The sequence below is a fragment of the Carcharhinus amblyrhynchos genome, unplaced genomic scaffold (assembly GCF_965287045.1).
Source record: "Carcharhinus amblyrhynchos unplaced genomic scaffold, sCarAmb.v2.hapA scaffold_45, whole genome shotgun sequence".
Classification (NCBI taxonomy): domain Eukaryota; kingdom Metazoa; phylum Chordata; class Chondrichthyes; order Carcharhiniformes; family Carcharhinidae; genus Carcharhinus; species Carcharhinus amblyrhynchos.
Window position 1 is genome coordinate 2,400,606 of NW_027649786.1, and position 72,089 is coordinate 2,472,694.

At 46.3% G+C, this 72,089-nt stretch overlaps 1 protein-coding gene across 1 annotated transcript; it reads right to left on the reverse strand.

The window, feature by feature from the left end:
• Positions 1 to 16,720: 16,720 nt before the first annotated feature.
• Positions 16,721 to 41,239, reverse strand: LOC145337301 (zinc-binding protein A33-like). Its single transcript, XM_080182098.1, has 6 exons — positions 40,865 to 41,239; positions 38,346 to 38,441; positions 27,238 to 27,471; positions 20,256 to 20,278; positions 20,047 to 20,162; positions 16,721 to 17,298 (listed from the first exon to the last, which is right to left on the reverse strand). Exons 1-6 carry the CDS (start codon positions 41,237 to 41,239, stop codon positions 16,721 to 16,723), a joined length of 1,422 nt encoding a protein of 473 aa, XP_080038224.1.
• Between the last annotated feature and the right edge of the window lie 30,850 nt (positions 41,240 to 72,089).

Below are 72,089 nucleotides of genomic sequence, written 5' to 3' on the forward strand. Positions count from 1 at the left end.
AACATTTCTCCATAAGGCAACCTCCCCATTCCAGGAATTGGTCTCATAAAACCTCTCTGAACTACTTCCAATGCATTTACATACTTAAATAAGGTGACGAGTACTGTAGACAGTACTACAGATGTAGTCTCATTATTGTTCTATACAACTGAAGCCTAACCTCTCTACTTTTGGATTCAATTCCCCTCACAGAAAACAATAACATTCTATTTGCTTTCCTAATTACTTGCTGTCCCTGTGTATTAGCCTATTGTGATTCATGCACAAATATACCAAGATCCCTCTGCACCTAGGAACGCATCTGTTTCTTACCATTTAAATGATTTTATTTTATTCTTCCTGCTAAGATGAACAAATTCACATTTTCCAACATTATACACCATTTGCTGGATCTTTGCCCACTCATTGAACCTATCAATATCTTTTTGTAGCCTCTTTATGTCCTCTTCACAACTTACTTTCCTACCTATCTTTGTGTCATCAGCAAATTTGGCAACTATCCCATCTACCTCTTCATACAATTTATACAAACTGTAAACAATGGAGGTCACAGCATTGATCCCTGTGACATTACTTGTTGCAAACCTAAAAAAGACCTATTTATGCCAACTCTATGATGTCTGTTAGACAAACAATCTTCTATCTGGCCAACGTTACCCCTATAACATGAGCTTCTATTTTTTGTAATAATTTTTGGTGTTGCACAATATTAAGTCCACATCCACAGCTCCTTCCTCAAAAAACTCTGGTAAGTCGGTTAAACAACATTTCACTTTCACACAGCCATGTTGACTCTGGCTGATTATGTTGAACTGATCCAAATGTCCTGCTATAACTTTTTTTAACAATACCTTCTATCATTTTCCCAATGACAGTTGCGAAGCTAGCTGGTCTGTAGTTTCCCCTTTCTGTCTTCCTCCCGTGTTTGATTAACAGAGTTATATTTGCAAAATTAAAACCAATACAACAACTATCTCAGTAGCCACTTCTTTTAAGATTCTAGGATGAAGTCTATTAAAACCCAAGCTCTGGTCAGCACATCGATCAAAGATTTACTCAGTACCACTTCTTTGATGACTGCAGTTTTCCTGACTTCCTTTCTCCATTCCATTTCCAGGTTTACAGGATTCTGGAATGTTACTTCTATCTTCTATAATGAAGACCAATGCAAAATATCTGTTCCATTCACTTGCCATCTCCTTGTTTTCAATTATTAATTCTCCATTTTATATAGGATTAACACTCACTTGTTAACTACTTCCATTTTTAAATATTGATAAAATTTCTTGCTGTATTTTTGGCTATTTCTGACTAGTTTTCTCTTGTACTCTAATTTTTCCTTCCTTATTAATCTTTTAATCTTCCTTTGCTGCCCCTTATATTCTGTCCAATCTTCTGATGTTTCCCCTGTCTTTGCACAATTATTTGTTTTTTCCTTAAGTCTCATTCCACCTTTAACCTTTCTAGTTAACCATGTACGTTGGGCCTGTCCTTTGTAGTTTTTTTACTAGTTGAAGTGTATCCATTATGTGTATTCTGAAATATCCCGATAAATGTTTGCTACTGCATCTCTATTGATCTGTCGCTTAAGCTAATTTGCCAGTTCACTTGAGCCAGCTCAGTTTTCATGTCGCATAATTTCCCTTATTTCAGTTTCAAAAACATAGTCTCAGGCCCACTGCTCTCTCCTTCAAACTGAATGTAAAATTGCGTCCACTGTTATCTAGAGATACCTTCACTGTGAGATTGTTAATTACTTCCATCTCCCTGCACAGTGCCGGATCGAGTATAGCCTGCTCTCTGGTTGTTTCCAGAATATATTCTAACTATCCTGAAAACATTCACTAGACTACCTTTGCCCATCTGACCTTTCCCATCTATATATAAATTAAAATCTCCCAGAATTGTTGCCATGCCTTTCTGACAAGTTCTAATTTTTTTTATGCTCGATCCTACGAAGTGGTTACTGTTACACAATCTGTACATGACTCCATAGTGACTTCTTGCCTTTACCATTTTTCAACTCTGCACAAATCACATTCTGGTTTCCTGAATGTTGGTCATCTTTCTCTATTGTGCTAATATCATTATTAACTCACACAGCCACCCCTTTATCTTTTCTTCTCTTCCTGCCCTTCATGAATATTCCATCCCCTTCAATATTTAGGTTTCAATTCATGTTCTTCTGCAACCATGTCTCCATAATGGCTATCAAATCATCTTTACTTCTCTAATAAAATAATCGCAAAATACTGTGGATGCTGGAATCTGGAACAAAAACAGAAAAATGCTGGAAATTCTCAGCAGCTCTGACAGCATCTGTGGAGACAGAGTAGAGCCAACATTTTGAGTCGAAATAACCCTTTGACAGAACATCTTTATTTCTATGTGCGCTCTCAGTTCTTTTGTCCTGTTTGGAATGCTACATGCATTCAGATACAGAACTTTTAGTTTTATGCTTTCATTCTTTTTTATAATCTTTATTCTCATCGGTTGATTTACTATTGGATTTGATCTATATATTGCTTCATGGTTTTTATTTCCAATAACAATACCTTTCTCTTCTGCCTTGTCTCTACTCTGCAGTTGCTCCCACTATTTAGTGGCCACACTGTCAAACCCTGATTCCTTTCCTGGATAATGGAGAAAAGACATTCGTTTAGGGAGAGTGGAATATTTTCTCAGGATAACTGAGGAAATAAACCTTGGTGACACTTTCAGGGAGTGGGTTACAAGCCAGTGCTTGTTCTCCATGCCCACAGTGAACACAGCTAACTCCATATCACCCTGTAACTTCTCTCCTCTCAGCATGGATAGACAAGGCTTCATTCCCAGGCTTTCTGCCCAATCTTATTCATGATCGTGAGTTGGATACACAAGGTGGAAGTACATCGGGAGAAAGCTATATTGTGGAAAAGGCAAGATTCTGTGAGGAAGGAAAGACCATGGTTGGGATGAGGGAGGTAAAATGGATGAACTGTCTCTTACTGAATTCAGGAAAGTATTGCAGGTTTTTGGAGGCAGTGCTTCAGCCCAGGATCCCTGAGTTACTTCTGTTGGAGAAGCTGAAATATTCAGGTGACTTGTTGAAGGCCTTTTAGAAGTTGAATCTGGTGAATGAATAACACTTTAATTCCATTGAAGGTTGTATTTAACGAGGATGTTAAACAACAGTTTGGTACTAAAACCTAGTCTGGTTGATATCTGATTCACAACATAAAGATATGAGTTATAAAGCAGACAAATGAACATATATGAGCTTTACCAGGGTCGAAGGTATCGAGCATTTCTCTCCACACTCTGTACTGCAAAGAGCTGAAGAATTTTTCAGTAGCTGGGGTGGCATATTATAATCCTCCCGAATCCTGTAAATGTCAAAGAGTTGGTTAGAAATGGACTTTTCTAGTTATTTTATCAAATTGCGCAGAGTTCCAGTAAAGACCATGCCCGACCTCCTTTTCCTGTCAGCTTCCTCCTGAAATAAATAAAACACATGGCTGAGTTGACAGAGGCTGATTGTCTCTATCCAAACAGCAATACTAAAATACATATTCTTAAAAACTGCTGAGAATTTCTCATTTCCATTGCAGCAGACACCAGACAGAAAGATGATTTAAATGTAGGACAGAGGACAACCTGTGAAATGCAAACACATTACAAGAATGTTATCAGAGCTGATAGATTGTAACTATTGGAAGGTTTGAACAGACTGCCTTCTCTCCTCGAGAAATGGGATTACTGGGAGGTGATGCAGTCAAGTTTTGCATCAAGGGACAGATTGGTTGACACTGACCAAGGCAGTAGAATTTGTTACGGGAGTGAGGTGGGGTGGGGGGGTTGGTGGGGTGGTGGTGGTGGGGGCACCAGTTCTGGACCACTCATGAAACACACATGGAATAACACCCGGCTGACTTTTAGGACCGAGCTGATAGTTTATAGGCCGATGTTCTCAGCACCTTGCTGTGTGACGGAATCAGGGACAACTTACAGCCAGCAGGAAAAGAAGCTCAACGATTTCCATCTTCACTGTCTGCGGTGTAACCTGACTGGACAAAATGGTAAATGTGGTCTTCCTCTCAAAGGCAGAGCTTCGAAGTTTGTTACTGCTCGTGAAGCAGAGGTGGTTTAATTGGCTAGAACACACCCACATGATGGAAGTCAGTCATATACACAAGGACTTCCTGTACGCTGAGCTCGCTGGAGGGAGACAACCAGTCAGATGTCTAATAACGATAATGAACAAATATTCTTCTTCTCACTAGGATGCATCTTTTTCATGTCAGAAAGTCCATTTGTTGTTGTTTATCATCAGATGACTCTTTAGAGAGACAGTAGCATATTATCATTGGTAATCTACAGGCCCAGGTTCTTGTTTTGGACAAAGGTTTAAATCAAACCACAGCAGATGGTGCAGTTTAAATTCAGTCAATAAAATCGAGAATTGAAAAGCTAATTTCAACGATAATGACCATGAAATATGATCAATTGCTATAAAAACCCATTTGGTTTATTAATGTCCTTTAGGGAAGAATATCTGTCACACTTATCAGTGTTGTAAAAATCAGTCTGTTTTAACCCTTATACGGTGGACAAATAACTTTGAGTAGACGTCTTATTGTACAAACAATATTTATTTAAACCCACACAATCAATAATCACCCACCCGACCAACAATAAGTTCACTTACAGAAAATACCAGAATTCAAGTACAATACAAGACCTTGACTTAACTTTGCGTGACTGACAAGTCCCCAAACAGATAGTGGCCTTTATCTCTGCACTGGTCTTGGTAGTTGTCTGCGTAGTCTGGTCCTTTAGTCTGGTGTGGCACTCTGGCTCTGATCTTCTTTCTTTCCTTCCTTCTCAGGTGTGGTGGCTCTCCGTCGTTGTAGCTTGTTCGTGGGGTCAGAGAGAGAGATTCCTGGTTGTGCAGCATCCTTTATACCCCGTTTGGTTTCAAGCCCTTTTTTTGGCCATTGCCAATCAATCGATCAGGACTTGATCACCCTGATCGATAAGAGTCCAATCAGGTGCTACCACACCGATCTCTGGGTGTGTCCCTGGCGGCCATGCCTGTAGATGTTGTAGGCACAGAGGTCACGTACCTTCCTCCTAAATAAGGATTCATGGTGCCTTTACGTCTGGCACACAACCCAGTGTGACCAGAAAGTCTCTTTCATCCTGGAGATGGCCCATATCCTGTGTATTCACTCATCAGGGTTGCAGCCTGTTTGTCTGTCTTTAAACTGCAGCCTGTCAGTTTAGTTTCTTGCCCAGTTGTCCCAGAGTGCTTTACAAAACACCATTTTAGATGGCCTGTTTGGCTACACCAGGTTTGGCCTACATGTGACTCCAGACCCACAGCGATGTCTTAACTGCCCTCTGAAAAGGTCCAGCAAGCCACTCAGTTCAGGGCAATTAAGGACGGACAATAAATGCTGGCCTTGCAAATGATGCTCATATCCCAGAAAAGAACAAATAAGGGAGAAGGAACCTGAAACAAAGCCTTACTCACCTCACAGTGGAATGGATTCCCTTCCAGTGTGTCTTTGTGGATCTTGTACACATTTCTGTGGGAAAATTCTTTTTCACAAAGTTTCTCCTAGCAATGGATAATTCTATGTGCATTCACAAGGTTGGTGAATGGTGTTAAGGAAAATGCTCATTTGGGAAGCTGTTGAAGACATGATGGGCTGAATGGTCTCCTGTGCTATAACAATTCTGTGATTCTACGATTTAGCTATTTGAAAGGTAATTTTCCTTTTGTGACAGTATATTCATGCAGTACCTCACTCAGGAAAAGGCTATTCCATGTGTCAAACCGATAAGAAGGCTATTCCATGTGTCAAACTGATTTACCTTCAGAGCCTTGCTCATATCATCGATGTTCAATGAGAAGATAATGGTGTCGTTCAGCTACCAGACCCCAGAGGAACACATCAAGCATCAAGTGGTGGGTGGATCCTCATGCATATGACACCAATGGGGAGCAGCTCTTGGAAGGTGGGAGGTCTCCATGTAACCGGTTCAGCTTCACTGAGGTGGGATTTGCTTCAGAAATTCAGGATCTTCTCCATGCACTGGTAAGGATGCAGCAAATGTGTGGGTTGGAAAGGAGGGCCTAAGAGTGGGTAAAGCTGGGATGGGGCTGATGAAGGTGTTGAGGATGGCGTTAAAACTGGGGGAGGGTGAAGGTATTGGGGGGAAAGCTGAGAGATCGGGGGGCAGGAGTGACGGGAGGAAGGAATATTGTGTTTCTCCAAATACGTAGTCATGTTTCCAGATTTTGGGGCACAGGAATTCACATTCCGGTTTTCTGGCTGGCATGGGCACTTAGTGTCAATTTGGGGAAATCATTCCTAAGTGTTTAGAGAACAGGCAGCTCAAAGTGTGAGCAGTGGAGCCGAATGTCCACCTCCAGGAAGTTCTGCTCCTTTCTTTGACGTGACTTCCCTTTGTCTCTGTTCCCTGCTCACCTTCCATTGCCATCTCTGACGCCTCTTGTGTTTGATCAGGTTTGTGTCCATCAATCTCAGATCCAGCAGATTCAATAGGAACTTTCAGAAGAAAATTGGATCAATACCCGAGAAGGGACAGGGGAGTGAAATTATTGGAGAGCTCTTTCAAAGAGCTAGAACAGACACAGTGGGCTGAATGGTCTCTTTTTCTATTGTATGATTCTCTAGTGCTATAAATAGAACGGGGAGGCCTGTGGAACATTAATTGATTGGACAGTAGAGCACTGAGTGAGAATTAAAATTTCTGATCAGATTTGGGTCAGTTTAGTGATGTCGATCAGAGCTCCAAACCACTGGTGACTTTATTCCCACTCTCCCTCCCAGTGGAGTATCACGGTCTTTGTAATGTGTGCGCAATGAGTTAAGGAGGTGACTCAAGGCACAGACTGGTTGTACGTACCTGGCATCTGAGTCATTGGGTTTCATCATTTGACTGATCAGCTTCTTCTCTGCTGCCATCAGATGTTTGAATGGATCTACCTTCTATTAATCTGATCTTTCTCTACACCTTCGCTATGACTGTAACATTATATTCTTTATTCTTTCTTTACTTCTCCCCTATATACTCTGAATGGGATGTTTTGTCTGTATTGCATGTAAGAAGCAATACTTTTCACTGTGTCCCAATACATGTGACAATAATAAATTTAAAAGGTGATATAAAATAGGAGGAGGCCATTCGGCCCTTCAAGCCTGCTCCGCCATTCATTACGATAGAAACATGGAGACTAGAAGCAGGAGTAGGCCATTCAGCCCTTCGAGCCTGCTCCACCATTCATTTCGATCATGGCTGATCATCGAATTCAATTTCGTGATTCCCCCCTCCCCCCAGATCTCTTGATCCCTTTTGCTCCAAGAGAGACATCTCTTGCTGAAGAATCCATCAAAGGTGCCAAAACAGAGTACCGGACCAAGCTGGAGTCCCAGGCTAGCCACACATACTCCCACCGATTATGGCAAGGGTTGCAAGGCATAACAGGCTACAAGATACAGGCATGTAAAATCGCCGGCTCCAATGCACCCCTTCCCGATGAGCTTGGCGCGTTGAATGCCCATTTCGAGTAAGAGGTCAGTGAGACCATGTCCTCCACCTCAGAAGCCTCAGATGAACCCACATCAGATGTCAGAGCAGCCTTCTCGAAGGTCAACGCATGGAAAGTGACTGCCCCAGATGGGGTATGATGAGGAGATGCTGGTGTTGGGCTGCAGTGGGCACAGTAAGAAGTCTCACAACACCAGGTTAAAGTCCAACAGGTTTATTTGGCAGCACAAGCTTTTGGAGCACTGCCCCTTCATCAGGTGAGTGGGAGTTGTGTTCACATACAGGGCATATATAGACACAAACTCAATTTACAAGATAATGGTTGGAATGTGAGTCTTTAAAGGTAATCAAGTCTTAAAGGTACAGACAGTGTGAATGGAGAGAGGACCAAGCACAAGTTCGAGAGGTGTGTATTCTCTCCAGCCAGGACAGTTAGTGAGATTTTGCAAGCTCAGGCAAGTCATGGGGGTTACAGATAGTGTGACATGAACCCAAGACGAGGTATCCAGATGAGCAGTCAGATCCTGCGCAGACCAGCTGGTGGAGTTTTTACAGACATTTTCAACCTATCTGCTTCAAGGAGACGGCCATCATTCCTGTACCAAAGAAAAGCCAGACAGCTTAATGACTATCGCCCTGTGGCTCTGACATCCATCACTGAGAAAGGTTATTCATGCCCAGATTCAATTCTGCCCTCCCAGAATGCCTGGATCCACTAGAGTTCACCTTCTGCTGCAACAGATCCACAGCGATGCCATCTCCCTGGCCCTGCACTCAACCCTGGAACACCTCGGTAACAAAGACATCTGTGTCAGACTCCTATTTATTGACTGCAGCTCATCTTTCAACACGTTATTCTTATGAAACACATCTCCAAACTCTGTGGCCTGGGGCTCAGTTCCTCTCTCTGCAACTGGATTCTGAACTTCCTAACCCACAGACTGCAATCAGTAAGTAGAGGCAACAACACCTCCTCCATGACCATCCTCAACACCGATGCCCCACAAGGCTGTGACCTCAGGATCAGGAGGGGTTCCTCATGTTAGTGTCGTCGGCCCAACCATCTCCAGCTGCTCCACCATCGCTGTGCTGATGATTACTGCAGTGTTCAGTTTCATTTGTAACCTCATAGATACTGAAACAGTCTGTTTCAGCCCAAGGCCTGGGCTGATAGGAGCAAATAACTTCCGTGCCACACAAGTTCCAGGCAATGATCATCTCCAACACTATAGAATCTAACCATCCCCTCTTTAATCACAGTACAATCACTGAAACTTCCACTGTCAATATCTTGGAGTTTACTACTTACCAGAAACTGAACTGGCCCAGCATATAAATACTGTGGTGACACGATAAGATCAGAGACTGGCAATTCACCAAGGCATGTTTGACAACATCAGGACAGCAAATATCTCAGTTCCTGGACATCACTGCAGGGGTTCTTCAGGATAGTGGCCTAGACAGCAATATGTTCTGTCTACAAGATGCACTGCAGGAACTCACCAATTCCAAACTCACAGTCATTACAGTTTTGAAGGTAAAAAGTACCAGATGAATCCCTCCCCCTCCCCAACCCCCACCCCCGCCTTTGAGGGGGAGAGCTCACTGGTGGTGATTTAACCTGACAATTACCACACCTTAGGTGAGGGGCTAGGATGAGAAGGCAGGCCTTCAAAATTAACCTCAACCAGTATGGAGATTGAACCCATGCTGTTGGCATTACTCTGCACAATGAACCAGCTGTCCAGCCAACTGAGCTAACTGACCTCCAATTATCTTGGCCTATCCCCATGAGAGCAGCAGATACCTGTTAAAACCATCACCTGGAGGTTCCTCAAGGTCTCCTGTAATTCAAAGAACAAAGAAAATTACAGCACAGGAACAGGCCCTTCGGCCCTCCAAGCCTGCACCGACCATGCTGCCTGACTTAACTAAAACCCAGGGACCATATCCCTCGATTCCCATCCTATTCATGTACTTTTCAAGACACCCCTTAAAAGTCACTACTGTATCCACTTTCACTACCTCCCCCAGCAATGAGTTCCAGGCACCCACCACTCTCTGTGTAAAAAAATCTGCCTCATACATCTCCTTTAAACCTTGCCTCTTGCACCTTAAACCTATGCCCTCTTGACTCTTCCACCCTGGGAAAAAGCTTCTGACAATCCATTCTGTCCGTGCCTCTCATAATCTTGTCGACTTCTGTCAGGTCTCCCCTCAACCTCCGTCGCTCCAGTGAGAACAAACCAAGTTTCTCCAACCTCTCCTCATAGCTCATGCCCTCCATACCAGGCAACATCCTGGTAAATCTTTTCTGTATCCTTTCTAAAGCCTCCACATTCTTCTGGTAATGTGGGTGACCAGAATTGAACACTATATTCCAAGTGCGGCCTAAGTAAGATCCTATGAAGCAGCAACATGACTTGCCAATTTTTAAACTCAATGCCCCGGCCGATGAAGGCAAGCATGCTGTATGCCTTCAAATACTGGATTTGTGGAGATATTTATTCAATGTCACAGAACCTGGCCAGTATTGTCAAGAACTACGTAAACAAGTAATAGATAAGACTTGATTGTAGAGATATTAGGTATTACCAGCTTAATACTTGTGGATATCAAAAACCTACCCAATGTCCAAACATGGTCGAGCCTCCCCCTGATGGGTTAGTTAGGACTGGGAAAGCTAAAACTTTATTACATGATGTGACAATGGTGTCTCTAGGGGTAACCAACAATACTGACAGAATTGCTCCTGAATCACAGATATGAGATATACTGGGCGATATTGGAGGATTGTTTGGGAGTGCAAACTCGGTATTTAATTCAGTACAACTGTCTGAACTGAATGGCTATTCCTCCTGGGTTGCCACGGAAAGGGATGACAGTGTGGAGGCTATGGAACCGAGAATGCACTCACTGCCACAGACCTACAGGGTGATGGACTCATAAAAACATTGAATCAGGTAACTGAAGGGTTAACTAAGACCACTGGGGCCTCAGTCAAAGGGTGGATGAAGAGTGAGAATCTTGCCAGAGATCTGATAGATGAGGTTAGATCTGAAACTAAACATCTGAGATTTGGAACCAGTCCTCAACCTTGATTTGAACTCTGCAATTTGGTCTGGTTACTTGAAGGGTACAAATTTAAAGGCTGAATGTCAAAGCCTTCAACAATTAATAATCTTTCCTCCCTTGTTGTGCTAACAAAGAGCTTGTGTTCAGTCAAAATCCAGACCAACATTCACAGAAGACAACAACATCTGGAAGAAGAAGACTGATAGTTACGTGGCAAAATCCTGGCCAGGTTTCGGATGCAAGTGGAAATCAGCCTCAATTTCAGTAACGGATAGAGAGTATTTATGCATTGCAGGTATTGACTAGTTTCTAAGTAGTAAAAAATAAAAAAACAAAAACAAAAATGCACGAAAATCTCAGTGGGTCTGACAGATCTGTGGAGAGAGTTAGAGCGAACATTTCGAGTCTGGATGACCCTTCGTCAGAGCCCAGAATAAAGAAAGTTGTGTTTAAACATTCAAAGTCGACTTAGTGTCTTCATTCACTATTTGAGGTTAAAACACACAAGTTTGAAGAACAAAGTAAATTAAACATCTTGTGTCTCTCTTCCTTCATTTACTCCCTGCTTCAGTCAGTCAAACCACCCAGTCCCATCCTCCATCTCTTCCCCTGTTTCCCAGTCTGTAGCTGGGATTTCTTCCCTGTTTCCATTTCTCACTCTGCTCCCACACTTGACTCCAACGCCTGTTTTGTGAGCGGTGATCATAGTGACCATTCAGCCCAGAGTGTTGAACTTTCCCTTGCAGTTCATTGTAGTGCCGATTTCAGCCAGAAGATGGTGATGTCGAGCTGTTCAAAGATCAGTCAAGTTTAACAGTGCAATGTCGCCTCCTGCTGCTGGATACCTGGTACTGGCAGCAATCCCAAAAACACAAAATGCTGAAAGACTCGGCTGATCAGACAGTTCAGCAGCACCTTTCTTCACAACTGAAAGAGAATTAGATCAGAAAGAAAGGAGGGAAAATAAACATGAGCCTGGACTTCCCAATTCCATGTTCCTGTCACACACCGAGTCCCTATCGGGAAATTCCACACTGCCAGTCTGGACAATGTTCAAAAAAGCCCAGGTTGGGAGAGTGAAATTCCCCAGTTTGGGATCTTGCTGTGTGTCAGGAGGTGAATTCAAAAATCTGGGCCTGGTTTCCGAGTACAGAAAAGATAAGAAAGTCCTCCTGGATTAATAACTGGGGGATTGGTGGATAGTTAGAATGTGAGAATGAAAGTGAAATCAGACAGAGCAACACCACCTCCCTCTGACTAAGAATGGTATAAAGTCTGACAAAACACCAGGTTTTTATCCAACCGATTTATTTGAGAATAGACTCACAAGGTTTCGGGGCTTTTTGGTTCGCCCCAAAAGCTTGTGAGTTGGACTGAAACCTAGTGTTGTCAGACTTTTTACTGTGTTTACGCCAGTCCAACGCCAGCATATCCACATTAAGAATGGTATTGCAGCAATCAAATTAGATTTTTAAAATCCATGCAGCAGCTCCACCTAATGGCTTCTGGTGATACTGCAACAACATGTTTCCTTGTTCAAGTGTTGCAACAACATTATTTATCAACAAAATAGTAAATCTAAAACCACAAACTGTCTATGGATTTATTTTTAACCCAGTAATTTCTCAGAATCCTTATGTGCCCCAGGGATCTGTTCTAGGACTCTTGCTGTTTGTTATTTTCATAAATGACCGAGATGAGGAAGTGGAGGGATGGGTAAGTAAGTTCGCTGATAACACGAAGGTCGGTGGTGTTGTGGATGGTCTGGAAGGATGTCAAAAGTTGCAGCAGGACATAAATAGGCTGCAGGACTGGGCAGAGAAGTGGCAGATGGACTTCAACGCGGATAAATGTGTAGTCGTCCATTTTGGCAGAACCAGTGGGATGAACGAGTACACTCTCAAGGGCAGGAGTCTTGGTAGCGTTGAAGAGCAGAAGGATCTTGGGGTCTGGGTCCACAGGACTCTTAAATCGGCCTCGCAGGTGGAGGATGTGGTCAAGAAGGCGTATGGTGTACTGGCCTTCATTAATCGAGGGATTGAGTTTAGGAATCGGGAGGTAATGCTGCAACTTTATAAGACCCTCGTCAGGCCTCATTTGGAGAACTGTGCGCAGTTCTGGTCGCCTCACTATAGGAAAGACGTAGAAGCTATTGAGAGGGTACAGAGGAGATTTACAAGGATGTTGCCTGGACTGGGAGGCATGCCTTATGAAGTTAGGTTGAGGGAGCTGGGACTCTTTTCCCTGGAGAGACGAAGGTTGAGAGGCGACCTGATAGAAGTTTATAAAATGTTGAGAGGAATAGATAGGGTGGATTCTCAGAGGCTATTTCCCCGGGTTGAAATGGTCGCTACGAGAGGACACAGATTTAAGGTGCGGCGAGGAAAGTACAGAAGTGATGTTAGGGGTAAGTTTTTCACTCAGAGGGTAGTGAGTGAATGGAATCGGCTGCCGTCAGTGGTGGTGGAGGCGAACTCGCTGGGGTCTTTTAAAAGACTTCTGGATGAGTATATGGGGTTTAATGAGATTGGGGGTTATAGATAGGTCTATAGATTGGTCAGTGTTGATGTGATCGGCGCAACTCGTGGGCCGAAGGGCCTGTTTGTGCTGTAGTGTTCTATGTTCTATGTTCTATCTCCCTTGGTCTTTTTCCATCTCCCCTGCTCTTTCTCCCTTTTCTCCATCTCCCCTAGTCTTTCTCCACCTTCTCCATCTCCCCTGGTCCTTCTCCATCTCCCCTGCTCTTTCTCCCTTTTCTCCATCTCCCCCGCTCTTTCTCCATCTCCCCTGCTCTTTCTCCCTTTTCTCCATCTCCCCTGGTCTTTCTCCATCTCCCCTGCTCTTTCTCCCTTTTCTCCATCTCCCCTGCTCTTTCTCCATCCCCCCTGCTCTTTCTCTCTTTTCTCCATCTCCCCTGCTCTTTCTCCATTTCCCCTGCTCTTTCTCCCTTTTCTCCATCTCCCCTGGTCTTTCTCCATCTCTCCTGCTCTTTCTCCAGCTTCTCCATTTTCACTGGTCTTTCTGTACCTTCTCCATCTCGCCTGCTCTTTCTCCCTTTTCTCCATCTCCCCTAGTCTTTCTCCATCTCCCCTGGTCTTTCTCCCTTTTCTCCATCTCCCCTAGTCTTTCTCCACCTTCTCCATCTCCCCTGGTCCTTTTCCATCTCCCCTGCTCTTTCTCCATCTCCCCTAGTCTTTCTCCATTTTCTCCATCTCTCCAGCTCTTTCTCCACCTTCTCCACCTCCCTTGGACTTTCTCCACCTTCTCCATCTCACCCAGTCTTTCGCATCTTCTCAGTCTTCCCTGGTTTTTCTCCACCTTCTCCATCTCCCCTGATATTCTACCATCTTCTCCATCTCTTCTGACCTTTTCCCATCTTCTCCATCTTACCTGGTATTCTGCAATCTTCTCCCTCTCACCTGGTATTCCTCCACCTTCACCATCTCTCCTGATCTTCTACCATCTTCTCCATCTCCCCTGGACTTTTTCCATCTTCACCATCTTTCCTGCTCTTCCTCTATGTTTAGTTTACCTTGTGTCAATCACTTGTTTGAACTTTCTAACCAATATATGCAGGGCAGGTACCCAAAATGTCAGGCTGGTCACACCATCAAACTCTTTCTCCTGATCCAGGTGGGATTGGTCAGGGTGGATCCTGTGGGCCAGCACAGTGCCAAGGTGAGCAGACATGGTCCTGCCAAAGATCCTGTAGTCCGTGCTGAGGAGGGAGACTGGGCACCACTTCATAAACAGGAGGAGATCGCCCCTCTTGGGCAGGAGGACAATAATGGAGAGGAACATTTCTCCGGTCACAAGATTTTCCCTCAGGACCCGTGTGTAATCTCCCCGCCCACCCCCCAGGACATCCCAGAACCTGCTCTATGGTCAGCTTGTCCAGCCCCGGGGACTTGCCCCTCGAGAGCTGGTCAGGGACACTGGTCGGCTCAGTCAGGCTAAGGGGTACCCTCTGCACTGACCCTCAACAGATCCTCCCACAAACCTCTGTCAGCATCATCACTGGACAGATCCAGAGAGAAGAGAGCTCGGGAGTAGGCTGGGGCCTCAATGCTGATACTCTCCGATTCAAGACCAGGGATCCGTCATCATGAAGCAGCCCCAGGAGCTGCTTACGGAGTCGCTGCCTTTTTTCCAGTGAGTCGAAGATGGGGAGACAAGGTCCAGGTTCTGAAGGAACCGGATCTGTGATCTCACAAACACACCACAGAACTCGATAATCTGCTGCTCTCTCAGAGTGCCGTTCTTCTCTCCATACACCTTCCACGGGGCCGGATCCTTGTTGTGGGGCTTCTAGGATGCTTTGCTCGTTAATGTACTTATAATCACCATTCCCCTTAAATAGCCAGACAAAGTCACAGAATGGTTCAAAATGATTTATTGACGACTATAGCAATTGGACCCTCTTGAGACGATAAAGGCGACACAGAGTTCAGAATTTAGAAATACACAAGCAGTTAGAGTTTCAAATTTGATTACAAGTAATTAACATATACCAATCAATGTACAGGAGTTATCTCTATCCACTCACAGTTATAGATTAAGGTTACATCATTCATAAGATACAGATATTGAAACAAATCACAATCACATTCCGCTTGCTTAATTGTAATATCCAATCAGAGTTGAGTTTTGATTGTAGGTTATTGTTCCAACTATCTTTGGACACTCCAGCTGTGTCTGAATGTGAGAACACAAATCAATCCTCCCATTCCAAATATCTGCTTCAATGGCCTCTCCCAGACAAAGGCATCTTCCTCCCCTTCTGTTTATATGAAAGGTCTGTAACTCAGACACTCGGCCTTTGCCTGGCAATAGCAGCTTACTATCCTGATATGCATGTCTCTGCTGTTAAACTGTGTGCAGGCTTTTTTGTGGTTTAACCTTTCACTTGACACAGTTATTAATATGGCTGCTATTCACTTCTATAATTATTAGTATGGGTACTATTCCCCCTCAGTCCTCAACTCAGAGTGAACTCCAGGTCGAGCACCTCCTGCTCCCACCCCTCGATCCTGGTCTCCTGTCCCCGCATTGAACCCCTGACAGACTCCCGACAGAAGATGTGAACCTTCTGCGAGACGTCAGCTCCAACCATCGGTTGAGGGTCAGCTGGACTTTGCCACGAGCTGTCAGCTAGGAATTCCCAGAATTCCCTGAGGGAGATGAGGGGGAGTCCCCCACTGACGATGGACTCTAAATCCTCCTCGGTGCCCTCCACTAAGTCCCAGTCCTCCTCAGTCTTCTCACTATCAGTGACCACCAGCCCTCACCCCAGTCATACCAGCCTCTGTCACCATCCCACCCCCAGGATCGAGGGCAGAGAGCCCCTCCCTGGGCTGCTCTGGAGGTTCTGGGTCAGAGAGTGACAGTGGTTCTGGGCTCCGCTCCACATCAGGCACCGGGTCACACAGTGACCGAGGGAAAAGCTCTAACCCCAGAACAAGCAACCCCAGGTTTAAAATCAGAGATGGAGAATGGGGGCTTTCCCCCTACCCCACCCCCCAACCGAGTGACCCAGTGTGTGGGGCCTTCCCCTCCCCCACCCAGTGACCCAGTGTGTGGCACCTTCCCCTCTCCCACCCAGTGATCCAGTGTGTGGGGCCTTCCACTCCCCCACCCAGTGACCCAGTGTGTGGGGCCTTCCCCTCCCCCACCCAGTGACCCAGTGTGTGGGGCCTTCCCCTCCCCCACCCAGTGACCCAGTGTGTGGGGTCTTTTTAATCGATTCCTCGATCAGGCCGAGCAGGTCCTGGGGGATATCAGCCCGTGTCCGGGTGGGCTCAGCCTCATCGACCTCGCCCGTCCCAGCCTCCAGTGTGTCCGACTTGGTGACGAGTGACTGGATTATATCGAGTGGATCCTCCAGCCCTCCCTCAGGCAGGGGTCCTCACACATCCCCGGGAGGTACAGGCCGGACCAGAGGGATCCGTCTCACCCTCCCGAGGAATGGACGGCCCCCACTGACAGTGTGTGATAATGGGAGGGGGGCAGGATCTGTGAAGGACCCCAACTCCTCTTCCACAGAGGAACAAACCCCACCCCCACCCCCACCTACAAGAAACTGTCTTTATTTGGATGAAGGGTTAAAACCCTCATCCTCCTGGATTGTTACTGTCCGGGGACAGATTTTCAGGGGTTCTGTGTTTTTACCCCCATCAGTGATACATGGACTGAAGAAAGGATAGAGTTTCTCAGTGAATGTACCAGTGAAAGTGTAGATATGGGACTTGTTATCTGAGTTATAAAAGGACACCTTCCCTCCCTCATAATCCAGACAGACTCGAATCTTTCTCGGATTCACACTCAGATCTAAACATTTCAATGATTCTTCACAAGCACAGTATTCATTCCCCTCTCTCAGTATCATTGCCCAGTATCCGTTATCTGGATCCAGGGTGATTTTCTCCTTCCTATCGATGGATTCCTTGACCACACCCACATCCCACTTTGTCTTGTTTCCCACCTCCACCTCCCAGGAATGTTTTCCTGATGTGAATCCCTCTGATCCCAGGACATTGACACAGGAATCAAATCTCTCCGGATTGTTAGGGAGTTGCTGCCGTTTCCCGGTGATTCTCACGGTGCTCAGGTCCTCAGACAGGAGAAGGGAAGGATGGGCTGTATTAGGGTCGAAGGTGACTGGAGCTGGGAACAGATGGACACGGATAAAATGTTAGTCAGACTCACTGTAACTTTCACAGCCGGTTAGTGATTGGGAAAATCAGCAATGATCCAGAATTAGAAATTCATCCCCCGGGGAAGAGTTTAAACAGCGCACAGGGGAAAGGGGAAGACACTGCCCGGGGGGAAGGTTTTACCCGGACACCACACCCTGCAGTGAGGCTGAGGAAACCCCGTTCCAGAGAGAGAAATGGAGACGGCTGGGGGGCGGGGTCAGTCTGGGGGCGGGGCCAGGGTGAGGGGCGAGGCTACTCGGGGGCGGAAGCAGGCAGGGCCTGAGTGGGGGGCGTGGCATGGGTGAGGGCGGGTCAATGCTGGGGGTGGGGCCGGAGGGAGCCTGGGGGCGGGTCAGGCTGGGGGCGGGGTCAGATTGGGGGCGGGGCCAGACCCGAGAAGAACTGAATGAGGGATCTGTCAAAACGATGGAAGAGAAACAGAGAGAGAGACAGAGCGACAGGCAGAGAGAGGGGGGCTCGTCTGCTGGTGACACGAATGCGACCCCTGAAGGTGCCTCCCCTCCTGTGTCCTGATGCGACCCGGAGGGACCTGCCATCCTGTCCAATGGCTGCAAGAGAGAGAAAGCTGGACTGGGAGAACAGGGACATGAACCACAGAGAGAGACAGAGAGAGACAGAGAGACAGAGACGGAGTGAAGGCAACATCAGGTTGTTACAGAAACAAGCAGCCACACTTGGACCGTGCTGAATACAAGAGACGGATTAAAGAGCGAGAGAGTCAAGTCAATGGTGGTTTAGTCTGTGCCGTGTCCCCGGGGCTGGTTGGAGAAGTGAGTGTTCCTCAGTTTGAGGGATAGTGAGTTAGAAACCGGACAGTCCGGCAGCCCCTGTTAGAAGCCCCTGATCCACCAAAACCTGTGGCTCCCCTTGTACAGCGGAGGGAAACTCCAGTCACTGATGACGGGGCCCCACCGAGGGGGCAGCGAGAGGGGAAGCGCTTTAAACCCGGGGAAAAGCAGATCATCCCGACCTGTTTCAATTGTGGGGGAAGTGGACAGTTTGTCCGAGAGTGGAGGAAACCAATGAAGGGCCAGAGTCAGGGGACTCGGAGTCGAGAGACACCCGAGACAAACACCCCGAGTTTCCAGAAATCCCACAGATGAATGAAATGGTGTCAGCACGAAAACACTCCCCAGGGTCAGGTCCATGTGGCCCAGTGAGAGGGTGTCCCGGGAAATTCAGCAGGAAGGGACTGTACCCAGCCTGAGTATCCTTGTCCACTCAGGTATGATGAGTGTGATAGACAATGTGTAGATATTATGGTGGAGGGAGAGAAAGGTAGTAGAGACAGGAGTGTCCAACACGGGAGTAGATTCACCCTCTCCTCTGATCTACAGGAGGATCCATTATATTGGGAAGATTTACAGCTGATACAGGGGCTGGAGCGATATCCAAACCCTTAGGTTTTAGGGTGGGACCCCCTCCAGACAAAGTGGACATGGGTTTTAGTGAGATGGCGGCCATTGTGGGGCTGGATCGGCGATCAGAGGCCGGGTCCGGTCATCGGGAGGCCAACAGATACCGGGTCTGACCATCAGGTGACCGGGGGAGGTGAGGGGGGGATGCGCTTGTCAACCAATCTCCCGGCAGACTGAGAAATCAGTGCATGTGCACTCGCCCCACCAACGGAAATCCCTTGACTCTGTGATACACTCAGTGCCGAAAATTCATTCAACTAAACTCGCCCAAAAAACAGATGGGAAAATCCCCCGTATTCCCACCTGTTGGGAGCTTAGTATTTGGGGAAAATCATCCCGCCCCCGTGTCCCAGCCGCAAAACCAACTGACCTTAAGGTCGTGGAGAAAGAGCTGGAAAAGGCAGTAGCCTCTCTAGTGGAACAGGGAGTATTGGGACTGAGATGACAAATGTGAAAAGGCTTTCATTAAACTGAAAATGGACTTGCAGACTGGCCCAGCTCTGGGAGCTGTGGACCCCGACAAGGACTTTTATCTGGAAGCTGCAGCCACTGACATCAGTTTCAGTGAAGTCCTTCTGCAGGAAACAAACAGTCACTTGTGACCGGGAACCGATGTGAGCAGAGTCCCAGCAGACCTGGAAAAGGGATTTTCCACCTGTGAGGGACATCTGTTAGTGAGCTGTTGGACAGTGAAACATTTTACTGTTTTCACCCACACCCAGTCTCTTACATTACTGACCCACCACAATCCAATCCAACTATTGCTGGACACGAAAATCACAGAAGAAACAGGATCTAGTGTCAGAATAACCAGCTGGACTTTATTACTAAGTGGGAAACACATTAAGGTGAACAGAATGGATGGCCCTAAACTCACAGCTCATCTCAACTATCCGGGAGAAGCCCATACTTGTACCGTACAGGGTGTTTGGGAAACTGGGGGAGGATTCAGGGCAGGAATCCACCCTGAGGGATGAGATATTTATGTTGACGGCTCCAGTTTTGTGGAAGAAGGAAAAAGAAAAACAGAATGCTGGATTAATGATCCACAAAGGGAGGTTGAATGGACAATATCCCTTCCCAATACTGTGTGTTCAGCAGGTGGAGCTGGTCACTGTGACTCTCTGATCTGTCAATTCTGTATTTTAACTGAAAATTGACTGAAGTAAAATCTAATCCGTTACAAATACAATTGTATATTTATTTTAAAAAGACCAGTCCTTTCTACTAATGATAGAGAGCTGTTTAATAGCTGGTGTCAGGAAGCTCACACCCACCTGTATTAATCACTGTCAGCATCTTTTTCCACACTCTGTACTGCAGTGAGCAAATGTACTTCCCCACATTTATTAAAGGGTAAACCTTCTGTGGTTTTGGGAGAGTTCGCTTCACTCTGAAACAGGAGATAAAGGTCAGTGTTGGATCATTCCAGACTGGGGGAGAAATATGTTAGAAATAAAAATCACATCAAGGGTGTAAATTTTACCTTTTCTGTATATCCGGAAATTTCTGTGGAACAAGAACAATTATTACTGTTTATGTTTGGAGAACATTTTATCACAAAAAGTAAAGTAAGAGACTGGATTCCACAGAAAAGTACATTTTACATTTAGAAAGTTATGGGACTGCCTCTTCCTGTCCTCACTGGACCGTGAGTTACTCCACAATATTACAAATGGGTCGATCTTCCTGCTCAACATGACTCACAGAGTGGGATTTTCCAGCTGCACTCACCCCTCATCCAGAAAATCCCACCCGAGGTCAACGGACTTGTGCATGATTCGCTCCCTACCCACTACAATTCCCATGGTGCGCAGGATGTGAACCTTTCCCCTGCAGAGTTACAATCCAATTGTAAAATCCTAATCACTATCCAATAACTGGAATTAATTGATTGTTTAAAGAGATTCACTTTAATGTTTTCATTTTATAGTTTGTATGTGTCCTGGTCACAAATGTTTTTGTGAATCTTTCCCAGTGTTATCCAATAGAAATCACTGACTATCCGAGAAAGACGGGTAAAGCTCCAAAGTTAGTTTTACGTTCAGCCTTGGGGCTCATCAAACTTGTGAACTAGCTAGATGGACTCAGAATTGGCTTGGCCATAGAAGACAGAGGATAGCGGTGTTTTTCTGAATGGAGGTCTGTAACTGGTATGTTCCGCAGGGATCAGTGATGGGACCTCTGTTGTTTGTAATATATATAAATGACTTGGAAGAAAACATAGTTGGTCTGATTAGCAAGTTTGTGGATGATACTAAGTTTGCTGGAGTTGTGGATAGTGATGAAGATTGTCAGAGAGTACAGCAGGATACAGATAGGCTGGACAATTGGGTGGAGAAATGGCAGATGGAATTTAATCCAGACAAATGTGAAGTGATGCATCTTGGTAGATCCAATTCAGGTGAGAGCTATAAAATAAATTCCAGAACAATCAGGAGCATAGACACACAGAGAGGTTTGGGTGTGCAGGCCCACAGATCCCTAAAAGTGTCAGCAAAGATGCAAAAGGTGGTGAAGAAAGCATATGGCATGCTTACCTTCATTGGCCAGGGCATCGAGTATCAAAGTTGGCAAATTATGTTAGTTATATTAAACGTTGGTTCACCCAGATTTGTAATATGTGTCCAATTCTGGTCACCACACAACCAGGAAGATGTGGAGGCTTTGGAGACAGAAAAGGTTTACCAGGATGTTTCCTGGTATGGAGGGTATTAGCTATGAGGAGAGATTGAATAAAGTGGGATTGTTCTCCCTGGAAAGACGGAGGCTGAGGGACGACATGAATGAGGTTTATAAAATTATGAGGGGCATAGATAAGGTGAATGTTTGGAAGCTTTTTCCCAGGACACAAATGACAATTATGAGGGGCACAAGTTCAAGGTAAGAGGGGAAAGGTTCAGTGGAGACGTGCGGGGGAAGTTTTTTTACACAGAGGACAGTATTGGCCTGGAATGCACTGCCATGGGCGTTGATTGAGGCAGATACATTTGCGACATTTAAAACTCATCTGGATTGACACATAAACATACAGGGAATAGAGAGATACAGGCAGTTGGTCTAGATAGGACGTGATTGGTGCAGGTTTGGAGGGCCGAAGGGCCTGTTCCTGTACTGTACTGTTCCTCGTTTTTTGTTCAGATAGAGTGTCAGAGCACTTAGTGTAAGCTGGAAAGCTGAAGCATACAGAATGAATCCTAATGTCAGCTCCACTTGCTGTGAGTCGCACTGAGCTCAAGGAGCAACCAGCTGAGTGGGAACTCCATTGTCACAGGGAGCGGCTTTCAGCTGAGATGTTAAACTGAGCTCTCTGCTGTCTGTTCAGGTGAAGGTAAAAGGTCATAAGACTGGAGCAGGAGAAGGTCTTTGACAGAATATTGCACACCTACATGATGTATGTGCTCTCCAAAATGGGGTTTGGGAGAGAATCTGAATCCAACTGCTCTACACAAACACCAGTAGTGCAGTTTCAGTTAATGGGTGAGAATCAGAAAGCTTTCCAATTAAATCTGTAGTCAGGTAGGGCTGCCCCTCTCTCCTGTTTGTGTGTTGTATAGAATCATTTGCTGAGTCCACCAGGAAGAATTCAAATATAAGAGCAGTGACAATCCCAGTCAGCAGAGGCTCTGTGCTTGGATGATGTTGCCATCTTTTGCTCGGATCCACTGTTGATGCACAAACATCAACATCTGCAACCAGTTCAAACAGGCCTTGGAAGCCATGGTAAATCGTGGGAAGAGTGAGGCCATGTTCTTTGGGAACTGGGTGGATCAACAATTAGTCTCCTTTACTGTCAAACCAGGCAGCCTGAGGATGCTGGAAATATGGTTTGGAGGGATCAGGGCATGCATTAGAATCTGGAGAGAGCGAGTAGCTATAATGAACCAAAACCTGGGTATATGGGAATGATGCTCCCTCTCCATTGCAGGCAAGAAGCTGGTCATCAGGTGTGAGGTACTCTCAGTATTGCTGTACATGGCACAGGTCAGACTCGTTCCCCACTCCTGTGTGTGGCAATCACGCAAGCCATTTTCTGCTGCATTTGGGGGTCAAAAATGGACCATGTTTGTAGTGATATACAAACCTCTAGATAAAGGGGAGAAAAGCATGCAAAACATTGTCCTAATCCTGATGGCCTCCTTTGTGTCTGGCTGCATGAAGCTGTGCGTAGATCCTCGGTATGCAAACATTAGGTGTCTCTACGTACTGAGGTTCTATCTGTCCTCAGTATTGTAAAGAATGGGTCTGGCCACATTGCTGCAGAATATTCCAAGTATTTAGACCGTGCCATACCACCTTCCTTCATGGAAACGTTTATGTGGAGAAACATCTTTGATGATAAACCCATCTGGCAGTGGTCAGCGTGCCTAGAGGCCCTGAAGGGAAAGGAGATGGTGGATCCTGTTGGGATGGTTCCCTGAGCAGACTGTTAAGGTCATGTGGCAGAACACCTCATCACCAGAAATTTCTAGCAAGTACCAAAACCTAACTTGGCTGGTAGTGAGAAAGGCCCTCCCGTCAGATCCTTCCTATAGGCGTGAGTCTCACCCTATCTGCATATTGCCCTTGAAGAGACTGTTGTCCACCCCCTTGTGAAATGAGCCTTTGCAAAGAAGGTGTGGAGAGAGATGAGGTGGTTTTGTCAAGATTCATCATGAGCAGCTCCGTGATGCGGGACTCTGTGCTCTACGGGCTGTTCCCAGGGATACACTCCAATATAGAACATAGAACATAGAACATAGAACATTACAGCGCAGAACAGGCCCTTCGGCCCACGATGTTGCGCCGACCAGTTACAAAAACAATGACCCACTAGCCTATACCAATCCCTTTTCGTCCATAAACCTATCCAGAGATCTCTTAAACGCCCCCAAACTAGACGCATTTACAACTGCAGCAGGCAGGGCATTCCAATCCTTCACCACCCGCTGGGTAAAGAACCTACCCCTGACATCCGTCCTGTAGCTACCCCCCCTTAATTTAAAGCCATGCCCCCTCGTGCTAGCTTTCTCCATCCGAGGAAAAAGGCTATCACTATCCACCCTATCTAAACCTCTAATCATCTTATATGTTTCAATAAGATCCCCTCTTAGCCGCCTTCTTTCCAACGAAAACAACCCTAAATCCCTCAGTCTCTCCTCATAGGACCTCCCCACCATACCAGGCACCATCCTAGTAAACCTCCTCTGCACCCTCTCCAACGCCTCCACATCCTTCTTGTAATGCGGGGACCAGAACTGCACACAGTACTCCAAGTGTGGCCGCACTAGAGTAGTGTACAGTTGCAACATTACACTGCGACTCCTAAATTCAATCCCCCTACCAATAAACGCCAAGACACCGTACGCCTTCTTAACAACCTTATCTACTTGATTCCCAACTTTCAGGGATCTATGTACACACACACCTAGATCCCTCTGTTCATCCACACTATTCAAAGTCCTCCCGTTAGCCCTATACTCGACACATCTGTTGCTCCTACCAAAGTGAATTACCTCACACTTCTCCGCATTAAATTCCATCCGCCACCTCTCGGCCCAGCTCTGCAACCTATCTAAGTCTCCCTGCAGACTATGACACCCTTCCTCACAATCTACCACACCTCCAATTTTGGTGTCATCAGCAAATTTACTAATCCACCCAACTATACCCTCATCCAGATCATTAATAAAAATTACAAACAACAGTGGCCCCAAAACAGATCCCTGAGGCACACCACTCGTAACTGTACTCCATGATGAATATTTACCATCCACCACCACCCTCTGTCTCCTATCTGATAGCCAATTCCTGATCCAACTTCCTAGATTACCCACAATCCCATACATCTGCATTTTCTGCAGAAGCCTACCATGGTGAACCTTATCGAACGCCTTACTAAAATCCATGTATACCACGTCAACTGCCTTACCCCCATCCACCTCTTTGGTCACCTTCTCAAAAAACTCAATAAGGTTAGTAAGGCACGACCTACCCGCTACAAAACCATGTTGACTATTTCTAATCAATTCATTACACTCCAAATAACTATAAATCCTATCCCTAATAATTTTTTCTAAAACCTTGCCCACAACAGAAGTAAGACTCACCGGTCTATAATTCCCGGCAAAGTCTCTGTTCCCCTTCTTAAACAATGGGACAACATTCGCTATCCTCCAATCCTCCGGGACTACACCAGAGACCAATGACGACCTGAAGATCTGAGCCAGAGGCTCTGCAATCACCTCTCTAGCCTCCCAGAGAATCCTAGGGTAGATCCCATCCGGACCAGGGGACTTATCTATTTTCAGCCCCTCAAGAATTTCCAGCACATCCTCTTTATCAACCGTAATACTGTCTATTTTACACCCCTGCAACCCAATGTCCTCCTCAGCTATATTCATGTCCCCCTGCGTGAACACCGAAGAGAAATATTGGTTCAATACTTCTCCAATCTCCTCCGGTTCCACACACAACTTCCCCCTGCTGTCTGTAACTGGCCCTAATCTTGCCCTGACCAACCTTCTGTTCTTGACATACCTATAGAACGCCTTAGGATTCTCCTTAATCCTATCAGCCAAAGTCTTCTCATGTCCTCTTTTAGCCCTTCTCAACTCACTCTTCAACTCCCTCCTAGCCAATCTAAAGCTTTCTAGTGCACTATCTGAGCCCTCCAATCTCATCCTAACATAAGCCTCCTTTTTCTTTTTAACCATCGACTCAACTCTTTTAGTGCACCACGGTTCCCTAGATCTACCAAATCCACCATGCCTGACAGGGACATACCTATCAAGGACTCGCAGTAGCTGCTCCTTGAAAAAACTCCACATTTCAGACGTTCCCAGTCCCTGTAATCCCCTAATCCAATCCATGCTTCCTAATTCACTCCTGATAGCCTCATAATCGCCCTTACCCCAGCTAAAATTGCTGACCCGAGGTTCATGCCTATCTCTTCCCATCACTAAGGTGAACGTAACCGAATTGTGGTCACTATCACCAAAATGCACACCAACTTCCAAGTCTAGCACCTGGTCTGGCTCATTTCCCAGCACCAAATCCAATATAGCCTCACCTCTAGTTGGCCTGTCTACATACTGAGACAAAAAACCTTCCTGCACGCTTTGTACAAACACTGACCCCTCTAGCGAGCTAGAACTATAGCAACTCCAATCAATATTCGTAAAGTTAAAGTCCCCCATAACAATTACCCTATTACTTTCACTCCTAACCAGGATTGTCTCCGCAATCCTTTCCTCAACCTCTCTAGAACTTTTAGGAGGTCTATAAAAGACTCCCAACAGGGTGACCTCTCCTCTCCTATTTCTAATCTCCGCCCATACTACCTCAACTGACAAGTCCTCATCAAACTTTCTCTCCGACACTGTGATACAGTCCTTGACTAGCAATGCTACCCCACCCCCCCTTCTACCTTCTTCTCTACTCCGACTAAAGCATTTGTACCCCGGAACCTGCAACATCCATTCCTGACCCTGCTCTATCCAAGTCTCAGAAATGGCCACAACATCAAAGTCCCAGGTACTGATCCACGCTGCAAGTTCATCCACTTTATTGCGAATACTCCTCGCATTAAAGTACACGCATATAATCATCAGCTGCTGCTGGAGAATCATCAACTCAGTGAAAGACACTCTTTGGTCTGCCCGAAACTTGTTGGCCTTCCAGCGCAAGAAACTGCAGACTGGCACATTCCAAAACTCAGGACAACGTGCTGAGGGACGCACTGAAGCTTGGGGCAGCTGCTGCAGAATCCCACTGGGGAAGGTCACTGTCTAAGACCTTTCAACCAAAGTAAAGTGAGGGGAGCAGAACCCCCTTGGACCGAATGAGTCACTGAATGTATACGGTAAATATTATCCTTACCACAATTGTATTCATGCAACTCAGGGTGCAACTTGATCTCTGTAGATAATCTTTCAATACCTTTGCACCATCTGCAAGGGCCATTTTGAAATGTCCATAATGTTTCTTTGTGTTGAAGCAGCTCAAAGTTTAACAGAATGTAGATAAAGAAGCTGAATAATTGCACTTTGTGTGATGGTCATTTTGAAATGTTTGGAGTGTTCTTTCAGATATTATGAATAGAGTATATTTTTGCAATCATAAAGCAAAGCCTGGCAGGATCCTGGATTGTTGTTCCCAGTCTCAGACCAACTGCTGTACTGGAAATGTACACTCAGGGGAGAATGGTCTGACCATTCTGAGGGTTTCTCACTCTGTATGAAGCTGATTTTCTGCATTGTTTAATTTGATGAAACTATCCCTCCATAATATTACACTAAACAAGCTCCAGATTTAGTTATTTCCATGTTAAAGACAGCCATTAGTGATCTTAGTGTGAGACAGAGAAATCCAAATGTCACAGGTGATTGGGGTAATTTTGGTCAGTGAGTTTTATTTTCTAGATTTTGATGACACAACCTGCTCATTCTTCAAGACAGTGAAGCAGAGAAAAATAAAGAAAGAGTTACCGTTAAAAACTTGATGTTGTCCTGTTCACTCAGCTCTTGTTCAATATTCTGAACAGTGACTGAAAGCGATGAGATTTCCTCTGTTATCTTCTCAATCCTCTCCTTCATCTCCTGACTCTTTTTCTCTTTCTCCAGTTTCAGATCTTCCAACACAATCCTCTCTTCCTCACGGAGAAACTGGTGAAGTTTTTCAAATTCAGCTTTAATCTGTTTCTCTGTCTTTATGCTTTGGTCCTTTAGAAAATATCAGTGAGATTGAAAAATCAAATGAGGATGTTTAAAAGGTTGTTCAGCCTGAGCAGTTCTGTCCATATCAGAATATTAAAGAGAAAAACTTCCCAATCCTGTTAATTTCCAATCTTGTTAATTTCCAATCCTGATAATTTGACAAAGAACAATGAAAATTACAGCACAGGAACAGGTCCTTTGGCCCTCCAAGCCTGCACCGACCGTGCTGCCCAAGTGAACTAAAACCCCCTACCCTTGCAGGGACCATATCCCTCCATTCCCATCCTATTCATGTATTTATCAAGATGCCCCTTCAAATTCCACTGCTTCCACTACCTCCCCTGGCAACGAGTTCCAGGCACTCACCACCCTCTATATAAAAAACTTGCCTCGTACACTCCTTTAAACCTTGTCCCTCGCACCTTCAACCTACGCCCGCTAGTAATTGATTCTTCGACCCTCGGAAAAAGCTGCTGACTAACCATTCTGTCCATGCCTGTCATAATGTTGTAGACTTCTATCAGGTCTCCCTGATGATCTGGAGGAGGGAACCGAGTGTAGGGTGTCGAAATTTGCTGACAACACCAAGATTGGTGGAACGGCAAATTGCGCGGAGGGTAGATAGGCTGGGCGAATGGGCCAGGAAATGGCAAATGGAATTTAATGTTGGCAAGTGCGAGGTGGTCCACTTTGGTAGGAATAATGGTAGGAAGGATTATTACTTACGTGGCGAAAAACTGCAGCAGGCGACGGTGCAGAGGGACCTCGGGGTCCTTGTGCATGAGTCGCAAAAACCCAGCCTGCAGGTGCAGCAGGTGGTCAGGAAGGCGAATGGGATGCTGGCCTTCATAGTGAGGGGGATTGAATATAAAAGTAGGGAGGTCTTGCTGCAGCTGTATAGGGCATTGGTGAGGCCGCAGCTGGAGTACTGTGTGCAGTTTTGGGCGCCGCACTTACGCAAGGATATTTTGGCCTTGGAGGGAGTGCAGAGGAGGTTTACTAGGCTGATACCGGAGTTGAGGGGGTTGAGCTATGAGGAGAGGCTGAATAAACTAGGCTTGTACTCGTTAGAGTTTAGAAGAATGAGGGGAGATCTCATTGAGACATATAAGATGATGAATGGGATGGATAGGATAGAGGTGGAGAGACTCTTCCCGCTCAGAAAGGACAGTAGGACTAGGGGGCACAGCCTCAAGATAAAGGGGAGGCGGTTTAGAACGGAGTTGAGGAGGAACTTCTTCACTCAAAGGGTGGTGAATCTCTGGAATTCTCTGCCCGTTGAAGTGGTGGAGGCTGCCTCGTTAAAAATTTTTAAGACGCGGGTTGATGAGTTTTTGATAAGCGAGGGGATTAAGGGTTATGGGGAGAGGGCGGGAATGTGGAACTGAGCCACGACAGATCAGCCATGATCTTATTGAATGGCGGGGCAGGCTCGAAGGGCTAGATGGCCTACTCCTGCTCCTATTTCTTATGTTCTCCCCTCAACCTCCGTCGCTCCAGTGAGAGCAAACCAAGTTTCTCCATAGCTAATTCTTGTAGCTAATGCTCTACATACCATCCTGGTAAATTTTTTCTGTACCCTCTCCAAAACCTTCACATCCTTCTGGTAGTGTGCCGACCAGATCTGAACACTATATTCCAAGGGCACTGCAGCCTATTGTGCTGACAGTCCGGCCTTCGCAGGGCAGGTTAACTAAGATTCTGTAAAGCTGCAACATGACTTGCCAATTTTTAAACTCAGTGCTCCGGCTGATGAAGGTAAGCATGCCGTATGCCTTCTTGACTACCTTCTCTACCTGCATTGTCACTTTCAGTGACTTGTGTACCTGCACACCCAGATCCCTGTGCCTATCAGTACTCTTACGGAATCTGCCATTTACTGTATATTTCCCGTCTGTATTGGACCTTCCAAATGCATTACCTCACATTTGTCCGGATTAAACTCCATCTGCCATCTCTCCGTCCAAGTGTCCAACCAATCTATATTTTGCTGTATCCTCTGACAGTCTCCATCGCTATCCACAATTCCACCAACCTTTGTGTCACCCACAAACTTATTAGTCAAACCAGTTATATTTTCCTCCAAATCATTTATATATATATTACAAACAGCAAAGGTCCCAACACTGATCCCTGAGGAACTCCACTTGTCACAGCCTTCCATTCAGAAACACACCCTTCCACTGCTACCCTCTGTCTTCTATGACCAAGCCAGTTGGGCTGTTTATCTGATTTATTTTATATAAAGAATATTATTCCTTAATGTAGTGACATCTAGTTAATCGATTAGATTTTTAGACAAATGATTACCAGATGGTCACTTATTCAAGAGAGGGAGCTTTAACTGGGGGCTCGAGTTGCTGATTTCTCTGTTTGCTTTAGTAGGGACTATTTTTTGATTTAAAGCCTAGGTTTTCAATTCTTTCTCAAATAAAAACACCTTTTGTATGGCCTGATGTTACTCTCAGGGTGCACCCGAAGTCAGTGTGGGTGGGAGCAGATGTGAAACTGTTCCTGTTGTTAATGTGAGATTACACTGGGTGACCAATTCAGGCCTGGCCAGAGTGTAACGCGTCTGCTAGTTGGGCTAACACTGTGCGCAGGTGTGAATGTGTCGGGCACTGGGTCCAATGAGGAACGGGCAGGAGGTTTAATTCTGAGGAGACAATTCCCTGAAGACTGGCTGGAGTTGTGGGGGAAGCTGAGTGAGGTTTATTTAACAGTTATAAATAGCTGTGTACAGTCACTCCATCAGCACCAGGAGGGCAGGGAAAGCGTGTGGGCAAGTTGGGTGGGCTACCTGCCCCCTGTTTCACCAATGCGTGCCTGGATGGACTAGTGCAGGATGTCAGTGCCAAGTGGCACATTTGGATGCTCAGGGAAAGAAAGTGCCCCACCTGACAAAGAAGGCCTGGTCGGAGGCTACCACCCAGGTCAGTGGGCACCAGGTTGTGGTGCTGTACCTAGCTGCTGTGCTGCAAAAGGTTCAATAATCTTCTGTGGTTGATAAGAGTTAGTGCAGAGATGGCATGGACCTGTGTAGAGGTGTAGTTAGGTGTTCATTCTCCTCAGTGCTCAGGGGTCTGAGTATGTGTATCAACTGCACTGAAACCTGCCCTGCTAAGGCTGGACTGTCAGCACAATAGGCTGTGGTGCTTTGCAGGCGAAGGTGTGCCAGTGTTTAATGGTCTGCCAATTGCCAATGTGAGGGAGGGGACATTGTGAATGAACCTTAAGAAAGATGGAACTCTCCCCTGTCAGGTGAAGACAAGTCACAAAGCTGCAGAGTGCCGCTGAGCCAGTGGGGGAATCCCCAATCTGCTGGTCCTCACTCGGAGTGAGAGAAATGTTCTCGAGTTGAATTTCCACCAGCCAGCTCATTCCTCCAGTCCTGGTGAGATCTGGGATGAAGGTAAGAGTGCAGGTCCCAGATGTGTGTGCCATAGGAACATGTCATGGGACCCTCATTAGAAAGTGAGCTGCCCAGCCAGAGTGGCCTCTGAAGCTCCAATACAGACAGTGCAACATCACTCCAGTGTCTCAACAGGCAGCCTTGCATGTGTAGTGACGTTGATGATGGAATTGACTGATGTGGCTTCTTTCCACAGATGAGCCAACTGCACCAGCCGCAGTCCACCCCGAACACCTCCCCCTAAGTGCCAAGGGAACATTGCTCCGGCGCCTGTGTCACACTGCACCTCAGAGCCAGGCATCAGTTCAGATACTCACATGTTGGTGGGTGTTAGGTCATCACCTTTACAGGTGGTGCACAGTGGTGAGGGTCCAGCACACCCACATGAGGAGATGGAAGAGGCAAAGTGATCCCAGGATGCCGACATTGGGAGCACTGCTGAAGACCAGGACCATGCTGAGTCCGGGGCAGATGATGAGCCTCTGAAGCTGCATATCCAGCGGGATGCGTGGGTAGAAAGGGCAGAGATCCACGAGGATCTGAATGACATGGTCTCCATCATTGAGGAATCCGTGTGGAACCTGAGCACTGTGTTAACCCTGAGCACTGAGTGCACAGCCTCCTCAATTGACAGAGTGACGACTGGAGAGACAGCTTAACGGACACCCTCAGGAATTCCAGGGGAAGTGTTTGAACCTGCAAACCAGCGCACTGACTGCGACCTCAGGAGATCACTGCCAGTGTGAGTGATGGATGAGGAACCAAGTGTCTCTGCTAAGTGCTGTCCATCACTGATGAGCAGAGAGGTCCAAATGCAATTCACGCTGCTGGATGAGCTTCCTGTTGTTTCTATGGTTCCTCAGGGTTAGGCAAGGTGAGTTACTGGTCAAATTTTTCAAAGTGTGTCCATAGGTCTAAGGGTAGTCAAATAAATGGCAGGGTCCATGGGGAGACGTGTCAGCTGTGTAAGGTGCAATATGTGGGAGTTCCTGGAGACACAGCATCTCCGGAGAGTCCACATCTGCACCAAATGTCTGGAGTTGCAGCGTTTGAGGGCCCGGGTTTGGCAACTGGAGTTGAGGCTGGAGGATTTATTTTTAGTGAGGGAAAATGAGGCACTAATGAATAGGAACCAGATTCAAGAGGGGATCCCAGAGCCAAAGAGGGGGGATGGGTGGGTTACAGTTAGGAAGGGGAAAAAGAAGAGGAGTAATGTTCCAAAGACTACCCCAGGGGTAGTCTCTCAAGATAGCAGGGGTAAGGCACCAACTGAGGTGGAAAGGGCACAAAGGGAAGAGGAAAATGCCTCAGAGGGAAGGAAGGGGGCTGGATGTGAGATAGTGGTGGGGGACAGGAGGGTTAGAGGAATTGATAGGCGGTTCTGTGGGCAAAAGCGGGACTCCAGGATGGTGGTCTGCCTCCCTGGAGCAGGGGTACAGGATGTGTCGGAGAGGGTAGAGGGAATGTTGAAGTGCCAAGGGACCCAGGCGGATGTAATTATACATGTAGGAGAGAACGACATAGGAAGGAAGAGTAGGGGGGAATTACTTACGCAGTTCAGGGAGTTGGGAGCCAGGCTGAAGTGTAGGGCCTCCAGGGTGGCGATCTCTGGGCTGTTGCCAGTGCCCAGCAATAGCAGGGATAAGAATAATGAGATCCTGCAGCTGAATGCGTGGCTGAGGGATTGGTGCAGGACTGAGGGTTTTAGTTTTGTTGACCTTTGGGAAGTCTTTGCAAAGGAAGGGCACTTGTATAAGAGGGATAGGGAACACTTAAATGGGAAGGGGACACATATTTTAGCTGGGAGGTTGGCTGGAGTGTTTAGGCAGGGTTTAAACTAGTATGGCGGTGGGGTGGGGAGGAGAGAGACAGCTCAGGCACTGGGAGTGAGTTGGAGGTCAGGGTAAGTCTAGATGATAGGAAAATCCCCCAGGAGAAGGAGGATCCGAGAGGGCCTGAGGGTCTTAGGTGCATCTGTTTTAATGCGAGGAGTGTGATGGGAAAGTCGGATGAACTTAGGGCCTTGATGTTCACGAGGAATTTAGATGTGGTGGCAGTGACAGAGACGTGGTTAAAGGAGGGGCAGGACTGGCAGCTAAATATTCCAGGGTATAAGTGTTTTAGGTGTGATAGGGGTGGGTTGAAAAGAGGAGGGGGAGTGGCACTCTTAGTTAGGGAGCAGATCACAGCGGTGCAGAGGGAGGATAACATGGAGGGGCTGGAAATTGAGTCTCTGTGGGTGGAGTTGAGGAATAGGAAGGGGGCCATTACTATGCTAGGAGTGTACTATAGGCCACCCAATAGCCCACGGGCAGTGGAAGAGGGTATACGTACGGACATTTTGGATAAGTGTAGGAAGAACAGGGTTGTTGTAGTGGGAGATTTTAATCTCCCTGGGATGGATTGGAAGGTGCCTAGAGCTGGGGGGTCTGATGGGGAGGAATTCGTAAGATGTGTATTGGAAGGATCCTTGCAACAGTATGTAGATAGCCTGACTAGAGAGGGGGCGATACTGGATTTAGTTCTGGGAAATGAGCCGGGTCAGGTGGTTGAGGTTGCAGTAGGTGAACATGTGGCTAATAGTGACCACAACTCCGTCTACTTTAGGATACGAATGGAAAAAGACGAGAGCTGTCCTAAGGGGAGGGTGCTAAATTGGGGGAAGGCTAGATACAGCCGGATTAGGCAGGAGCTTAGGGATACAGACTGGGATAGGCTGTTGGAAGGCAAGACCACGTTAGGCATGTGGGAGTCTTTCAAGGGAAAACTGCAAAGGGTGCAGGAAAGGCATGTGCCAGTTAGGAGAAAGGATGGGAAAGGTAGGATTAGGGAACCGTGGATTACTAGAGATATAGAAGACCTGGTTAGGAAGAAACGAGAGGCATATGTCAGGTCTAAGCAGCTGGGAACGGAGAGAGCGTTGGAGGAATACAGAGACAGAAGGAGGGATCTCAAACGGGGAGTTAGGAGAGCAAAGAGGGGGCATGAGATGGCTTTGGCAGGTAGGGTTAAGGAGAATCCAAAGGCGTTTTACTCCTATCTTAAGAACAAAAGGGTGGCTAGGGGTAAAATCGGTCCTCTCAGGGACAAACGTGGGGAATTGTGCTTAGAGGCAGAGGGAATGGGGGAGATCCTGAATGAATACTTTGCGTCGGTATTCACGAAGGAGAGGGGCTTGATGTCTGGTACGGTCATTGAGGGAGCAGTAGACCAATTGAAAGATCTATCGATTATGAGGGAAGAAGTGTTAGGGCTTTTAGATGGCATTAAAACCGATAAATCTCCGGGGCCCGATTGCATTTATCCTAGGCTGCTTGGAGAGGCGCGGGATGAGATTGCTGGGCCTCTGACGTGAATCTTTGTCTCTTCTTTGGACACAGGTGTGGTCCCAGAGGACTGGAAGATAGCGAACGTGGTACCGTTGTTTAAAAAGGGTAGGAGGGATAGCCCGGGTAACTATAGGCCGGTGAGCTTAACGTCAGTGGTAGGTAAGTTGATGGAGAGGACTCTTAGGGATAGGATGTATGTGCACGTTGCGATCTGATTAAGGATACGCAGCATGGCTTCGTCAAGGGGAAGGCTTGCCTTACAAATCTGGTAGAATTCTTTGAGGAGGTGACAAAAACGGTCGACAAAGGATGAGCCGTTGATGTCGTCTATATGGATTTCAGTAAGGCGTTTGACAAAGTTCCTCATGGTAGGTTGGAACAGAAGATTAAAGCTCATGGGATATGTGGTCAGGTATCTTGATGGGTAGAGAACTGGCTTGCAAAGAGGAATCAGAGTAGTAGTGGAGGGGTCTTTTTGTAGCTGGAGGTCTGTCACTAGTGGTGTGCCACAGGGCTCAGTACTGGGACCTCTTCTCTTTGTAGTGTATATAAATGATTTGGAAGAGGGGGTAGGTGGTGTGATCAGCAGATTTGCTGATGACACCAAGATGGCTGGATTGGCGGGCAGTGAGGAGCAGTGTCTGGCAATACAGCGGGATATTGATAGGCTGGTTGATTGGGCAGATACATGGCAAATGGAGTTTAATCCGGATAAATGTGAGGTGATGCATTTTGGCCGGAATAATGTAGGGGGGAGTTATATGGTAAAGGGTAAGCCTGTAAGGAGTATAGAATCGCAGCGAGACCTGGGGGTGCAAGTGCACAAGTCTTTGAAGGTGGCAGTGCAAGTGGAGAGTGTGATGAAGAAAGCCTATGGTATGTTAGCCTTTATAGGAAGGGGTATAGAATATAAGAGCTAGAGTCTAATGTTGCAGTTGTACAGAACGTTGGTTAGGCTGCATTTGGAGTACTGCGTCCAGTTCTGGTCGCCTTACTACCGGAAGGACGTGGAGACTCTGGAGAGAGTGCAGAGGAGGTTTACCAGGATGTTGCCTGGTATGGAAGGACTGGGGTATGAGGAAAGATTGAAGAAATTGGGGCTCTTTTCCCTTGAAAGATGCCGACTGAGGGCGGATCTAATAGAGGTATATAAGATTATGAAGGGTATAGATGGAGTAAACAGAGGTAAGCTATTTCCTATGATAGAGACACATAGGACAAGGGGCCATGGACTTAAGGTGAAGGGGGAGAGGTACAACACAGATATTAGAGGGAGGTTTTTCACACAGAGGGTAGTGGGGTATGGAATGCTCTGCCAAGTAAGGTGGTGGAGGCAAACACGCTAGAGTCATTTAAGAGTAACTTGGACAGGCACATGACTGGGTTGGAGATGGGTGGATATAGGAGATTGTTTTAAATAAGGGTCATTAGCAATGGGGCGTCCCTGGTAATGTAAATGGGTATGGTATGATAATGTTTTTTCTCTTTTCATTCACAGGTTTTAAGTCGGTCCACCTCGTGTCCAACGAGGGACATACACGCGATGGGTCGTACTGGGGCTGCTCTTGGTTGTTCAGGATTGGCCTAGTGCTTCATGTCGTTAGTGTGTGCCTAAACTGGACAAGATACTGGGCAAGACGACAGCTCAGTGACTATCGCTGATTGCTGTGCAGACACATGGATTTGGGCCGGTGTCTGTGGGAGTTTGCGCGTTCTCCCCGTGCTTGTGGGTTTTCTCTGGGTGCTCTGGTTTCCTCCCACACCCCAAAGATGTGCTGTTAGGCTGGTTGGCAGGAATCAATTGTCCCTAAATCAGTTTCCCTCAATCTGGATGGCCATAAAACAATAGACAGGGGTCGTAGGTGGAGAGGGGGACTGGTGGTGTTGAGATGGCGGCGCGGGCTCGTTGGGCCGAAGGGCCCGTTTCCCAGGCTGATTTTGTTCTTTGTTCTCACAGGGCATTCCGAACAAGGGCAGCAGCTTCTCCACTCTTTGCCGTGATGAAGCCACAGTTCCTGCGGAATGGCCAGCCATGGGGCTGGATTCTCCCTCCCAGCCGGACACAACTCAGGCTCCACCAGCCAGAGGACTACCACCAACGGCCACCTTGACAGCAAAGTCAGCAGGCTGCCTCCAATGTCACTGCCAGAGAGGGGAGAAGGGGAAAGTCATGGTGAGGGCTGCACTAAGACACAGCACCCAGAGGCGTCAATCTAAGGCACCTTCAGCACAATAGGGACGTGTCATGGGTGACATTATTTGTCATTTTGAAGCTTGTGTTAGGGATGGCAAATGTATACGTTCTTTTCCTGTTAATCTAAGCTAATGTAAGCGTTTTCTTTACTGTAATGGGCTGAGGTGTTTTGAACAGTCGCCAGATGCTGCATGGGCTTGTAACTGTATAGTGTTTGCAATCCTTTGGATCAGTCAAAGTATCAGAAGCGCATCTTGAGCAATCCACTGGACCTCTGCACCACCACTCTCGAGGATGCATAAGTCCCTATCCCTGGAGAGGCGTAACCTCCAATGTCATGGACCTCAGACATTATTACAGGTTGGTGCTCTGCTTGTATACTCTAACCAATGAGTAATGGTGTCTGTGGCATCCCCACCCGCCTTGGTCTCCCTGCTGAGCCCCACCACCAACTCAGCCTGTGCCTCTCAACGGTCTCTGGCTGGGATCCTGCCTGCACTCGCCTTGCCTCCTCTCCCTCCTGTTCCTCTGTTCCTCTTCAGAGGAGATCACACCAGCTGAATACATTCTCCCCATTAGAGCAGATACAGAGGGATCACTTGCTCCAATCCTCATGGAAATTTTCTTGTGATGATGCAGTCCCGAAATGCTGAAAGGGCACGCTAATAAAAACTAAAGAATTACTGAGAAACTCAGGAACAACTCTGTACTCACACAACAATGAGCTCACAATGAGAGAAAGTGTTGCTGCTCTGTGGGCCGCATACGATTTTTACACGTGCGTGGTGATGTCGGGAAATCGTACTCAATGTCGTTTCATGAAATTTTATTCTCGAACCAGGTCAGATACACATCCAAGCATAAAATTCTGGCCCATTTCCAGACTATCAATCCTTTCTTCATTTGAAAGACCCTTATCAGGTCCCCATCTACCCCCCGCCATTCCCCATAATCTTTTTCAGAGAAAAGAGCCACAGCCAGTTCAATCTTTCCAATTTAAACTCTTTTAAATTTTAAAGTTTATTTGTTAGTGTCACGAGTCAGCTTACATTAACATTGCAATGCAGTTACTCTGAAAATCCCCGAGTTGCCACACTCCGGCGCCTTTTCGGATACACTGAGGGTACATCTAGTCAGCACATCTTTCGAACTGTGGAGGAAATGGGAGCACCCAGAGGAAACCCATGCAGAAAGGATATTATTAAACTAGAAAGTGTGCAGAAAAGATTTACTAGGATGCTACCGGGACTTGATGGTTTGAGTTATAAGGAGAGGCTGGATAGACTGGGACATTTTTCTCTGGAGCGTAGGAGGCTGAGGGGTGATCTTATAGAGGTCTATAAAATAATGAGGGGCGCAGATCAGCGAGATAGTCAATATCTTTTCCCAAAGGTAGGCATAGGTTTAGGGTGAGAGGGGAGAGGTACAAAAGTGTTTAGAGGGGCAATTTTTTCACAAAGAGGGTGGTGAGTGTCTGGAAGAAGCTGCCACAGGTAGTTGTAGAGGCAGATACAACTTTATCTTTTAAAAAACATTTAGATAGTTACAAGGGTACGATGGATACAGAGGGATACGAGCCAAATGCGGGCAATTGGGATTAGCTTAGGGGTTTTAAAAAAAAAGGGCGGCATGGACAAGTTGGGCCGAAGGGCCTGTTCCATGCTGTAAATCTCTCTGAATCTATGACTCGATGACACGGGGAGAACGTGCAGACTCTGCACAGTCAGTGACCCAAACCACGAATCGAATCCAGGTCCCTCGTGCTCTGAGACAGCAGTGCTAACCTCTGTGTCACTGTGCCATCCACATAGTTCCAGGATCAACCTTGTGAATATTTTATACATCATCTCCACTCTCTCTTTATATCTATAATATGAACACAGAATCCTGCATCTTGTAATTCTGTAAGTGTATAGAATGGAATGTAAAATAAAATCAGAAATACCTGAATGTGGGTTAATGTTTTCTCGTAATCACTTTTTACAGCGCAGCATTCCTCCTTCTTGTCCTGGACTGGCTTCAGTGAGTTTCGCAGTTCTTCCTAAACAAAAACATCAGTTAATTTGTACAATTTTCAGAAATACACACCCAAAAATTAAATAACATTTGGTTAAAATTAAAATTCTCTGAGCTCTCAGGTTTTTATGAGGCTTCACTTTCTTCACGTGCAGCAGTTTGATGTAAATTTTCAGTTTGCTGTCTGTGTAAAACTGGTGTTTGGGATCAGTCACCAGATTTAGGCACCACCTGACTTTCTACTTACACTGAAATTAGGAATATCAAAGAATAATATGTTGCTCAAGGTATGAAGTTCAACCATGCTTTGATTTTTATGTTTTAAACTGATTTAAAATAGTATTCTGATTTAAACTGAAACTGATTTAAAATAGTATTAAGTCACAGGTAGATAGATTTCTGATCGATAAGGGAATTAAGGGTTATGGGGAGCAGGCGGGTAAGTGGAACTGATCCACTTCAGATCAGCCATGACCTTATTGAGTGGCGGGGCAGGCTCAAAGGGCTAGATGGCCTACTCCTGCTCCTATTTCTTATGTTCTTATGTAGTATTCAGAAATTATCTCTACTGTTAATGTGTTCATTCAACTGGTCAGCCCATTGCCTTTCTGTTTCTGCCTCTTACTAATAAACAACTCCAATGTCGACATCATAAAGTCAATAAGTGATTACCACAGAAGTTCTGTTTTTTGTAATAAAATGTTAACTTAGTGAGTTGGTCATATCTCAAAAAGTGTGACACATTCAGCAATAGTTACCATACCAGGCAGTTTGATCTATTTTGGGTTGCTTCTGAAATAGAGCAAATCAACTGGTTTTACAAGGCAGGCTTTCTTCGTGGATGCAGCTTGCTGTTGGCTGAGTTCTCAAAACATCTACAGTTGGATAAGTTGGATGCTTCTGATATCGTTTTTTCCCTTTTTGATCTTCCCATATCTGATCTAGCCTCTTAAAGTAAAGTTTATTTGTTCGTCACAAGTTGGTTTACATTAACACCTCAATGAAGTTACTGTAAAATTCCCCAAGTCGCCACACTTTGGCGCCTGTTCAGGCCAATGCTCCTAACCAGCATGTCTTTCAGACTGTGAGAGGAAACCAGATCCCCCGGAGGAAGCCCACCCAGGGAGAACATGTAAACTCCACACAGACAATGACCCAAGCCGGGAATCGAACCAGCGTCCCTGGTGCTGTGAAGCAGCAGTGCTAACCACTGTGCCACCATTCTTCAGAAGTGAAACTTAATTACTTTCATTTCGTGAGTTTACATTTTAGAATGTAAATGCAAAGTCTCCTCCTTTGAAATGTTAATACATCTTCAGACCCTTTATGTTCTATTTCACATTGTTACCAGCTTGCCCTCGGAAAGCATCTGTTTGATCTGTTGCTCATCTTATCAAAAGTACGAGCTCTAGCTACATTAACCTATCCAAACCGCCCCTGACTTTAAGCAGTCTAATAGTTTTTTAAAACATATAACCAGTCAAAAATATTCCAATTTACTGGATGTACCTGATATTTTCATGTGATCATTATTTTTCTCTAGCAGCTTGTATATTTCTTGCCTTTTGAATATCTCTGAATCTGCTCTATTATTGACAGTAGTGCCCTCACTTGACTAGGCCTCAAACTTTGCAATTTCCTCCTTAAAACTCTGTCTTTCTTCTTTGGGACATTCCAGAGAAACTACCTCTGTGACCAAAGTTTTGACCATCTGTCGTAAGATTCCCTTATCTCATAGAATCATAAAATCCCTACGATGCAGAGGGAAGCCATTTGACCCATCAGCCTGCACCGACACTCTGACAGAGCATCTTCCCCAGCCTCTATCCCCGTAACCTCACGTATTAACCCCGCTAATCCCCCTAACATATAGATCTTGGGGACACTGAGTGGCAATTTAGCATGGCCAACCAACCTAACCTGCACATCTTTGGAATGTGGGAGGAAACCGAAGCATCGGAGAAAACCCACACAGACATGGAGAGAATGCGCAAACTCCACACAGTCCCTCAAGAATTGACCCTGGTTCCCGGCAGTGCGAGGCAGCAGTGTAACCACTGTGTGCCGCCGTGCCACCCCAATTTGGGAAGCAGGAGATTTCCCAGTGCACTGGGAGATCGGGGACCTTGTATAACGGCACGCCAAGATCTCTGCAGCTGGCTTTACCAGCGAGCTCAGGCTCCATCTCCTCCCCGGTACTGGCAAGAACCGCATTCTGGCTCTTTTTTTGCACTAAGTGCCATAAGATTGCAACTGGCAGCTCGCTGAAAACAACCATCATGGTTCTCTCTCATTTCTTGCCTGTAACTTTGAATTCTTTTGTAAACTTGCATCCTGAGGAATTAAATAATAAATATTGAGAGATACTCAAACCCAAATCTATGACTGTTCCCTGTTGAGGATTCTGTTATCTGTTTCTGTGTTTTATTTTACACAGGATCTCCTCACCTTAAACTCTTCAGCAGCTTCTTCCACTGGCAGCATCTCGTGGTTTTGATGATTTTTTGAAGTCTGACAAACGAGACAGATGGGCTGATTGTCAGTTTTACAAAATAATTTCAGCTTCTCCTGGTGACGGCTGCATTCCGGCTGAATTTTATCACCTTTATCACTTTTTACAAACAGGTCCACCATGTTGGAGAGAGTGCGGTTGGGTCTCAGATCCCTGGAGGAAGTTTCCTTTCTACAGATGGGGCAGGAGGCAGTGACAGCTTTCTCCCAGTACTGGGTTATACAGGATCGACAGAAGTTGTGATCACAGTCGATTAAAACAGGATCTTTATACAGATCGTGGCAAACAGCACAGGAAAGTTCATCTTCCATCTCGACAGACTGATCACCTTGTGTCTGCTCTGAGTAAAATGGTGATCAACGTTCAGTGAAATACTTTCAGTTTCATTTCCTGACTTCAGCAGTAATATTATTATAAACCACACCCAGAAAAGGGTGTGGAAAATACGTAACAGAAATCAGATAAACCCAAGTTAGTCACAAATTGTGTTCGGGAATCTGCCACCCTGACAGGCTGGCTCTTGTAAAAATGTAGATTTTTATTACCATAATTGTCGATCTCATGTAAAAGTCAGCCTACAACATCGAGCCAAAAAATTCAAACTCTATTTCTACTTGATGACACAGGCTGACTCTCTCACTTGCTGGCCCCCCTCACCCGCTGACCCCCCTCACTCGCTGACCCCCCTCACTCGCTGACCCCCCTCACTCGCTGACCCCCCTCACTCACTGACCCCCCCTCACCCACTGACCCCCCTCACTCGCTGACCCCCCTCACTCACTGATCCCCCCTCACCCGTTGACCCCCCTCACTCGCTGACCCCCCTCACCCGCTGACCCCCCTCACTCACTGACCCCCCTCACCCACTGACCCCCCTCACTCGCTGACCCCCCTCACTCACTGACTCTCCCTCACTGACTCTCCCTCACTCGCTCTCTCTCACTCACTGACTCTCCCTCACTCACTGACTCTCCCTCACCCGCTCTCTCACTGACTCTCCCTCACTCTGACTGTCCCTCACTCGCTCTCTCACACTCACTGACTCTCTCGCTGACTCTCACTCGCTGACTCTCCCTCACTCGCTGACTCTCCCTCACTCACTTGCTCTCTCTCACTCGCTGACTCTCCCTCACTCACTGAATCTCCCTCACTCGCTGAATCTCCCTCACTCGCTGACTCTCCCTCACTTGCTGACTCTCCCTCACTTGCTCTCTCTGACTCACTGACTCTCCCTCACTCTCTGAATCTCCCTCACTCTCTGAATCTCCCTCACTCGCTGACTCTCCCTCACTTGCTCTCTCTCACTCACTGACTCTCCCTCACTCGCTGACTCTCCCTCACTCGCTGAATCTCCCTCACTCGCTGACTCTCCCTCGCTCGCTCTCTCTCTCGCTGACTCTCCCTTACTCCCTCACTTGCTCTCCCTCGCTGACTCTCCCTCACTCGCTCTCTTTCTCGCTGACTCTCCCTTTCTCCCTCACTTGCTTTCCCTCACTCGCTGAATCTCCCTCACTCACTGACTCTCCCTCGCTCACTCTCTTTCTCGTTGACTCTCCCTTTCTCCCTCACTGACTCTCCCTCACTCTCTGAATCTCCCTCACTCGCTGACCCCCCTCACTCACTGACTCTCTCTCTCACTGACCCCCCTCACTCACTGACTCTCCCTCACTCGCTGACTCTCTCTCTCACTGACTCTCCCTCACTCTCTGAATCTCCCTCACTCGCTGACTCTCCCTCACTCGCTGACACTCTCTCTCTCGCTGACTCTCTCTCTCTCGCTGACTCTCCCTTCCTCACTCACTCTCTCTCACTCACTGACTCTCTCATTTGCTGACTCTCGCCCTCTCACAATCCTTGCACTCACTGCTTCCCTATCCTGACGCTCCCAATCATGGCTTCCTTTCCAAACCCCTCCACTCTGAGCGAGGGTGAAGTGGAAGATGGGCAATAGGGAGTAAATGGGTGAAAGGAAAACAAGCTGGAGAGTCAGGCAGGGAAGCAGCGACTGGGACAGAATCTCAGGGAACGGAACAGGCTGCTCCAAAATGGCACCAATCAGGTCACCCAGGCTCCGTCACCCCGGCCCATAAACCACGGGAAAATGAAAGACTCAAAGGGCATTTTCATACCCTGTTAGTGCATGGTTTTTAACCCCTTAAAGATATTACTCAGACACCTGCCCCAGAGAGAAAATCACACTGTTCAGGGCTCTTTATTCCAAAATGGGAGAACAGAGTTTGAACATTTTGTGACTTGGGCTGCCCACCTCAGGAGTGAAAATCAGGCCTAAAGGCCCCAGTGGTTTGCAGAGTGGATCCAAATCACTAAACTGACCCTAATCTGATCAGAAATTGTAATTCTCACTCAGTGCTCTACTGTCCAATTAATTAATGTTCCCCAGGCCTCCCCATTCAACTTTTTAATTTGATTTGATTTATTATTGTCACCTGTGTTAGCATACAGTGAAAAGTGTTGTTTCTTGTGCGCTATACAGACAAAGCATACTGTTGATAGAGAAGGAAATGAGAGAGTGCAGAATGTAGTGTTACAGTCACAGCTAGGATGTAGAGAAAGATCAACTTAATGTGAGGTAGGTCCATTCAAAAGTCGGCAAGGAAGAAGCTGTTGAGTCGGCTGGTACGTGACTTCAGACTTTTGTATCTTTTCCCCGACAGAAGAAGGTGGAAGGGAGAATGTCCACGGTGCGTGGAGTCCTTAGTTATGCTGGCTGCTTTGCCAAGGCAGCGGGAAGTGTAGACAGAGTCAATGGATGGGAGGCTGGTTTGCGTGACAGTTTGGGCTACATTCACGATCTTGTGTAGATCCTTGCAATCTTGGGCAGAGCAGGAGCCATACCAAGCTGTGATACAACCAGAAAGAATGCTTTCTATGGTGCATCTGTAAAAGTTGGTGAGAGTCGTAGCTGACACGTCAAATTTCCTTGATCTTCTGAGAAAGTAGAGGTGTGGGTGAGCTTTCTTAGCTATAGTTTTGGCATGGGGAGACCAGATGAGGAGATGCTGACATTGGACTGGGGTAAACACAGTAAGAAGTCTGACAACACCAGATTTAAGTCCAACCTTAAATCTGATAGAGGGACTATCAAATAAATTGGTTGGACTTAAACCTGGTGTTGTCAGACTTCTTACTATGGGGAGACCAGGACAGGTTGTTGGTGATCTGGACACCTAAAACTTGAAGCTCTCGATCCTTTCTACTTCGTCCCTGTTGATGTAGACAGGGGCATGTTTTCCTTTACGCTTCCTGAAGTCGATGACAATCTCCTTCATTTTGTTGACTTTGAGGGAGAGATTATTGTTGCCACACCAGTTCACCAGATTCTCTTATTCCTGTACTCTGTCACGTCATTGTTTGAGATCCGACCCACTACGGTGGTGCTGTCAGCAAACTTGATAATCGAATTAGGGGGGAATTTGGTCGCATAGTCATAGGTGTTTAAGGAGTATAGTCGGGGGCTGAGAACACAGCCTTGTGGGGCACTGGTGTTAAGAATGATCATGGAGGAAGTGTTATTGCCTGTCCTTACTGATTGTGGTCTGTGAGTTCGGAAGTTCAGGATCCAGTCGCAGAGGGAGGTGCCGAGGCCCAGGCCATGGAGTTTGGAGATGAGTTTCATGGGAATCAGTGTTGAAGGCTGAACTGTAGTCGATAAATAGGAGTCTGACATAGGTGTCCTTGTTATCTAGGTGTTCCAGGGTTGAGTGCAGGGCCAGGGAAATGGTGTCTGCTGTGGGCCTGTTGCAGCGGTGGGCAAACTGTAGTGGATCCAGGTAGTCTGGAAGGCTGGAATTGATTCGTGCCATGGCTATGGTTGGCTTCATGACACAAGTTTAATGCAATCACCAGCAATACCTGACTGTGGGGAGGGACTGGAGTCACTTGTGATCCTCTATCCCTCAGCAGCCCGATGAGGAACATATCCAGCCTGTGCAGCTCAATTCAATTCATGTCGTTGCTCATTTCCCCGTGGTCTTTCTATCAAAGTGGACGGACTTGACAAGCAGTGTCAGCTCCGACCATCAGGCAAGGGCCATCTGCCATTATCACAGTGACCCAAGCTGTCAGCTAGGAACTCCCAGAATTCCCCGAGAGGATGAGGGGTGACTCAATGGGAGACTCGAGGGTATTTACCACCTCATTGGCAATGGACTCTAAATCCCCGCTTCCTCCACTGAGGATCCCCCCCTCCTCTGGGTTGACACAGTGATTTTCCATCAATAACTACCCCTCCCCCCCCCCCATCATCACCTAGTGTGTGGGGCCTTCCCCGCCTCCCCTCCCAGTGACCCAGTGTGTGGGGCCATCCCCTCCCCCACCCAGTGACCGGGGTCTTCCCCTTTCTCACCCAGTGACCCAGTGTGTGGGGCCATCCCCTCCCTCACCCAGTGACCCAGTGTGTGGGGCCTTCCCCTCCCCCACCCGGTGGCCCAGTATCTGGGGCCTTCCCTTCCCCCACCCAGTGACCAGTATGCCCCCCTCCCCCACTCAGTGACCAATGTGTAGAGCCCTTCCCTCTCCCACCCCACTTGTCAAACTAGTTTAACAGAGAGTCAATCTGGAGGGTTTAAACTAGTTTGGCAAGGGTGTGGGACCCAAAGCAGTCGGGAGACTGAAGGTTCAGGGCAGCACAGAAGTTAAAGAGAGCACATTAAACAGCCAAGGCAGTGTCAGTAATCCTAGTACCAGACAGATCAGGCAAAAGCAAGACAGAGAGCAGGGGAAGTCCAGATTGAATCTGCAAGAGGCCTGACTGGCTCGGCAGATGTACTCAGGGCATGGATGGGTACATGGGACAGATATTATAGCTATTACTGAAACATGACTAAGGGAGGGATAGGACTGGCAGCTCAATGTTCCAGGGTACAGATGCTATGGGAAAGATAGAACAGAGGAGGGGGAGTTGCGTGCTTGATAATGGAAATTATCACAGAGAGGGAATATATCCGAGGGTTCACCCATTGAGTCTATATGGGTGGAACTGAGAAATAAGAAGGGGAAAATCATTTTGATAGGGTTTTACTATAGTCCCCCTAAATATCTTTAAGGGGTTAAAAACCATGCACTAACAGGGTATGAAAATGCCCTTTGAGTCTTTCATTTTCCCGTGGTTTATGGGCCGGGGTGACGGAGCCTGGGTGACCTGATTGGTGCCATTTTGGAGCAGCCTGTTCCGTTCCCTGAGATTCTGTCCCAGTCGCTGCTTCCCTGCCTGACTCTCCAGCTTGTTTTCCTTTCACCCATTTACTCCCTATTGCCCATCTTCCACTCAGCCCTCGCTCAGAGTGGAGGGGTTTGGAAAGGAAGCCATGATTGGGAGGGTCAGGATCAACATTGATCACCATTTTACTCAGAGCACAGAACAAGGTGATCAGTCTGTCGAGATGGAAGATGAACTTTCCTGTGCTGTTTGCCACGATCTGTATAAAGATTCTGTTTTAATGGACTGTGATTGCAGCTTCTGTCGATCGTGTATAACCCAGTACTGGGAGAAAGCTAACACAATCTTTTGTCCCATCTGTAGAAAGCAGGCTTCCTCCAGAGATCTGAGACCCGACTGCATGCTCGCTAACATTGTTGAAACATTTGTAAAAAGTGATAAAGGTGATAAAATGCAGCTGGAATGAAACCGTCACAAAGCGAAACTGAGATTATTAAAACTGACAATCAACCCATCTGTGTCATTGTCAGATTTCAAAAAAATCATCAAAACCACGAGATGCTGCCAGTGGAAGAAGCTGCTGAAGAGTTTAAGGTGAGGAGATCCTGTGTAAAATAAAACACAGAAACAGATAACAGAATCCTCAACAGGGAACAGTCATAGATTTGGGTTTCAGTGTCTCTCAATATTTATTATTTAATCACGCAGTCTTTAGATGAACTGTCATTGGTATTGCTGCTTCAGAACCAGAAACAGAGGGTGAAACAGCTTCACTTTAGTCTAAAGACGACATTAATAGAAGTTGATCAACAACAACGTGTGTTACACTGTTAATATAATAAAACATCCTGGGGCCCTTCCTGAGATATAAAGTAAAATTAGACACCAAATCACATAAGGAGATATTAGGACAGATGGTCAAAAGCTTCATCAAAGGCACTGCCCCCCCTGTCCTGAAAACCTGGGGGCCTCAATGGCTTCCAATGATTCTGACGAGGCCATCACATCTTGTCCCTCATCTACTGCAAGTCTTTGAAGACAAGTGAGCCCAGATGATTGTGTCCCGGGTTCACTGTTATTAAACTCAGAGCGCAAACCCATTTTTTCACCTCTATCATGATCTAACTATATCTTAGCAGTGTGCCTCAAGGATCAGTACAGGGGCCACTGTTATTTGTCGTTATATTAATGATTTGGATAAGAATATAGGAGACATGGTTAGCAGGTTTCCAGATGACACCAAGATTGGTGGCATAGTGGACAGTGAAGGAAGTTATCTCAGATTACAAGAGATCTTGATCAATTGGGCCAATGGGCTGAGGAATGGCAGGTGGAGTTTAATTTAGATAAATGCAAGGTGATGCATTTTGGTAGATCGAATTAATGATAGGGCGTTGGGGAGAATTACAGAGTTCTAGGAGTACATGTTTGTAGCTCCTTGAAAGTGGAGTCACAGGTGGACAGAGTGCTGAGGAAGGCATTCAGCATGCTTAGTTTCATTGGTCAGAATATTGAACACAGGAGTTGGGACGTCTTGTTGAAGTTGTACAAGACATTGGTAAGGACACATTTGGAATACTGTGAAAGTTCTGGTCAGCCTATTATGGAAAGGATATTATTAAACGAGAAGAGTGCAGAAAAGATTTACTAGGATGCTACCAGGACTTGATGGTTTGAGTTATAAGGAGAGGCTGGATAGATTGGGATTTTTTTCTCTGGAGCGTAGGAGGCTTAGAGGTGATCTTATAGAGGTCTATAAAATAATGAGGGGCACAGGTCAGCTAGATAGTCAATATCTTTTCCCTAAGATAGGGGAATCTAAAATTAATGGGCATAGGCTTAAGGCAAGAGGGGAGAGATACAAAAGTGTCCAGAGGGGCAATTTTTTCACACAGGGGTGGTGAGTGTCTGGAACAAGCTGTCAGAGATAGTAGTAGAGACAGATACAGTTTTGTCTTTTAAAAAGCATTTAGACAGTTACGTGGGTAAGATGGGTATAGAGCGATGTGGGCAATTGGGAGTAGCTTCGGGGTTTAAAAAAAGGATGGCATGGACAGGTTGGGCTGAAGGGCCTGTTTCCATGCTATAAACCTCAATGACTCTATGATTCTATTACCAGCTTGCCATGCTGATTGACTGGCATGATGAGCTGGTAAATTTGACCCCTGTATATCAGAAGCTTCTAACCTATGCAAGTGTAGCTGTTTTGAGAACTCAGCCAACAGCAGGAATAGCTGTCTTAGCTCTTGTCTGTAATGAAAGCCTGCCCTGAAAAACTGGTTGTTTTGTTCTATTTCAGAAGCAACCAAAAGTCGATATAACAGCCTGGTGGAGTAACTATTGCTGAATTATTTTATAGTTTTAAATCTCTATAAGATGCTGTGGAGGTTTGGGGAGAAATAGTTTTTATATATAATTTTTTTATAAATAGAGAAATGTATAATCGGGGAATGTATAATAGGGGACAAAGAAATGGCCGAATACATATTTTCATTCTGTCCTCACAAAGGATACAAATCAGATATCAGAAATGTTGGAGAATGCAAGATTTAGTGAAATTGAAGAACTGAGGGAGATCAATATTAATAGAGAAATGGTGCTGGGAAAATTGATGGGATTGAAGGCGGATAAATCCCCAGGGCCGAATAATCTACATCCCAGTGTTTTAAGGAAGTGGCTCTAGAAATAGTGGATGCATTGGTGGTTATCTTCCAGGATTATATCGACTCTGGAACAGTCCCTGCAGATTGGAGGGTAGCTAATGTCACTCCAATATTCAAAAAGGGAGGCAGAGAGGAAACTGGGACTTTTAGACCAATAAGCTTGACATTGTTAGTGCGGAAAATTCTTGAATCCATTATCAAGGACTTTATAGCAGAGTATTTAGAAAGCAGTGGCAACAGCTGTAATCACAGAGTCAGCATGGATTTATGGAGGGGAAATCATACTTGACAAATCTGTTGGAATTCTTTGAAGATGTAACCAGTAGAGTTGACAAGAGGGAGCCAGTCGATGTAGTATATTTGGACTTTCAGAAACGGTTTGACGAAGTCCTGCATAAGAGATTATCATGCAAGATTAAAGCGCATGGGACTGGGGGAAGTGTAGTGAGCTGGATAGAAACCCGGTTAGCAGAGAGGAAACAAAGAGTAGGAATTAATGTGTGCTTTTCAAATTGACAGGCAGTAACGAATGGGGTGCCACAGGGATCGGTGCTGGGACCCCAGCTATTCACAATATATATTAATGATTTGGCTGAAGGAACAAAATGTAACATCTCAAATTTTGCAGATGATACCAAGTTGGATGGGAGGGTGAACTGTGACGAGAATGTGGAGATCCTTCAGAATGACCTGAATAAGTTGGGTGAGTGGACTAATCAATGGCAGATGCAGTATAATTTGGATAAGTGTGAGGTTGTTCACTTTGGAAGCAAAAACAAGAAGGCAGATTACTACCTGAATGGCTGTAAATTGGGAGAGGGGAGTGTGCCGCAGGTCCTGGGTGTCCTTGTACACCAGTCGCTGAAGGCAAGCATGCAGGGGCAGCAAGCAGTAAAGAAGGCAAATGGTATGTTGGTCTTCATTGCGAGAGGTTTCGAGTACAGGAGCAGGGGTGTGTTGTTGCAATTATACAGGGCCTTGGTGAGGCTACGCCTAGAGTATCGTGTGCAGCTTTGGTCTCCTTTTCTGAGGAAGGATGTTCTTGCTCTCGAGGGAGAGCAGCAAAGGTTTACCAAGCTGATTCCGGGGATGGCGGGACTGATGTATGAGGAGAGATTGACTAGGTTAGGATTGTTTTCACTGGAATTCAGACGAATGAGGGAGGAATCTCATAGAGATTTATAAAATTCTAACAGGACTAGACAGGGTATCTCCAGGGTGGATATTCCCAATGGTGGGGGAGAGCAGAACCAGGGGGTCACAGTCTGAGGATTCGGGGGGATTCAGGAAGTGAGGAGACATTTCTTCTCCAAAGAGTGGTGAGCCTGTGGAATTCATTACCACAGGAAGTAGTTGATGCCAAAACATTGAATGTGTTCAAAAGATGGCTGGATATAACACTTAGGGCGAATGGGATCAAAGGTTATGGGGAGAAAGCAGGATTAGGCTATTGAGTTGGATGATCAGCCATGATCTTAATGAATGGTGGAGCAGGCTCGAAGGGCCAAATGGCCTCTTCCTGCTCCTGTCTTCAATGTAAAGGGTAAAGTTCATGATACAGTATTTAGCCATTGTTTTAGTTCAGTGTACTTCTAGTTGACTTTATTGATTTTTATTTGATTGTTTAATAAACATTTAAAATCATCACAAAAAACCGGGACATCATTCTCTTTCCTCACATTATGTCAAGTTGCAAAAATTCATTTTGAGGATTTGTTCTAAATTTCTCTTCTGGGATTTGGAATAAACCTCCATTGACGATCAGCTGTGCTCTCAACAGGTGAGATATTTTAGAAGATTGTGAGGGATTTGAAACAAGGATGAGAATGTTAAAATCAAGGTATTGTTTGGTCAGGAGCCAATGTCGCTCAGTGAGCACAGAGATGATGGGAGAATGGGACTGGCTGTGAGTGAGGAGAGGGTCAGCAGAGTTCTGGATAACTTGTAGTTTATGAAGGGTCGAATGTGGGAGAACAGCCAGAGTTCTCCAATCTCATCTGTAGCTGAGATTCTCCAGTCCTGCTGCTATGACTGGAGATTTGGCTGAGTGCCAAACTGTCCATTCTTACTGGCAACAGTGGCACGGCGAACAACATTGGAGAATTCAAGCCTATGACTGTGTGGGGTTTGCATATTGTCCCTGTGTTGCGTGGATTTCCTCCAGGTGATCCATTTTCTTTCCACAGTCCAAAGATATGCACTATAAGTGGATTGGCCACGTTAAATTGCGCTTTTGTGTCCAAAGATCTGTAAATTCTGTGCATTAGCCATGGTAAATGTGAATATTATGGGGATAGGGCTGGTATTGTAGAGTCATAGAATCATACAGTGTAGAAAAGGCTCTTCGGCCCATCGAGCCTGCACCAACAATAACTACCAATAATGCCTTGCTAATCCCATTTTCCTGAACTTGTCCCATACCCTTGACTGTTATGGTATTTCAAGTATCTATCCAAATATTTCTTAAAGGTTGTAATGTTTCCAGCCTCCGCTACCTTCCCAGGTAGTGTGTTCCAGATTCCCACCACCTTTTGAGTGAAAAAGATTTTTCTCAAATCCCCCTGAATCTCCTGCCCTTTACCTTGTGCCCCCTCGTAATTGCCCCCTCAACCAAGGGGAGTAGCTGTTCCCTACTCTGTCCATACCCCTCATAATCTTAGACACCACAATCATGCCCCCCTTAACCTTCTCTGTTCTAAAGAAAACAATCCAAGCCCATCTGATCTCTATAGCTCAAATGCTCCATCCCAGGCAGCATCCTGGTGAATCTTCTCTGTGCCCCCTTAGTGCTGTCACGTCCTTCCTATAGTGAGGTGACTAGGGTGGGCCTGGGTAAGATTCGCTTTCGGAGAGTTGGTGCAAACCTAATGGGGGCAAATGATCTCCTTTTGCACTGCACGGATTCTCTGGATTTGATGGAATGCTCCCTGAATTTGGCAGAGTGCCATCCGCTCGTGGAAATGGTGGATTTTCACAATATATGTTAAGGCACTTTGGAAAAAAAAATTCTCCAGTGGAGTCACACCACATCCATGGATGGCGGCCTCTGATTCATGCTGAGCACATTACTCATGGGGAGCTCCATTTAAATCCAATCCAGCATTCACCAACCACTTCCTCTGGGTCCATGGATACTCATGGCTGCAAAGAAGTCTGCCTCCAGGTTCTCAGAAGCCTCCCTCACCAGACTGCTGGATGCAGTGAAGGGGCAGCATGACATCCTTTACCCTCATACAGGGAGGTTAGGCACTAGGGTTCAATCACTGCCAGCTCAAGGGAGAACCCCACTCGCTTTCCCCGCACACATCTACATTTCCCATGCAGATCATCTGCTCATCACCTTTCATGTCCTGGCATGCTCCTGCTTACTCTCTCTATATCTGGTTTCAGGCAGGACAAGTTGGCTCACAACAATAGCTACAGATTTCAGATGGGTGGAGGGATGCCTGGGTTGAAATCCCTCTCTGAAATCAAGACGAGAAATTGTGCAGAGTATTTCTCAAGATGGGCACAGTAAGACGTCGCACAGCACCAGGTGAAAGTCCAACAGGTCTATTTGGTAGCAGGAGGTTTTGGAGCGCTGTCCCTTCAGCAGGTGAGTCCACCTGATGAAGGGGCAGCGCTCTGAAAGCTGGTGCTACCAAATAAACTTGTTGGACTTTCACCTGGTGTTGTGAGACTTCTTACTGTGTCCACCCCAATCCAACACTGGATTGTCCACATCATCTCTCAAGATGATATACATCTCCCATTATGTCCCATTGCCTCCACTGTGCAAATTAAATAGGAAGAAAATAAAATAAGACCTATATTAGTCTGGGATCTCTCAAAATTTTAATTTTGATTAAAATTGTAATTTTAATAGAATGATATTCCATTTTTTGGGTGTTTATTTCTGAAAATTATACAAATTAACTGATGTTTTTGTTCAGGAGTAACTATGAACCTCATTGAACCCAGTCCAGGATAAGAAGAAGGAACGTAAGATTGTAAAAAAGTGATTACGAGAAAACATTAACCACATTCGGGTTCTTCTGATCTTATTTTGTTCTACATTCTGTACACGCTGTAGAATTGTATTGTACAGAATTCTGGTCTCATATTATTGGTATAAAGTGAGAGTGGAGATGGATAACAAAATAATCACAAGGTTGACTCCAGAACTAAGGTTAAAATAGGAAAGATTGAACCGGCTGTGGCTCTTTTCTCTGGAAAAGAGAAGTTTGAGGGGGTGACCTGATAGGGGTCTTTCAAATGAAGAAAGGATTTGATAGTCCAGACATTGGGCAGAATTTTATGTTCGGAGGTTTGGGTGCGTGTCCAACTCAGCCCAGGATAAGTTTCATCAAATGACACTGAATGTGCTTCATAGAGCTTGATCGCGCACACGGTAATCGGATGTGGCTCGCTGACAATTAAAGGGCCAATTAATGCCATGAACAAGCCAATGCGCTGCGATTTTACACAGCCAGTGCAATTTTCAGCTCCTCGCATGGGTAAAACAAGTGGGTGCTGGTCACAATTTTCATATTTCCCTTCATCCAAGTGTGAGATAAAAGGCCCCAGGATCAGCAACATTTTCTCTGCTCATCGCTGTGAGTAGAGTTCACCCTGAGTTTCTCAGGAATTCTTCAGCTTTTCCAGCTTGCCTTTCAACATTTCAGGACTGTATCGTCCCTTGGAGATTTTCCTGAGGATTAAAGCACAGCAATTCCTCATTTGCAAGGCATTGGTCCTTTGTATCTGATCTAATAGGAGGAATGTATTCACCTGGTCCGATCTCCTCTGAAGGGGAACAGAGGGAGAGGAGGCAAGGTAAGGATTCCAGCCAGAGACTATTAAGAGGCATGAGCTTAGTTGGTGCTGGGCCAGCAGGGAGACCAAGGCGGGAGGGAATGCCACAGACACCATTACTCATTGGTTAGAGTATACAGGCAGAGCACTAACCTGCTGATGATGTTTGAGGTCCAGTTCTGCAAGAGGCTACAGGGACACAGTGACAGCAAAATGCGAGCTGATAGCTCCCAAATTCGCCTCCAACTGCATTGGGGATGTGGAGGGAATGGACGTATCGATGCTTTAAAAGTCACAGTTGTCCGAAAACTCTCAGCCTCCAGTTCATCTCAGGGCTCAGTATTGGTCTGAGGTGTTTGTCAATTCGCTCACACAGCTGTGTCAATCTTGTGATCGATGCCATCTTCAGACAGGCATTCACCCATTACCAGACAGATGAGGTTGGCCATGCAGAGAGAGCACAAGGGTTTACAGTGATGTCTGGGATCCCTGTCATGCAAGGTGTTATAGATTCCATCAGGGCACCAACAGGAGAATCGGGAGCTTTCATCAACAGGAAAGGATACCACTCGATAATTGTGCAGATTGTCTGTGACCACAGGACACAGGTTCTCCAGAGTTATCCAGGGAATTCACACGATACATACATCTCCTGGCAATCCCAGGGCCCAAAGCTGTTTATGGCTCCTGCAAGATTGGATGGATGGCTCCTAGGTGACAGGGCTATCCGTTGAAGAGGAGGCTGATGGTTTCACTCTGTCACCCAAGAATTGAGGCAAAAAGGAGAAATATAACAGGAGTCATACATCCATAAGAGTGGTGATGGAGAGGTCCACCCACTGCTGAAGATGTGCTTCCGATACCTGGATCGATCTGTGGAATCATTGCAATATCTTCTGGAGCGTGTCTCCCTCATAGTGGGCATGGGTTACATGCTGTACAATCTAGCTCTGACAAAGGGGGCCCAGTGGAGCCTGAGGAGAATGAGACAGGACCACAGCAAGGATGACTCCACTGAAAGATCAGAGGAAAAGCCTGGGGATGTGCTGGCTGAGGATGTTGAGGCAGACGAACATTCAGGGGACAGGAACACCAATGATGTTGTGATCCAACGAGGCACCCAAGGCATCTGTGCTCAAAGTTAAAGTTTATATTTTAAAATTTATTTCAAGTCACAAGTAGGCATACATTCACGCTGTAATGAGGTTATCTTGCAACAATCATTAAATGAAACCCAACCCAGATGCCAGCATCACACAACAGCACACAACTTGTGTACCATCTGACCACTATTTAAAACATCCAACCAATCCAGCCCATTAAAGCAATGTTTATGTTACTTCACGTGAACGGAAAAACAACAGACTAATTTTCCACATCTGGGAATTTTCCACATGTTGAACACCCTTAGAGGAGGCACAGAGACAACAGGCAGCTCATTCACCAGAATCGATGCACTGGTCACGCTCGAACAGCTGCGATGGGCAGGCCATCTTCACTTTCTGATAAGAAGGGCCTGTAATGTTTCCCATATCTGTGGCACACACATCTGGGGGCCTGCAGTCTTACCATCATCCCAGACCCTCGTCTCACTAGCTGGCCGATGGAAATCCAACTCCAGAGCATCACTTCCGCTCCGAGTGAGGACCAGCAGATTGGGGATTCCCCCACCGGCTCAGCGACACTCTGCAGCTTTGTGACTTGTTTTTCCCTGACTGGGAATGTTCCATCTTCCTTAAGGTCCATTCACAATTCCCCCTCCCTCACAGGGGGAGCCATTTCACTGTGGCACACCTCCCCCTCCAATTCATTGTGGCCTATTGTGCTGACAGTGCAGCCTTGGCAGGGCAGGCTTCAGTGCCAGTTGGCATACATTCAGGGTGCCCAGGGGAATGACCAGCCGACTGTACCTCTCTGCACAGGTCCCGCCATCGCTACACTTTTCCTTGCCGATCACAGGAGACCAATGAACCTTTTGCAGCACCAAAGCCAGACATGTTGCACAATGTCATGCCCGCTGACCTGGACGGCAACCTCCAACCAGGCCTCCTTAGTCAGGTGGAGTGGCCTTCTCTTGCCATCCCTGGTCATCAGAACATGTCACCTGGCACTGATTTGTATTAGGCACTCATTGGTGAAAGGGGGGAGCAGAGAGTTCACCTTACTTGATCACCTGCCTCCCATGTACTCCTGATGAGGGACAAAGACTGTACACAAGACTGCTTATAATTATTCAATAAACCTCACTCAGCATCCCCCACAACTCCTGGCAGCCTTCAGGGAGGTGCCTTCTCAGAATTTAAATCCCCTGCCAGGTCCTCATTGGACCCAGATGTTTGATGCATTCACACTCCATGCAGCATTAGCCCAACCAGTAGACGTGTTACATACTGGACTGGCCCTAATTGGCCCCCCTGTGTAATATCGCATTAGCAGTATGATCTCAGGCTGAAGCAGGTTTCACATCTGCTCCCATCCGTACTGACTTGGGCATTGCCCTGAGGGTAAAATTCAGGTAAAATACGGAAGATATTTCTACTTGGGGACTTTAAATCCAAGATAGTCCCAACTAAATCAAACTGAGAATCAGCAATAAAAATAGAAAATACTGGATAAATTCCAGCAGGTCTGGCAGTATCTGTAGAGAGAGAAACAGAATTGCGAGTCCATATGACTCTTCTTTGGAAATCAGCAACTCGATCTCCTCTTAGAGTTCCCTCTCCTGCATAAATTATCACTGAGTAATTTATCAACTACAAATTCTAATTAACGAGATGTCACTGTGTTAGAAAATAATGTTCAGATACACATCCCCAAATCATCAGGACTGGGAATAAACTGGATTGGGATTTTTCTCTATAATATTCTTATGTGAGCAGAACTGTTCAGGCAAAACAACCTCTTAAAAATCCTCAATCTCACTGATATTTTCCAAAGGACCAAAGTGTAAAGACAGAGAAATAGATTAAAGCTGAATTTGAAAAACTTCACCAGCTTCCCCGTGAGGAAGAGAGGATTGTGTTGGAAGATCTGAAACTGCAGAAAGAGGAAAAGAGTCAGGGGATGAAGGAGAGGATTGAGAAGATAACCGAGGAAATCTCATCACTTTCAGTCACTGTTCAGAATATTGAACAAGAGCTGAGTGAACAGGACAATATCAAGTTTTTAACGGTAACTGTTTCTTTATGTTTCTCTGCTTCACCGTCTTGAAGAATGAGCAGGTTGTGTCATCAAAATCTAGAATATAAAACTCACTGACCAAAATTACCCCAATCACCTGTGACATTTGGATTTCTCTGTCTCACACTAAGATCACTAATGGCTGTCTTTAACATGGAAATAACTAAATCTGGAGCTTGTTTAGTGTAATATTATAGAGGGATAGTTTCATCAAATTAAACAATTTGTGAGAAACGATTGGGAGGCTGGTTTGCGTGATGGATTGGGCTACATTCAGAGCACCCTCCGTGCTCTCATCCCACGTACTCCCTGCGTTGGAGATCTCTGCTGCCTCTCAAAGATACACAAGGCAAACACTCCCGGCCGTCCCATTGTATTGGGTAATGGGACTCTGTGCGAGAGCCTCTCCGGCTACGTCGAGGGCATCCTGTATTGTACAAAGAACCCCCAGCTTTTGTCGCGACACTACAGACTTCCTACAGAAACTCAGCACATGTGGAGCAGTTGAACCAGGACCAGTCCTCGTTACAATTGATGTCTCGGTGCTCTATCCCAGCATCCCCCACGACGCTGTTCCTTCGTCAGGTGAGTGGGGAGTTCTGATCAGAAACAGGGCATATAAAGGAACACACAGTTTACAGAATACTGATTAGAATGCGAGTCTTTACAGCTAACCTGCTATTCAAGTCTTAAAGGTGCAGACAATGTGAGTGAAGGTAGCATTAAGCATAGATTAAAGAGATGTGTATTGTCTCCAGACAGGACAGTAAGTGAGATGTTGCAACTTCAGGCAAGTCGTTGGGGGGTTACAGATAGTATGACATGAACCCAAGATCTCGGTTGAGGCCGTCCTCATGTGTGCAGAACTTGGCTATCAGTCTTTGCTCAGCGACTCTGCGCTGTCGTGTGTCACGAAGGTCGCCTTGGAGAACATTTACCCGAAGATCAGAGGCCGAACGCCCGTGACTGCTGAAGTGTTCGCCAACAGGAAGGGAACAGTCTTGCCTGGTGATTGTCGAGCAGTGTTCATTCATTCATTGTCGTCGCATCTGCATGGTCTCCCCAGTGTACCATGCTTCGGGACATCCTTTCCTGCAGCGTATTAGGTAGACAACTTTGGCCGAGTTGCAAGAGTATGTGCCGTGTACCTGGTGGATGATGTTCTCACGTGAAATGATGTCATCCATGTCGATGATCCAGCAAGTCTTGTAGAGGTTGCTGTGACAGGGTTGTGTGGTATTGTGGTCACTGTTCTCCTGAAGGCTGAGTAGTTTGCTGCGAACAATGGTCTGTTTGAGGTTGTGCAGTTGTTTGAAGGCAAGAAGTGGGGGTGTGGGGATGGCCCTGGCAAGATGTTCATCTTCATCAATGATATGTTGAAGACTCCGGAGCAGATGTCTTGGCTTCTCTGCTCCGGGGAAGTACTGGACGTCAAAGGGCACTCTGTCCACCGTGTCCCTTGTTTGTCTTCTGAGGAGGTTGGTGCGGATTTTTGCTGTGGCGCGTTGGAACTGTCGATCGATGAGTCGAGCACCATGTCCTGTTCTTATGAGGGCATCTTTCAGTGTCTGGAAGTGTCTGTTGCGATCTTCCTCATCTGAGCAGATCCTGTGTATACAGAGGGCTTGTCCATAGGGGATGGCTTCTTTAACATGTTTAGGGTGGAAGCTGCAGAAGTGGAGCATCGTGAGGTTATCCGTGGACTTGCGGTACAGTGAGGTGCTGAGGTGACCGTCCTTGATGGAGATGCGTTTGTCCAAAATTGTAACTGATTCCGGAGAGTAGTCCATGGTGAGTCAGATGGTGGGATGGAACTTGTTGATGTCATCATATAGTTATTTCAGTGATTGTTCATCATGAGTCCAAAGGAAGAAAATGTCATTGATGTATCCAGTTTATAGCATTGGTTGAAGGTCCTGTGCGGTGAAGAAGTCTTGTTCGAGCCTGTGCATGAAGATGTTGGCATATTGACGTGAGAATTTGGTCCCCATGGCTGTTCTGTGTGTCTGGATGAAGAACTGGTTCTTCAAGGTGAAGACATTGTGGTCCAGGATGAAGCAGATGAGTTGTAAAATTGCATCTGGAAACTGGCAGTTGTTGGCGTTGAGTACTGAGGCAGTTGCAGTAATGCCATCGTCATGGGGGATGCTGGTACAGAAACACCGAGACATCCACTGTGACAAGGAGTACCCCTGGTTCAACTGCTCCATGTGCGCTGAGTTTTTGCAGCAGGCGACGGTGCAGAGGGACCTCGGGGTCCTTGTGCATGAGTCGCAAAAACCCAGCTTGCAGGTGCAGCAGGTGGTCAGGAAGGCGAATGGGATGCTGGCCTTCATAGCGAGGGGGATTGAATATAAAAGTAGGGAGGTCTTGCTGCAGCTGTATAGGGCATTGGTGAGGCCGCAGCTGGAGTACTGTGTGCAGTTTTGGGCGCCGCACCTGCGCAAGGATATTTTGGCCCTGGAGGGAGTGCAGAGGAGGTTTACTAGGCTGATACCGGAGTTGAGGGGATTGAGCTATGAGGAGAGGCTGAATAAACTAGGCTTGTACTCGTTAGAGTTTAGAAGAATGAGGGGAGATCTCATTGAGACGTATAAGATGATGAATGGGATGGATAGGATAGAGGTGGAGAGACTCTTCCCGCTCAAAAAAGACAGTAGGACTAGGGGGCACAGCCTCAAGATAAAGGGGAGGCGGTTTAGAACGGAGTTGAGGAGGAACTTCTTCACTCAAAGGGTGGTGAATCTCTGGAATTCTCTGCCCGTTGAAGTGGTGGAGGCTGCCTCGCTAAATATTTTTAAGAAGCGGGTTGATGGGTTCTTGATAAGAGAGGGGATTAAGGGTTATGGGGAGAGGGCGGGAAAGTGGAACTGAGCCACAACAGATCAGCCATGATCTTATTGAATGGTGGAGCAGGCTCGAAGGGCTAGATGGCCTACTCCTGCTCCTATTTCTTATGTTCTTATGTTCTAAGTCCGTAGTGTCGCAACAAAAGCTGGGGGTTCTTTGTACAATACAGGATGCCCTCGATGTAGCCGGAGAGGTTCTCGCACAGGGTCCCATTACGCAATACAATGGGACGGTCAGGAGTGTTTGCCTTGTGTATCTTTGGGAGGCAGCAGAGATCTCCAACGCAGGGAGTACATGGGATGAGAGCACGGAGGGTGCTTTGAATGTAGCCCAATCCATCAATGGTGAATTTAGCCCGATCCATCTCGCAAACCAGCCTCCCATCCATTGACCCTGTCTACATTTCCTGCTACCTTGGCAAAGCAGCCAGCATAACTCAGGGTCCTAGGCACCCCAGGCATTCTCTCTTTCACCTTCTTCCATTGGAAAAATGATACAAAGTCTGAGGTCACGGACCAACCGACTCAAGAACAGCTTCTTTCCTGCTGCCATCAGACTTTTGAATCGACCTATCCTGCATTAAGTTGATCTTTCTCTAGCTATGACGGTAACACTACATTCTGCACCCTCTCCTTTCCTTCTCTCGGAACGGTATGCTTTGTCTGTATGGTGTGCAAGAAACAATACTTTTCACCTTATGCTAATACATGTGACAATAATAAATCAAATCAAATCCTTGACCCCCCCCCCTTTAAGGGCCCAAGATGCCAGACCAGGATGTCAGTGCCAAAGTGCCACTATGCCAATGCACCATTGCCAAGACTTGTAGTCTGAGTGGGGATTTAATGGAGGGTCTGACGGAGCTGAGGGGGGGTGTGAGGGTGGAAGAGGTCTGATTTGGGATTTATGGGGGAGGGGGTTCTGTGGGGGAAGGCCGAATGGGGGGGGTCACCCTCATGCCAGCATAGTGTGGAGGTGTGAGGTGACCCGTTATTTGTATACTGGAAGGAGGGGGATGGTGGTACTCCCCTGGTCAGTGGGTGGAGGTAGAGGGGGGGATATTACCATTTCATTCTTTGTGGGAAGCAGGGTCTGTCTCAAACCGTGGAGATCATCGGCACTGTTTAGAATCGGCACCCCGAGCTCCAAACAGCAGAGCTGGCTGGCAGGTCTCTCTGGATGGGCTTTTTATTTATTCATTCCTGGGACATGGGCGTCGCTGGCTGGCCAGCATTTATTGTCCATCCTTAGTTGCCCTTGGAGGGCAGTTGAGAGTCAACCAAATTGCTTTGACTCTGGAGTCACATGTAGGCCGGACCAGGTAAGGACGGCAGATTTCCTTCCCCAGAGGATCACGTGGGTTGCATCATTCAGATGGGTGAATCCCACCTGACAGACAGTGTCAGCACCAGCAGGGAAGACCTCCATTTCCCCGCAGGAGTGGCACGTAATCCCTTTTCGGGTGAATTGCGGACTGGGTGTGGGTGAAAACAGTAAAATGTTTCACTGTCCAACAGCTCACTAACAGATGTCCCTCACAGGTGGAAAATCCCTTTTCCAGGTCTGCTGGGACTCTGCTCACATCGGTTCCCGGTCACAAGTGACTGTTTGTTTCCTGCAGAAGGACTTCACTGAAACTGATGTCAGTGGCTGCAGCTTCCAGATAAAAGTCCTTGTCGGGGTCCACAGCTCCCAGAGCTGGGCCAGTCTGCAAGTCCATTTTCAGTTTAATGAAAGCCTTTTCACATTTGTCATCTCAGTCCCAATACTCCCTGTTCCACTAGAGAGGCGACTGCCTTTTCCAGCTCTTTCTCCACGATCTTAGGGAAAGTGTGTTGTTTTTATAGTTGGCACTTGTGGCCTCCCTGACTTCACCCCCCAGTCAATCATGTCTCTGAACAGTGGAGACGTTGACATTTCCCACGCCCAAGTTGCTTTAATGTGGAGATGCCGGCGTTGGACTGGGGTAAACACAGTCAGCAGTCTCACAGGTTAAAGTCCAACAGGTTTATTTGGGAGCACAAGCCACGAGCTTTCGGAGCACAAACCCTTCATCAGGTGAGTGGGAATTGTGTTCACAAACAGGACAGATACAGACACAAATTGAATTTATAAGATAATGGTTGGAATGCGAGTCTTTACAGGTCATCAAGTTTTAAAGGTACAGACAATGTGAGTGGAGAGAGGGTTAAGCTCAGGTTAAAGAGATGTGTACTGTCTCCAGACAGGACAGTAAGTGAGATTTTACAAACCCAGGCGAGTGGTGGGAGTTACAGACAGTGTGATATGAACCTAAGATCCCGGTTGAGGCCGACCACCCTCTCTCTCTCCAAACAAGGAAATGTTAATGGAGCAGTTAGAACCTGTGCGCTGGGATTATTGAAATGTGGATGATCTCTGATTAGCGCCCGGCTGCCCTGCGGCTCTCTCTCTCTCACTGTCTATTTCTACATACCACTGATTCAGTCCCGGAGTCCCGTCTCTCTCTCTGTAACGGGGTTTCCTCAGCCTCACTGCAGGGTGTGGTGTCCGGGTAAAACCTTCCCCCCGGGCAGTGTCTTCCCCTTTCCCCTGTGCGCTGTTTAAACTCTTCCCCGGGGGATGAATTTCTAATTCTGGATCATTGCTGATTTTCACCGGGAAACGGCAGCAATTCCCCGACAATCCGGAGAGATTTGATCCCTGTCCCTACACAACCTCAAACAGACCATTGTTCGCAGCAAACTACCCAGCCTTCAGGAGAACAGTGACCACAATACCACACAACCCTGTCACAGCAACCTCTGCAAGACATGCCGGATCATCGACATGGATACCATCATCACACGTGAGAATACGTCTCAATGAGATCTCCCCTCATTCTTCTAAACTCTAACGAGTACAAGCCTAGTTTATTCAGCCTCTCCTCATAGCTCAACCCCCTCAACTCCGGTATCAGCCTAGTAAACCTCCTCTGCACTCCCTCCAAGACCCCTGCCTGAGGGAGGGCCGGAGGATCCACTCGATATAATCCAGTCACTCGTCACCAAGTCGGACACACTGGAGGCTGGGACGGGCGAGGTCGATGAGGCTGAGCCCACCCGGACACGGGCTGATATCCCCCAGGACCTGCTCGACCTGATCGAGGAATCGATTAAAAAGACCCCACACACTGGGTCACTGGGTGGGGGAGGGGAAGACCCCACACACTGGGTCACTGGGTGGGGGAGGGGAAGGCCCCACTCACTGGGTCACTGGGTGGGGGAGGGGAAGGCCCCACACACTGGGTCACTGGGTGGGGGAGGGGAAGGCCCCACACACTGGGTCACTGGGTGGGGGAGGGGAAGGCCCCACACACTGGGTCACTGGGTGGGGGAGGGGAAGGCCCCACACACTGGGTCACTGGGTGGGGGTGGGGAAGGGTGTAACACCCTTCACCCCCACACTAAAGAGGAAGGGAGAGCTCTCTTCTCTCTGGATCTGTCCAGTGATGATGCTGACAGAGGTTTGTGGGAGAATCTGTCGAAGGACAGCACAGAGGGTGCTGAGTGACTGAGTGCCTAATCCAGCTCCTGTCCATGGTTCCGGAGTGTCTGATTGAGGGTAAATCCCCTCTCTGCCATTCCACTCTGCCCGGAGGGGTTTCCTGTACGGGCTCTTGCACAGCTTCCACTCCCTCGATCTCATCGCCCATCCAGACACTCTGTGAGGTTGTGTCCTGTTGTCCGGAGGAGGCAGAGTCTCCCAGTGGGATGCTGTCCATGTGGGATCCTCCTTCTGTCCATCGGGGATTTGGGGTGAAGGGTGTTACACACGGCAGTCCCGTGCAATGGAGAGTGAAATCAATTCACTGATTCCCAGGCTGCCTGTAATTTCTGTAACCTGGAGGAGTCTGTGTTTAATATTTCTATCGAGTGTGAGAGATTCCAGCTCCTCTTCCATTATCTGAAGGGGCTGCTGCTCAATTTCTGGCTGCACTTCAGCCCCACTCTCCTGATCTTTGAGCAGACGGTGCTGAGGAGAGCGGGCAGAGGATCTCCTTATTGGTCTGTTCCTGGGCCTGGTAAAGGTGACCATTAACAGGTCCAGGCAGTGAGCAGTCAATGGGATCATTTGGTGTAACTGCCTGCCTCTCTTCCACAGCTACACCTGGGTGTCCCTCAAGGATGAGGTGCACACCTACCCACTGGTACACTTGAGGCCTTCCATGACCACAGAGCGGGGGTGGAGGTGGGGGTGTGGAGGGGAGGGGGGGAATGGGGGGGAGATGGAGGGGGATGTGGTGTGGAGGGGTTGTGAGGGTGGTGGAGGCAATGTGGAGGAGTGGTGATTCAGTGCAACATCAGCCTTGTAAAGTAACCGTAATTTGAATTTTAAAGTTTCAAAATTTTAAACTTTCTTAAAGTTCAAATGTTAAGTTTTGGCTCTTTGCTCCAGTGGGTTATTCCTGCCCCGTTCAAATGGGACACTTCATTGTTTAGATTTCTCAAAAGAGGAATAAATAGATACAGACTGAAACTGTCACTGTTGGGTTCGGAGGCACATGCTTTTAATGTGTAATTCTGTAAATAAATGCAGATAAAAGTGTGTAAAGATTGGCTCCAGTTCTATCCTCTTTGGAGGAGAGCGACAGTGAATCCTCCACACAAGAAGCTTTGGTTGGACAGAGTCTCACCCGGAATCACTGATTGGTTCAAAGGGGATGTTTCATTTTGATATTATTTACCTAGCCTACATTTCCATTCCATTCCCAATCTTTTATCGCTGTTCTGTCTTTCTACTGTCACTGAGCCTGGACTGATTTTAGAATAAACTCAGACAAAATGGTTTGAAATGTTAAGATTGATCGAAAACTCTGAATCTTTAATTTAAACACAATTCCAAGTTATTTCCAAATCTGGGTGCACAATCTTAAACTAAAATTAATAAACTCAATCTGTCACATTTTACTGTGTTATAAACTCAAAGTGTCAATTTTTATTTGCTATTACCAGGCCAGGATTCTAATAAATACAAACATGAGCATTGCTGAATAAAGAGACATGCTGTCAAAACTTTAAAAATCTTTACTTAGACTGGTGGAAGGTGCGAAGTGATGTTCCACATGGATGAAGGCTGGGACGACAGTTGTTAATAATTTGAATCAATGATGAGGAGTTAGGAAGCTGAAAATCAGAATTTGAGGATGAAATTTGAATTGGAAATGCAGTTAATAGAGAGGAAAGAATCATCTGAGAATCATCTGAGACATTGTCCTGAATTATGCAGCCAGAGACTGTTCTGTTTGGTTCACCGTCACTTCCTCCTTTGATCGATTTGCTGCTGTTTGTTGTCAGAAGGAGAAATGAAAATATTGAACCAAGGAAACTGCAGCTGTGGTTCCAGCAACAACCAGTATTCTGCTGTGTCTGAGAAACATTCCCATCTAATTTGCAATAGAAACCAGAGGGATAATCGACAATGTACCATTTCTCTGCCAGGTAAAAGCAATCGATTTTACTGAGCCCGTGTGGGTGAGATTTAACTGGCTTGATACGATATTGACCCCATCGCTCCCTTTCACTTTAATTTTGTTGCTCAATACCCCTGCGCCTAACTTCCTCTACAGAGAGCAAAAAAACCCCACGAAGCGGAAAAGAAGAAAACTCAAAAATTCACAGCAAATCAGTCACTCACCACCAGCCACCAGCACTTTCCAAATCCACTGCTCCGAAGAACAATCAGCTGGAGGTCTGTGACTAGTGGTGTGCTGCAGGGCTCAGTACTGGGACCTTCGCTATTTGTAATAAGAACATAAGAAATAGGAGCAGGAGTAGGCCATCTAGCCCTTCGAGCCTGCCCCGCCATTCAATAAGATCACGGCTGATCTGTCGTGGCTCAGTTCCACTTTCCCGCCTTCTCCCCATAACCCTTAATCCCCTTGCCTATCAAAAACCTATCCACCCAAGTCTTAAATATATTTAGCGAGGCAGCCTCCACCACTTCAACGGGCAGAGAATTCCAGAGATTCACCACCTTTTGAGTGAAGAAGTTCCTCCTCAACTCCGTTCTAAACCGCCCCCCCTTTATCTTGAGGCTGTGCCCCCTAGTCCTACTGTCCTTTCTGAGCGGGAAGAGTCTCTCCACCTCTATCCTATCCATCCCATTCATCATCTTATATGTCTCAATGAGATCTCCCCTCATTCTTCTAAACTCTAACAAGTACAAGCCTAGTTTATTCAGCCTCTCCTCATAGTTCAACCCCCTCAACTCTGGTATCAGCCTAGTAAACCTCCTCTGCACTCCCTCCAAGGCCAAAATATCCTTGCATAAGTGCGACGACCAAAACTGCACACAGTACTCCAGCTGCGGCCTCACCAGTGCCCTATACAGTTGCAGCAAAACCTCCCTACTTTTATATTACGTTTCTACCTAAAATATTGGATATATTCAATGCATCAACTGCATTGTTTCCATCTGTACAATTGGTTAACTCTGCACAAAAACTCCATTCAATTTGATTTTATTTATTATTATTAATAATCATTTATTATTATTTATTATGGGCATATGGCCTCCTTCTCCACTATAGGGATTCGATGAGCGGTTTGTTTCACCAACTTCGCGGAAATTCGGGAGTAACCCCTTGGTCAGACGGAGGTTAGAATGTGGAAATTTATTTATGAGTCACAAGTAGGCTTACATTGATACTGCAATGAAGTTACAGTGAAAATCCCCTAGTTGCCACACTCCACGCCTGTTTGGTACACTGAGGGAGAATTTAGCATGACCAATGCACCTAACCAGCGCATCTTTCGGACTGTGGAGGAAACTGGAGCACCCGGAGAAAATCCACGCAGACACAGGGGAGAACGTGCGGACTCCGCACATACAGTGACCCAAGCTGGGAATCGAACCTGTGTCCCTGGCGCTGTGAGGTAGCAGTGCTGACCACGCTGCCCTATCTATCCAATCAGATTCCTTCATAATCCTGAAGACCTTAGTGACTGGTATTGATGCATTTGAAGGGAAGCTGAATAGGTACAAGTGAGAATGTAATGGAAGAATACTTTGATGGAGTTAAATACCAAAAGATGGAGGATGGGCTCGTGGGAAGCACAAACCCTCGCACGGACCTATCGGACCAAATGGCCTGTTTCAGTGCTACAAATACAATGCAACTATGAAAGCCGTTAGCCATTTATTATTAGTAGTGGTCTTATTGTATATTTTACTTCATATATTCCCAGTCTTTTCTGCTGTTTACACTGCTCATCACAATCAGCAAGTCCAGCCATCTTCGTGTCATCTGCAAACTTGCTGATCACACCAGTTACTCCCTCTTCCAAGTCATTTATGTATATAACTGGTGTGATCAGCAAGTTTGCAGATGACAGGAAGATGGCTGGACTTGCTGATAGTGATGAGCAGTGTCAAGCAATACAGCAGGATATAGATAAGCTGGTATATTGGGCAGAGAAATGACAGATGGAATTTAATCCAGATAAATGCGAGGTGATGCTTTTTGGAAGAAATAATGTAGGGGGGAGTTATATGATAAATGGCAGGACTATTAAGAGTATAGAAACGCAAAGGGACCGAGGTATGCAAGTTCACAAGTCCTTGAAGGTGGCAGTACAGGGGGAGAAGGTGGCCAAGAAGGTTGATGGTTTATGCTTGCCTTTATAGGAAGGGGTATAGAGTATAAAAGCTGGTGTCTAATGTTGCAGTTGTATATAACGTTGGTTAGACCACATTTGGAGTACTGTGTCCAGTTCTGGTCGCCTTACTACCGGATGGACGTGCAGACCCTGGAGAGGGTGCAGAGGAGGTTTACCAGGATGCTGCCTGGCATGGAAGGACTGAGCTATGAGGAGAGATTGGGCAAATTGGGGCTGTTCTCCTTAGAAAGGTGGAGAATGAGGGGAGATCTAATAGAGATGTATAAGATTATGAAGGGTATAGATAGAGTGAAGAGTGGTCAGCTTTTTCCCAGTTTGGATATGAAAATTACGAGGGGCCATGGGCTTAGGGTGAGAGGGGCGACGTATAATTCGGATGTTAGAGGGAGGTTTTTCACACAGAGGGTTGTGGGGGCCTGGAATGCACTGCCAAGTAGGGTGGTGGAGGCAGGCACGCTAGAGTTGTTTAAAGCTTACTTAGATAGGCACATGAGCGGTCTACAGATGGAGGGATATAAAAGATTGTTCTAAATAAGGATCAAGAGCCTTAGGCCATTCCTGGGAATCAGTTGATTCCTATGGACCGTCCAACATATTTTATGGCTCACTTGTCTTAACGTTTGAGCTTCTGAGAATTCCGCAAATGTCTGTCTAAGTTGTACATGTTGATTGATGTCTTTCTTTTAATCCACAGGTGATTCGGTCCGCCTTGTTGTCCAACAAGAGACATACACGCGGTGGGTCGTGCGAGGGCTGCTCTTGGATGTTGTTTTGAGAGTAGCCTAGTGCTTCACGTCGTTAGTGTACGCTTAAACTGGACCAGATGCTGGGCAACACGACAGCTCAGTGACTATCACTGTTTGCTGTGCAGACACATGGATTTGGGCCAGTGTCTGTGGGAATTTGCACATTCTCCCTGTGCTTGCGTGCGTTTTCTCCGGGTGCTCTGGTTTCCTCCCATACCCCAAAAACGTGCTCTTAGGCTGATTGGTGTTAACAAATTGTCCCTAAATTAGGCGTCCCTCAATCTGGTTATGGTTCCTTTATTGTGGAGTCCAATAGGCAGAGACAAAGGTCAGAGGTAGAAGAGGGCACTCACAATGTGAAAATGGCGGCGTGGGCTTGTTGGGCCGAAGGGCCTGTTTCCTGTGCTGTGTTGTTCTTTGTTGAACTTCCTGACGGTCAGATATATTTTACAGTCGAGTCTATAAGAGACTGAGAGGAAAGAGCAATGGAGAAAATCATTACTGAGTCAGGATCCCAGTGTCTTTCCTGACACTGATGCTCGGCTCCCTGCTGGATGGATTTTTTTACCCTGATCTATTTCTGGCTTAAATATAGGAATAACATTCATTGGCCACAGGATCTCTGGCAGAATTTGAGTGTTAAATTTTTTTTTACAATCACTTTTCTGTATTTTTATGTGATTCCCACCCAACCACAAGTTTTATCCAGTCTTTGATTATTTTATCAAATTTCGAACTGTACTGACCTGAAATGGTCTGATGAATTTATTCAATTATTATTCAATAGTTCAATTCCTCTCCTCATGAATCTTTCTCCCATCTCTAGTCTCCCAATCCTTATTCACTGGTTCATTCTGCTCCAACTGTCCCACGACACACACAACTTCTTTCTAACTGAGCTCAGAGCTGTGCTCCACTTGTCCATTTGTCAGTTTGCCCCTCTCTAGTCAGAATTCTAGTAAAGCCGAGTTGAGTTAGCCTCTACTTTCTACTTTTATTGCAGCAAAACATTTCATAAGTCACACATACAGGCAGAGTCAACATGGTTTTATTGGTCTTTAATGCAAGGCGATGGAGTATAAAAAACCCATTTAGAATTGGTCTGGTTTCTTCCATTCTCTCCACTGGTGGAAAGGAATAGGGGCTCTAATATATGGAATAGATACAAGAAATTCATTTAAAAATTACTTTTCAGTAAAACCTACAGCAAGCTGCATTTTCTAAGAGTGAAAGCTGACTGAGCAGATACATGGTGAACTCCCTTCACATCAATGTGACATTGCTAATAAAGATTACACACATCTACAAGTCACTGTCCTTAGGGTCGTCACAATGTCAACTCTCACTAAAATACAATGTTAGCTGGGAGAAATAAAACCACAATCAGGTAAAGGAACACGAGTCCCCAAGTCTTATTGTCTCATTGGACATGATATGTTGACCAAACAGTTTGACCAACATGACCATAACACAGCCCGAGTTTTTCAAAAATAAATTCAGAAAAACAGAAATTGGATGGTCAACTTAATTATAATAGGAGGGTTTTCTCACCTGATATGGGGTAATGAGTTGGGTGGTCTATTATTTAGAGAATGATCATCTTCCACATCACCTTTTAATTATACAACACCAAAAACTCATTGTAAATATCTCCACAAAATTTGAATGATCAGATTTGTTAGGGGAGAGTGTGATAGCGATCAGCTCCCTTTGAGATCCATCCTAACAAGTCTCACACTCTCGGGGATCAGGGAAAAATTACTTTGATATTCGATGGATGTCCAATTCCTCTTTTAGAATCTAATATTTGTATTAAGTAAGAGTTTACATTTGGGATTCTCTGATAGATATTAGAATTAACTATCTATTCGGAATATTATTTAAGTGTTGCAATTTACATTCTCTGTATAATCACTCTGTTACAGGCTTCTTCATAATATTAAATTTATCTGTTTACTTAAAATTTAAACTGTCTCATTTAATCTTTTGTATCAAACACTCCTCGATCCCACCTCCTATTCCCTTTGGGAGAAAATAATTTCTGAGGAGTTCTCCTCCGGATCCTTACAATATCCGGGAAATTACAATCGAGCTAAGAATGCAGTTGGATTTTAGGCTATTGGGTGGAAGGTAACATTCTGGACTGACTTTCTTCCTTTGGGTGTAGAGATAGCTCGACACTGTGGACCCAAATTACACATCCTGGAGTTTGCTTCCCTCTGAAGTTGAGAAAGTGAGTTTAACAATGAGCCGGATCTGACTGGCTTCCTGTAAAAGTTACGATTGTAAAAACACCACAGGAGTTCCAGGATTCAGACCCAGTGACAGTGAAGGAACAGCGATATATTTCCATGTTACCTCAATGTTCCATGTTACCACCATGAGATAAACTCCGCACACAGGACTACACCCCAACTGGTTTACATTAATCACTGTACAGAAAATACAGAAACAATTACATGGTCAAAAAGTGATTGGACATCAAGAGGGTAAATAATACATTGCCTTACAGACACACACTGCATACTTCTCTTCCCAAAGGTCTGAAGTCTGAATCTGCTGTCAATCTCTCTGCTCCTGTTAATATTGAGGGTGGTTGTAGAAGCGAATGCAGCCTCTGCCTAATGTGATATTGGGGTGGGACTGGAACCTGACTTCCATTCCCATTGCAGTTCAGTGAGAAACTACATCAGCCGACACATCCCAACCTGCTCAACAGACTTACCTTCGTTCAATGTCTTGATGGTGTGTGGGTAGAACAACGATTAACAGTTATCAGTGATATTGGCAGCTCCCAGGAAACTTTGAGAATTCCTTGATGATGAGGGAGTGAGGGAATCCACTGTCTCACTGGCAATGGTCTCAAAATCATCCCCAGAGCCACCAAGTCACCACACTCCATGTCATCAACCCTTGTGACCCACCGACTCACCACATAGAGTGAGCGAGTTGATTGGACTCTCCCAGCAGCCTTGCTTCAAAGAACAAAGAAAATTACAGCACAGGGACAGGCCCTTCGCCCCTCCAAGCCTGCACCGACCACGCTGCCCGACTGAACAAAAACCCCTACTCTTCCGGGGACCATATCCCTCTATTCCCATCCTATTCATGCAGTTGTCAACACGCTCCTTAAAAGTCACAACTGTATCCGTTTCCATTACCTCCCCCAGCATTGAGTTCCAGACACCCATTACCCTCTGTGTAAAAAATCTGCCTCGTATGTCTCCTTTAAAACTTGCCCCTTGCACCTTAAGCCTGTGCCCCCTAGTAATTGATTCTTCACCCTGGGAAAATGTTTCTGACTATCCACTCTGTCCCTGCCTCTCATAATCTTGTAGACTTCTATCCGGTCACCCCCCAACCTCTGTCGTTCCAGTGAAAACAAACTAAGTTTCTTCAACCTCTCCTCATAGCTAATGCCCTCCATACCAGGCAACATTCAGGTAAATCTTTTCTGTATTCTCTCGAAAGCCTCCACATCCTTCTGATACTGTGGCGACCAGAATTGAACATGATATTCCAAGTGTAGCCTAACTAAAGTCCTATAAAGCTGCAACGTGGCTTGCCAATTTTGAAACTTAATACCCCGGCCGATGAAGGCAAGCATGCCGTATGCCTTCTTGACTACCTTCTCCATCTGCATTGCCACTTTCAGTGACCTGTGTATCTGTACACCCAGATCCCTCTGCCTATCAATACTCTTAAGGGTTCTGCCAAGTCCTCATCGACCCTTTCTGGTACCTCTTCAAACAACTCCAGCAAATTAGTTAAATGGATGTCAACACAGTGGCACTGCTGCCTCACAGCGTCAGTGACCCAGGGTCAATTCTGGCCTTGGGTGACTGTGTGGAGTTTGAATATTCTCTCTGTGTCAGCGTAGGTTTCCTCCGGGTGCTCCTGTTTCCTCCCATCTGCTTAGAAGTAGTTCTAATAAATAAGTGTTGAAGCAGATACTAAAATCTGTCGACAGTCTGCCTTAGAACCAAATTCCAGACCCAAAGTCCAAACCCAAGAACCCAACCTCAGAACATGGTGACAGCTCAGAACAGGGGGTGTCAATGGCAAAGCCAGCATTTGTTGCCCATCCCTAATATCTACACAGACTAATG

Bases quoted from the DNA above. Each gene is read 5' to 3' on its own strand.
- LOC145337301 (XM_080182098.1), bottom strand. From the start codon at position 41,239: ATGGAAGATGAACTTTCCTGTGCTGTTTGCCACGATCTGTATAAAGAT. The intron at 38,442-40,864 runs GTGAGGAGATCC...GTTTTTGTTTAG, and splicing joins AAGCTGCTGAAGAGTTTAAG to GAAGAACTGCGAAACTCACT. The intron at 20,163-20,255 runs GTAAAATTTACA...CTCCTGTTTCAG, and splicing joins TTTCCGGATATACAGAAAAG to AGTGAAGCGAACTCTCCCAA.